This window comes from Mustela nivalis, assembly GCF_964662115.1.
Source record: "Mustela nivalis genome assembly, chromosome: 7".
NCBI lineage: Eukaryota > Metazoa > Chordata > Mammalia > Carnivora > Mustelidae > Mustela > Mustela nivalis.
In genome coordinates this window covers 12,579,387-12,651,475 of record NC_139026.1, presented here as the reverse complement: position 1 = coordinate 12,651,475, position 72,089 = coordinate 12,579,387, and the positions used below count along the sequence as shown (strand labels likewise).

The following is a 72,089-nucleotide window of genomic DNA, read 5'->3' as shown; positions in this document are numbered from 1 at the left end:
CCCCCCGCCCCCCGCCCAGCTTGGCAGGGATTAAAAAGCTGTTGCCTGTTACAGGCCAAAGCTATGTCAAACGGGATGGACTTCTGATGGGCACACACTACGGAGACTAATAAACTCTAATTATACCACAGGCTTCTTCAGAAATGGGTACTTCCAATTCCACACACCACAAATATTGGCCCAGAATCAAGGATGAATTCTGACCTGATGCTTTTATTGTGTTTCAGATAGTGGAGAAGTTCCATTGAAGACAAGAGAGCAAGAAGACAGCCTCCAGGGAGTGATACACCAGGTACAATGTGAGGGGAAAGAGTGGGGAACCCAGTTACCCCCGAGCATCTCATGAGCTAGGCACTCAAATCTGTAACATCAACATCCTGTCTTTTCCTTCAGATTGCTCAGTATTCTTCTGCCCTTTGAGTGTGAAGTCTTGTCTCTTTCCTTGACTTTGGGAAATGTCTTCCCATTCATTTCATTACTTCCTCTGCCCAGTTGACCCTTGAACAATGCGGGTTTGATCTGCGCAGTCCTCTTACACACAGATTCTTTTTGGTAAATATAATAGAGTACTCTAAATATATTTTTTCTTATAATTTTCTCTTCTCTAGCTTACCTTACTGTCAGAATAGAGTATATAACACACAGAACATACAAAACGTGTTAATTGACTATTTACGTTAATGGTAAGACTTGTGGTCAACAGTAGACTATTAGTAGTTAAGTTTTTTGGGGGGTCAGCAGTTATAATTGGATTTTCAGCTGTACTCATGGTGGGTGTCCGTGTCCCTAATACTGCTGCTGTTCCAGGGTCAGCTGTATTTTCTTCATTTTCTCTTCTAAATTCCTATTTGAGGATGTTTGTGCTTTTCAGGTTATTTTTTATATCTTTATACTCTTTCTTACTTTCTACCTTTTTATTCTTTGACACAGCATTCTGAGAAAATTCCTAGGCTCAATCTACCCATTTCTCACATTGTTCTCCATATATATATGTCCATCCTGTTCTTTAGACTACCGAGTTTGTTCTGAGCTTAAGGAATTATATTATCCATGATGGCGAACTGGTCTTATTTCTTAAGAGCCTATTCTTATTTCCTGGATATCCTTCCTTGTCCCTACAAAAATTCTTACTATTCTTTCTTTTAAAGACTTTCCCCTTTTTTGGTGGGGGTGGAGGAGCTGAGATTTCCCTGGGTTTTGAACTTAATGTTTTTTCTTATATTAGTTTCTTAGGGGAGCTATAGCAAATGGCCACGAATTGGGCAGTTTGAAACAACAGAATTCTGTCAAAATTCTGGAAGTTGGGGGTGCCTGGGTGGCTCAGTGCGTTAAGCCTCTGCTTTTGGCTCAGGTCATGATCCCAGGGTCCTGGGATCGAGCCCCACATTGGGCTCTCTTCTCAGCGGGGAGCCTGCTTCCTCCTCTCTCTCTCTCTGCCTGCTTTTCTGTCTACTTGTGATCTCTGACTGTCAAATACATAAATAAAATCTCTAAAAAAAATTCTGGAAGTTGGATGTCTGAAATCACGGTGTTGGCAGGGCCACACTCTCTCTGAAGTCTCTAGGGGAGAATGCTTCCTTTCTTCCTTTCTTCCTCTTTCTTCCCTTTTTCCTTCCTCCATTCACCTCCCTTCCTCCCCACCTTCTTTCCTCCCTTCCCCCCTCTTTTTTTATATTAGGCTAGAAAACACTTAAGATTTATCCTATTAACAATATTTTAAGGGTATAATACCATACCATTGTCTATATTCATATTATTACATGGCAGATCTATAGAACTTCTCATCTTGAATGACTGAAACTCTATACATCTTGAACCATTTCACCTTGGCCCTGGCTCCTGGAAACCATCATTTTACTTTCTGTTTCTATAAATTTGACTACTTTAGATACCTCCTATATATGGAATCATGTACTATTTGTCTTTCCTTGACTGGCTTATTTTACTTGTCTTATCATCTCTGTTGTAGCATGACAGGATTTCACTCTTTTTAAGATTGGGTAATATTCCCTTGTATGTATATACCTCAGTGTATGCGCAGACAGGGATTCTCTGGGCTCACCCTGATTAAGACACACCCACCAGTATATCCACAGGGGATAGTCTAAGCTGTTTGCTGGAGATAGTACACCCTCTCCATTGTCTCATCACAAAGACTCATCACAAAACTGCGAAAACAATGGTTGAAAAATTGAATTTGATATAGGAGTCAGGGAAGGGTCAACTTTTGCAGAAAAGTTGACTCAAAGCCAGAGCAAAGCCAGTCCACACAATTGAAGGAACCGCTAGTGGTTGAGTTATAAAAAGTAGTGTTTTCTTCTATCAAACATATACTGTGTGCATGAGCTAATCACATGGATTATATAATATCCTTATGAAGCAAATACTATTATCCCCTGCATTTTGCAGTTGAAGAATGAAGGGCAAAGTGCCTGGTGGGTAGGTAGATGAGGTAATGGGGAATCAAAAAACCTAATGGCTCCCTTGTCAGTCTTTTCCCAGGTTGTCCCATCTGCAGGCTAATCCTTTCATCTAGAAAGTTGGAGAGTGTAGTATTGAGAGCAAGAACAGGGAATCAGACAGACTTGAGTTTAAACCCAAGTTCTGCTCATTACTGATGGCAGGATCTTGAAGAATTTACTGGACATCTCTGGCTTTACTCACCAAAAAAGGCATGAGTATATACAGAATGGGGGTACTGCTATCCATCTGCAACATGGTATTTACCCAAAAGGAACCAAATGGGTTCTAAGTGAAGAACCCAGATTGCAAAAGACTCTGCAGATTAGTAAGGAATTTAAACACTTTATATATGAATGAGTCCATCATATTTAATGTCTGACAAACAAAGGATGGAGTTCATTTCCTTGTTTAGGGTTAGAGGCAATTCGGAGTTGCAACAAGATCTTGGGCTTTGGAAAGGCCAGACTATCTGCCTCTGTCATATACTTGATGTGACCTTGAATAAGCCATTCAACCTGCTTTGGGTCACAATGTCCTCATCTGAAACACAAGAATGCCAACACCTAACCTGAAGAGTGATGCGGGGTCAGATGAGTTGAGTGATGTAACCACCTCCTAAGCTGGGGAGTGAGCTTCATCTTCTTTTTCCAGTGTACAAATTATTCACCAAGGCTGTCAAGCTTGCCTCCCAAAGTTTTCCCAAACTTCTCTGTTACCGCTGCTACTGTTCTTCTGAAACAACTCATTGTCTTTCCTCTGGATGGATGGGGTCACCTCCTAAATGTTCTCAAGTCTCCCAAATGCAAGCTGAACAATGTCCATTGTGTAGATTCCTCTGTGGCTCCTAGTTATCTAAAAAATAGAATTCACACATTTTTGTGTGATACTTGGGCTCATCCCTGTTTGATCTTTACTTACTTCTCCTTCCCCCTCTTTCCCAGGCTCTTATTTCTTGTAAATCTGCTTCTCCTGTTGGGGAATCACCTGCTTTGGTGAAACACCATGGTCTCTCTGGTCTTTCTCTCTAAAATGTCTTTTCTCTACCCTTAACCCACCTGGAAGCCTCCTAACTTTTTCTTAGCATTCGGTTTTAGCTCACGATGTGGGAAACGGACATGTTAATTTCTCTAATCCTCTTTTTCTTCATCTGTAAAATGGGATAACATTTTTATTTAATAAGGTGGACAGGACACTCAAATAATCTAATTCAAACCGTGATGCCAGACATGCCAAAATGCTCAACAGATGTTTTCAACTATGACTTTAAGTCTATTCTTATTTTTATTAGAGCACAAAGAAAGTAGATCTTAACCTCTGGGATTGGGGGTCAAGGAAGTTTTCCTGCAGGGGGAATGCATGCCCTAATCCTCAAAGAATAATGGTATTTCACTGAACCAAAAAGGCAGAGTGGAAAATGAGGAAGGACTTCTCAGTTTCAGGGGTGGGGATTGTATACGTCTGAGAAATGGAGACAAGGTGAGTTTGCCCAGATTAGGGTACAGTAAGAAGAGGAGGGAATGTGGGTAAAACCCTTCCTCCTCGTCTAGCTCCCTATTCTCTCTCAATCATCTTTACATTCTGCACCCTCCTTAGGGGATGTCCTCCAGCTCATCCCATCCAACACTGCCTGCCATTTCCTGTCAAAGTCCAATCCATCCTACAAGAACCAGGTCTAGCATTTCTTTTTCTGGGAAGATTTTTAAGTTCCATGATCTCAGGACCATGTCTGTGTCACTCTCGGTCCTATGCCAATCATCTCTCCTAGTGCTTGGCATGGATCAGGTACTCATTTCTTTTCTTCTTTTGTTAAATAAAGGAATAGGGCAAACCCTGTTAGTAACAATGACTGCCTCCCCACTCTTCCCCCTTTCTTCTTGCTGACAGAATGCCCACGTAGTTAAGGTAGCAATTTTCCCAGCTTCAGGCATTGGATCATGATTAGCCTGTCACAGTGTTGTCCAAGGGAAACAGAATGAGAGCCACACCTGTGAGGGCACATATGTAATTTAAAATTTTCCTAGTAAGCACATGAAAAAAAGCAGAGAGAAATTTAGTTTGATAGTATAGCTTAATTTTTGTAAAAATTATTTTGGTAGCATATTTTCACTCAATATGCCAAAATATTAGCATTTAGCATGTAATCAATAAAAAATTATGAATGGGTGTACTTTCAACTTGTGTTAGTCTTTGAAATCTGATGTATGTTTTACACTTACACCGAATCTTTATTGGGGTCAATCATATTTCAAGACCTTAACAGCCACACAGGGCCCATGCCCACTATTGGACAGCTCAGGTCTAGACAATTATAACCAGCTCTTACTTTCCCAGAGTCCTTTTTGGCAAAAGGTGATCATGTGACCCTGTTCTGACCAATGAGGTGAATGGGGAAGTCAGCTAGGGCTTCTGGGAAAACTGTTGCTTTCTTGATTAAAGGGACAAGGGGGACTTACGCCCCCTTTCCCACCTTGTCCTGAAAACAAATGTGTTTCCTGGAACACATTAAGGAATGGTACAGAGCAGGGGTTTGAAAATTTTTCTGTAAAGGCCAAATAGCAAATATTTTAGGTTTTTTAGGACATACAGTCTCTGTTACAACTGCTCAACTCTGTTGTTGTGCAAAAGCAGCAGCAGGGTGTATGTAAGCAAGTGAGCATAACTGTGTTCCAATAAAACTTTATTTGCAGAAACAGCTGGCTAGCCAGATTTGGTCATTGGGCCATTGTTTGTCCACTCTCGGTCAGGAGAATCATAGATACCAGCCCTGATATTGTGGATCCACTTCTAGACTTCCTGTTATGTGAGAAAAGAAAAAAAAATCAAGCCACCATGATTTGGTTTTCTGTGACTTCTGGCTGATAGCATCCTAGTGGATAGTCAAAAGATACAATACGTGTATCACTTATAATGAAGCTTCTCTCCCAAGATGTTGTGCCTTTTGAAAATATTATCACTAAGATAATATGATGATCACAGTAACATTAATGCCATTGTTTGAAAACCACTTGCTTTATAAATTCTGAGCCTCACAACTGGCATTATTCCAGATTCACTGATAAGGAAGCTGAAGCTACGAAAAAGCATCATCTGAGGTCGTGGGATGGATAATCAGCAGAAAGAGGATTGGAATCCAGAGTCAAAAAATGATTTTGAAAATCACCTGAGTCAAAATCATTCAGAGATATTTGTAAATCACCTACCACGTGCTAACTACTGTTTTAGACACTTGGCAAGATCTGTGAACGAAAGCAAAGATCCCTACCCTTGCTGAGCCTACTGTCCGGAGAGATGGCAACAGGTGACAGACAGCCTACAGTGGGTTAGGAAGTTGTCTGCACCCCCAAGTTCATTGCATCAATATCCACAATTCCCAAGATGTGGAAACAACTTCAGTGTCCTTGGACAGATGAACGAACAAAGAAGATGGGATATATGTACAATGAAACATCACTTAGCCTTGACAAAGGAAGAAATCCTGCCACCTGAGACTGCACACATGGACCTGGAAGACATTCTGCTAGGCAAACTAAGAAAAACACAGAAAGAGAAGTGCTGCATGATCTCACTCTAATTCCAGAAGCAGAGAGTAGAATGGGGGTCGCCGGCTAGGCGTGTGTGTTGGGGGGAGCAGGTGGCAAGTGGGGGAAATGGAACAATAGTGGTCAAAGGGCACAAAGTTTCAGTTATGCAAGACAAGTAAGTTCTGGACATCTAATGTACAGTGCGCTGATGAGCGTTAGCAATACTGTATTGTATACTTGACATTTGCTGCAAGTGTAGATCTTAAATCTTCTCACCAGACACAAAGGGTAACTGCATCGAGGTGATGAATATGTTAATTAGCTTGATGGTGACGATCATTTTGCAGTGTATCTGCATATGAAAACATCAGTTCGCACATCTTAAATATACACAAGTTTTAATGTCAGTGGTATCTCAATAAAGCTGTTAAAAATATTTATAAAGAGGAAGAAGTCAAGGGGGAATCTTCCCACTGCGCGGCCGGCCTCTTTGCACTTCTTTGAGTTGTGTTAATCACAGGCTGCCTTGTGTAAGGATGACACGACACGCATGCGTGTGTGCATTTCCCCTCAGTTACAGCCTCTTGGCACAGAGGGGATCTTCTGATCTTAACACGGCTCTAGCAAACAGCAGGCACTCAACTCTTGTTGGATAAAAATCCAATTGAATTCACTTTGGCATCAGATATTGGGTTGGAAGCAGCTCAAGAAACATATGGATACGAGACAGGGTAAGTCTAGTTCAAAAGTTCCACCAATATTTTTGTGAAAGCCCACAGAGTTCCAGGCACCGTGCTGGACTCAAGGCTCCTGGCAGGCTCTGGTGGGTTTAAGGAGGTACACATCCAGGAAAGCAGTCAGCTTGCCAGTAGCAAGATACACAGGCCTGGGTCGCACAGATCAAGCAGAGACGGTGGGAACAAATCCCTAGACGGGGCTTGGTAGGGACTTGAGGCAGTAAAGGCAGCAGCTGTCCTCCCGTTCTTACACTCCCTAAGATGGCATGTTTATTCTCCTGTCAGCTCCTCTGTTCACTGGACCAGGGGCATGTGCATCCCCCCCACCCACGCACCATCTCCCCACCAGGTGTACAACCTCTGCTTGCAAACCTGCCACAAGGAGAAAGCACGCGCAGAATACATTTGCATTTTGTTTGTTGCTGGTGAGTGAGTGGCTTTCCAGGCTGACTCAGGAGGTGACCCGATGACTCAGTGTGTGAAAGACTCAAGCCCGCCACCGGCTCCCATCTCCCTGCGCCACTGCGAGGGTGCAGTCATTCCAGGGAGCTGTAAAAGGGGCTAGAGAACTGATTTCAGGACCAAGACTGCTCAGTACTTGAAGACCAATGCAGAAAAATAGACAGGTTCACGGGATGCCGATGGAAATCACTTTATTGAGTTTTATGGTGTATGAGGATGCCTATTCTTATGGCTTAAATTACCTACTTTGCTGGATAGAAGAATCTAAATGAGAAACCTGGCTCTGCTCTTTAGCTATTAAAAAAAAAAGTTAATATTCAAATGCATTTGAGTGGTGCCAATTAGATCCCGAAATTAGATCTGCTACCGGAACTCGGAGTTAAATGGGCCACAGTTAACTCGGCCTGGGTCTCGGAACTTGGACAGGCCCTATCTCAAGACTTCTCTCTCTTATCTGTAAAATGAGGGGTTGGACTAAAGCATCTCTAAGTCCCTGCCAGCTTTGCCATTTTAGGATATAAATAGATTCGTAATGACAAGGCCTCAAGGCCTTCTAAACCTGCCTGGGCTTCGGGAGCAGCTGAGGGGTGTGTTAAAAATAAAGATTTTTTTTTTTTTTAAAGATTTTTATTTGTTTATTTGACAGACAAAGATCACAAGTAGGCAGAGAGGCAGGCAGAGAGAGAGAGGAGGAAGCAGGCTCCCCCGTGAGCAGAGAGCCCAATGTGGGGCTCGATCCCAGGAACCTGAGATCATGACCCGAGCCGAAGGCAGAGGCTTTAACCCACTGAGCCACCCAGGCACCCCAAAAATAAAGATTTTTCTGATCCAACCCTGGAAATTCTGATTCTCTAGGTCTAGCTGAGGGCCCGGAAATTGGCATTTTTAATTGTCTTGGGTGTTTCTTAGGGAGCCCATTTTGCAAAACCCGGCTTGCCTGCCATCTGACAGCCACCGGAAGAACTGAAAGCCCTTTGCAACCAGCCCAGATCGGAGACATTCTTGTTATTATAAAAGGTCTCTTTGGATTAAAAACACTGACTCGTCCCTGGGGTCGCCAGCTCTCATCCTGGATTCTGGGCCTTGAAACCAGCTCATCTTATTAGACATTTTCCAGAATGCATCTTTCAAACTCATGCAGGGGGAGCGGGGGAGGGGAGTGGATGTTGGGGGAGGGCAGGGGAGAAGTCTTTGTATTTTACATTTCTTGATTTCCCTTTTGTGAGAATACAGTCCCAAAGAGGCCATGGGTTCTAGGAAGGGACTAAGATCCTCCAACTTTGGCTTGACTCCCTGTGTGGTGCTGGCCCAGGAGCTTGGCCTGCTGTCCCAGATTTCCCGGTCTGGAAAATGGGGAACGCAAGCTGTGGCCCGTCACACGTGTCATACGCTGCTAGCACAATTTTTTAAAGCTCACTAATGCTTTGAGGATGAATAAGGTGCTAGGGAAAAGGGCAGTTTCTAAAACCGTGGTGTTTGGCTCCAACACTGACAGAGGGCCAGCGGTGCGGAGCGTGCTGGAGAGAACGTGATGCCGGAGACAAGCTGATTTGATTCCAGAGGATGGAAATACCTAAAATGCAACATCCAGGCCAAGCCGCTCCTTGGCAAAGGGCAGTGGCTTCTCAACTATGAAGCATGGGATGACGAAGGTCCTGACCTGAGTTTGGGGATGGAGGGATATTTGGGGGGTGGTTTTGAGAAATGAAGGGGAAGAGTCATGGAAGAAGGGAAACTTGGTGGTGGGGGTGGGGGGGTGGAATTAGGGGTCCAGCTGACTTTCATGGAAGTGAATTTTTTTTTTTTTTTTTAAGATTTTATTTGATTTGACACACAGAGAGAACCCAAGCAGGGTGAGCAGCAGAGGGAGAGAAAGAAGCAGGCTCTCGGCTGAGCAGGGAGCTCAATGCAGGGCTTGGGATTGTGACTTGAGCGGAAGGCAGACTCTTTATCCACTGAGCCACCATAGGTTCCCCTATGGACATGAATTTAAGGAGAGTGTTGTCAGCTTGGGGTGTGTTCTCCAGGCCACCTCCTGCTTCCTGGGGCAAGCACAGAGCAGGCTGAGTGTTGGGGTTAGCCAAATTTGAATTTTGCCAAGCAAGTACAATGGAGAAAGAGCAGGTGGGACCCTTGATGGCCTGGTGACGGACAGCATACCCCGAAGAGAGAGAGAGGAGCCCCCTTGAAAAGCACATCATGGGAGGAGGAATGAAATGTGCTCTCCCAGAGGGGGTAGGAGAAAAAGAAGGTGGTCTGCCAACCTAGCAGTGAAGTCCCACTTCCCTTCCCCGGGAGAATAACGGTTAGAAGGAGCACTGAATGGTGAGGAAACAGCGGAGCATGGAGGGCACCTCCGCCTTCCCAACCAGCCTCCTGGAACGTGGTGTGGGAAGTGTTGCAGGGCCAATGTTCTCTGAGTGTACAGAACGCTGGGTCCCCTCCTTCAGGGGTCCCCTCCTTAATGTTTAACTTATAACCCACCCACGTATGTACTCACCACTAGTCTATTAAGTACATCATAAAATATACATAAATATCAGACATTAACAAAGGACACTGAAAATCGGCATAAATAGTTCTAGTATTTTCTTCCTGTACTCCCATAGATGAGTGTTTTTATTCTGTGTGTGACATGCCCTCTTTTGGAGAACAATCTTCTAGCCCATGCTTCTGGGAGAGCACTGCAGTTCTTAAAAAGCATACTCTGCTTCAGTAGGTCCGGGAGGAGGGGTGGCCCATGACTTTAGCAAGCTCTCTGGGATGTCTGTGCTGTTGGTCCAGCAGGCCACCTGGGGGAAGGCTCTTGAGTTCAGGCTGCAGTTCCAGCTCCTCTCACTAATGACAGGGAAGACGATGATGCTCTTTCTGGGGTCAGAGAGGAGCAGAGGGAAAGAAGTAAGGAAAGGGACCTAATGGGTTTTGTCACCAGGAATGTAATTGCGTTGAGCTCTCTTGGATTTCAAGTATCTTGGTTCAGTATCTTGGTTCAATAACACAAATTAAACACATTTTACAGATGAGAACCTTGAACTTCGATGAGATTAGATATTTACCTGAATTTGTACAGCAAAGAAGTGCAGAAAAACAAGTATGAACCCAGGTCTGTTTGCAGACTAAAAACAAACACATGTTTACTGTAGAAAAAAATGAGAAGAGCCACATAGACAAACACTAAATTCCTTCATATTCCCACCACCCGGAAACGACTGCAGTCAACATCTTGCTTTCCTTTTTGATTTGTTTGTTACAAGAAGGAGGATCCTTTCCTGTGTGATACATGGGTCTGAGTTTGAATCTTGACTGCATTCCTAATGAGTAAGACCTAGGGCAAGTCGCCAAACTCTGGGCCTCAGTTTCCCCACCTGTAAAATGGGGATGACAATAGAACCAAGATAGAGTTTTTGTGCAGATCAAATGAGTCTGTAAAATGCCTGATCCCTCGCTCCTTGGTAGATAGAGTGCTCTATAAACATTACCAATTTATTTTTTTTACCACTAAGCTCAGAAACGAGGGAGACACACCGACTACAAAAGCTGTGCAGATTTAGATGTAGCAAGATTACAGTAATTGCTAGATTGGCTGTAGGTTCATTGTGGGGGGGCAAGGAGCAGGGAGGCTTGGAGATCTTGTGAACGATGCAGCTTACAAGCCCTCCCCCTTGGGTTTCTGAATCAGTTCATTTGGAAAGGGGACAGGAACCCGAATTTAAAATAAGGCCCCTGAGAGAGGTTGTGTGGCCAGTGGCCTGGAGACCACATGTTGGGAAAACCTGCTTGTTTGTGTCTCTGTATTTCTGTTTAAGCGGATTCGTGTGGTCTTTCCATTGTTTTCGCCTTCTCCCTACAAGCCTGCACAGCAGATTGGAAGTCTGGATGTCAGTGCTTAAATATCATGCCATTATTATTTGGCTATTTATCTTGGGCAGGTGTTTTGAATTGAGCTGGCCTGAGCCTCTTTTCTTTCCAAGCAGCCAAGCTGGGATGCGGTTCGGCTCAGCTCCCAGAGCAGGTTCGCACGGCTTCTCTTCAGCCTCACCTAACCTGGGCTGAAAGGGGCAGCGTCTGCCCCAGCTGCTTTCGAATTCGCTCACAGGCTTGGCCGGCGAGGAGTGCCGGCGTGCCCAGCTCCACAAAGGCAGCCCACTGGGACGTCCTAGCATCTCACACAGGGTCTGGAACACAGTAGAATGAATGGACTCAGTTGCACAGATTTTTATTTTACAAAACAACCAAGGTGTGTTGAACAAAATTAACCCACCATGCCCATTTTGTGTTAGAATACAGGTCAGAAAACACTACCCTGCAGGTATTTTTTGGAAGCCCAAACAGATTAGCATAGGCTCTTTGACTTGGGAAGGAGAAAAATGTAGCTGAAGGAGTCCTAGTGGAGTTGTAATCCAAGCCTGGAATACCAGAGGCTCCATCAAATGTCGGTTTCTGTACCTTTTCCTTTTCTACGCAAAGATTCAATAGTCTAGGATTCTAAACGGTGACAGATAGATATCTTGAGACAGAGAGTTTTTTTTTTATAGATGAGGAAACCAAGCCCCAGAGAAGTTAAATCACATGTCCTGAGTCACACAGCAAGTAAATGACCTAGTGGGAATTTTTTGTTTGTTTGTTTGTTTTTCTTTATTTTATTTAAATTTAATTAGCCAACATACAGTACATCATTAGTCCTGATGTAGTGTTCAATGTTTCATTAGTTGCGTATAACAGGGAGTTTGAATCTGAGCCAGAGACTGCTTCCTGACTCCAGAGTCCTTTCTCTTTTCATTTAAGGGAAGCTTCCAGAGCCATTTGCCTCAAAATGATCTGTAAGGCTTGGGGCACCTGGCTGGCTCAGTTGGAGGAGCATGTGACTCTTTTTTTTTTTTTTTTTTTCACTTATTGTTTTTAAATTGATTAACATAGAGTGTATTTTTAGTTTCAGAGGTAGAGTTCAGTTGCATACAACACCCAGTGCTCATTATACCACATACCCCCCCCATGACTGTCACACAGTTACCCAATCCCCCCTACCTCCCCATAACTCCTCTAGCAACCCTCAGTTTATTTCCCAGAGTTATAAGTCTCTTATGGTTTGTCTCCCTCTCTGCTTTCATCTTATTTTATTTTTCCCTCCCTTTCTCTATGTTCATCTGTTTTGTTTCTTAAATACCACATATGAGTGAAGTCATACATTGGTCTTTCTCTGATTGACTCATTGTGTTCAGCATATACCTTCTGGTTCCATCCACGTCATTGCAAGTAGTAAAATTTCATTTTTTGATGACTACGTAATGTTCCATTATATATATATAAACCATATCTTGATCCATTCATCTGTTGATGGACATCTGGGCCCTTTCCATATTTTGGTTATTGTGGACATTGCTGCTATGAAAATTGCAAGTGACTCTTGATCTTGGGGTTGTAAGTTCGAGCCCACGTTGAATGTAGAGATTACTTAAAAGTAAAATCTAAAAAAAAAAAAAAAAAAAAAAAAAAATCACATCTAAGTTTTGCAAAATGCAAGTCAAGGGTCTCACTGAATTGAATCAGACCTTCCTGGAGGGGCAGCTAGGAATCTAAAGTTTCCATAAATCAAGACTTACTTTGGGGACGCCTGGGTGGCTCAGTTGGTTAAGCAGCTGCCTTCGGCTCAGGTCCCACATCGGGCTCCTTGCTCAGCAGGGAGCCTGCTTCTCCCTCTGCCTCTGCCTGCCATTCTGTCTGCCTGTGCTCACCCTCTCTCCCTCTCTCTCTGACAAATAAATAAATAAAATCTTAAAAAAAAAAAAAAAGACTTACTTTGTATACTGTAAAAAAACAAACCAAACCAAAACAAACCCAAGCATGTAAATCACACGTATGCTGAAGTTCAAACCCCACGGCAAGTCAATGTCTTCTGCCTAACTAAGGAGATCCCTAAATTCATCTCACAGAGGATCAGATTCCAAACCCTATCCAACTGTTACTTTTTTTTTTTTTTTTAATGTTTTTCAAATCTGGTGCAGCAAATGCCTCATTGAAACCCACCATGAGGGCACCTGGGTGGTTCAGTGGGTTCATCCCTCTGACTTCGGCTCAGGTCATGATCTCAGAGTCCTGGGATCGAGCCCCACATCGGGCTCTCTGCTCCTCAGGGAGCCTGCTTCTTCCTTTCTCTCTCTGCCTGCCTCTCTGCCTACTTGTGATCTCTGTCTGTCAAATAAATTAAAAAATTAAAAAAAATAAATCTTTGAAACCCACCATGAGTTTCTGGTAGCACTGAGTGAGTGAGGGACTCTGGTCCCAAACCTCCTTTTGGTCCTAATGTCACTCACTACCTGGATGGCAAGTCACCATCATCCCCCTTCATCAGAGAGCAAAGGGGGTGACTTTAAGAAGTTGGCCAGAAACAATAGGAACAGGCTCTCGGAAGGGTCCAGACAGCTCCGCCAAATTTCTTAAATTCAGATCCTGGAGTTGTTGCCTATCAGGACGAGTTCTGCAACAGAGCCAGGGGCAGGGATTAGAATATGCATTTTTAAGAGGCGACTGGAAGCTAGAGTCCCTGGTGAGTTAACCCTGGAGAAAAGTCTACACCAGAGATACTGTAGGCAAGTGTGCTCAGGATAACAAAGGCAAGGACATGGCGCTCCCCGAGATTTTCAGCATTATGCCTTCACCTGCGGGTTTAGCTAACAGCGTGCCCCTGGGGCTTCTGTTGCTATCAAATTTATACCTTATGAAATGTCAAAAGGGAAGCACTGTTTCTTCAATACACCAAGAAATTTCTTTCTTTCTGTTCTCTCTTTTCTTTCTTCTTTTTTTTTTTTTTCTTTTTTTACTGGTCTAATACCCTCTTGGAGGATTTTTGCAAACCTGGATAAATATTTCTCTGCCGATTCAAACAGAAAAGAGCTTATAATTTTGCAAGAAAGGGCACTGTTGCCTCTTTCTGCTGTAGTTCTGGGTAGAAGGGGAAACACTTCCCTTCTGGTTCTTTGGCCGGTCTAATAATTATATTGACATAAGACAGTTTAACAGGAGAAAAACAAATTTAATTACGTACATCCTAGAGCTCCATAAAAAATATGACACCCCAGGACAAGTCCGGCAATTGCAGCTGATATGCTATCCTGAGGTGAGGAATGGGGTAGGGGTCTGGGGCTTCAAAGGCCGGGGGCCGGGGCTGGGAGGGTGACTCACAGAGCTATAGGAAGAGCATGATGTTTGGTAATTAGATGTTTGCCCTGCCATTCAGACAGGGTACTCTGATAAAAAGTTATCTCTTGTAATAGCTCTCTTTCTGGGCTTGGTCCCCTATCTAAAAGCTTCTAAAGAAAAGTTTTTTTGAACCTGCAGGGTCTCTATTGCCTTCAGCTCAAAAAAAAAAAAAAAAAAAAAAAAAAAAAGAATCCGCATGCCAAAGTGACCTATTTTGGGGTCACATAATTGTGCTCCCCCTCCTCTGCAAAGTGAATGAATCAAGCATCCAGGTGTGTTCCCAGCACTGGGCAGTGTGCACTGAGAGCGGGATCCCAGGTGCCTTCACCTGGAGGAGGAAGAGAATGAATGGCTGTTTATGAAGTCGGGCAGAGCTCTCTTTTCTCTGCATGGTGCCCAGCAGCCTGAGTGCAGAGCAAAGGGGAGGTAGCGCTAATGACCTTGAACTCAAAATAGTCTCTGAGTGTAATCTACCCTTCCCAGGCCACACCCCCTCCAAGAAGCCCACTGGTACTCCTGCAGCTGGATACTTGCTCCCACGGGGAAACGAACACGTTCTGAGCCACTGCCTTTAACCAGGGGCAGTGTGAACATTATCTCATGTTTTCCTCCATGCAGCCTTGTAAAGTGGGTACTATTAAACTCATTTTATAATTGAGGAAACAGAAGCCCGGAAGTTAGGAGGTTCTACAGAAATCTCACCCCTTCCATTATTTAGCGGAGTGATGTAGGGCAGGTTGCTTAACCTTGCTGAACGTTATGGTCTCTTCTCTACGATGAAGAGCATACTGTACTTTGCAGCTTTCCGAGAATTAGTCACTGCAATTGTCTATAGATAGGGCTCAGCATTGTGCCTGGTATACAGCAGGCACTTAATAAAATTGTGGTCATTGCCATTGTTATGATTGAATCTACTACAGTAGAGAGGGGCAGAGCAGGGATTTGAACCTAGGTCTCGGTGGCTCCAAAGTCTGTGCACTTTCCTGGGGGTGCCTCTTGGCCGCATCTATGAAGGTTTACACTGTTAGGTTTTCTCTGTGTGTTTCTCTGCTCAGTCTCTGAGGACATGGGCAGGCATTAGACTTCATCTCATGTGCTGCACTGTCAGCTTCTGGCGTGCGGAGGACATGTACCAACACCTAGATGTGGTTTGACCAAAGCCCTCCCAGACTAATGGTAACTTTCTGGTCCTTTCTCTCCAGGCATGGGCATCAAAGTAGTGAATCTACAAACAAACAAACAAACAAACAAACAAATAAAACCGTATTGGAAGATTTTTTAGCAATCTCGAATATCTTTATTTATTTATTTTTAAAGATTTTATTTATTTATTTGACAGAGAGAGATCACAAGTAGGCAGAGAGGCAGGCAGAGAGAGAGAGGAGGAAGCAGGCTCCCTGCTGAGCAGAGAGCCCGATGTGGGACTCGATCCCAGGACCCTGAGATCATGACCTGAGCCGAAGGCAGCGGCTTAACCCACTGAGACACCCAGGCGCCCTCGAATATCGTTAAAAGGATCACAAACTGGAAAACAGAAGTCCCGGAAACAAACCAGATTAAATAAGATTAAATATATAACTAAGTGCATTTTGACAGAAGCCTCTGTCCACACTGACTTTCTTCGATCTATATGGGAAAAACCCCCTGAGTTTCAGAAGAAAGTCAAAGCCCAGTGAAATATATGGCCATTGTCATGGGTGTGGTGACCTCCTCTTGACTTGTATTCCCCTTCCTTTATTTGGGAAAAACCACCCTCTCCTGAGAAGTTGCTGACAAGGATCTGAGATCCCTCTCCTCTCTGGGGAGACTAGCCTTTGTCTCATAGCCCCTTTGGCTTACAGGCAGGCAGTGTGGTGCAGCGCTAAAAACCAGGGTTCAGAGACACTAGGCTGGCATCTTTATGACAGCAGGAACACTGTTACTCACTGCTCTACTTCCAGAACCAGGAACAGTGTTGAATGAGTGAATGCGTGAATGGATGAAGGTACCAAGGCTGCCTGGGTTTACATCTGGGACCCCTTCCTGCTGGCCATATTAGCTTTCCTATATTCATTTTCCAATATGAGTAACATATTACTGCAAACCCAGTGGCTTTAAAAGAATACATTTTCTTAAAATAATACAGTTTCTGTGGACTTAGGAATCTACTTAGGGTCTCTCTGGGCTGAAATCAGGGTGCTGGCTGGAGCTGCCGTTCTCTGCTGAGGTTTGAGCTCCGCTTCCAAGCTGATGGAACACTGGCAGGATTCATTTCCCTGTGGTGGGAGGACTGAGATCCCTGTTCCGCTCCTGGCTTTTGGCTGTGAAACACTCTCAGCTCCTAAATTCTATCTGCAGTTGGTTAACACATAATTGCTCCAGGCAGCTCATGACATAACTCTTTACTTTCTAAGCATATCTCTCTCATCTCCTGAGTTTGTGATTGCGGGACCCAGTAAGAGCACACCTGATAAGGTCAGGCCCACCCAAGATGATCTCCCTTTTGAAGAACTCAACTGATTTTTTTCTTTTTAAGATTTTATTTACTTATTTGAGAGAGAGAGACAGAGACAGAGAGCACAAGTGGGGAAGGATCAGAGGGAGAAGCAGACTCCCTACTGAGCAGGGAGCCCGATGCAGAGCTTGATCCCAAGACCCTGGGATAGTGAGCTGAGCCAAAGGCAAATGCTTAACCAACTGAGCCACCGAGGGGCCGAGGAACTCAATTCATTAAGAACCTTAATCACATCTACAAAAATCGACCTTACCATATAATATAACACAACCACAGGAGTGACATCCTGTCATAACTATGGGTCTTGGCCACACTCCAGGACAGGGGGTTCTACAAAAACATGGGTCCTGAAGGGTCATTTCAGAATTCTACCCACTGCAGTTCTTTAGCAGCTGAAGGAGCATAATAATAGCATCTACTTTGTAATATTGTTATGAGGGTTATATGACATGGTATAGATTAAATGCCTCTCATGGAAAGCATGCTTAATAAATGTATACTATTATTTCTATTGTCGTTGGAGTCACATGTGATTCTCCACAGTGTGCTTCCAGAATACTCCCCACACTCTGTACTTTGGGAAGAGTTGGATTCAGACAGCCAAGAGCAACTTTATTCAAGTAGGTCCTTTGACAATAGCACCGTTTCCCCAACTTCCTCCCTCCAGACAGCAGAGTACAAGCACATGTTCTTGAGTGGTCTGGGGTATACCTGGAGGAAGGAACAATCACTCTGAAAATTTCTTAGAAGTCTTATGCTGCACTTCATAATTAAAAAAAAAAATAGTGTGGATTTGGCTTTCAACTCCAAAACATGTGTTTGCTTAATGAGACTTGAAACATCTTTTTTTAAAAAATTTTATAATTTTTTTATTTTTTTATTGACATATAATGTATTATTAGCCCCAGGGGTACAGGTTTGTGAATCGTCAGGTTTACACACTTCACAGCACTCCCACAGAGACTGGAAACATCTCTGTGCAACATGAATTCTCCAAGAAGAGGCACCGAATTTATCCTGCTGCTTCTTGACTCCTCTAAAACATCAGTGGGTCTGAATATCCCTCTCAAACCCCAAAGCAGCAGTCTCCCCAACTTTTTATCTCCGTGATCATGTACCACAACCCAGAGATTTGTTTGAGCCTAGGCTTTAATGTAGGTATCATTATTGCTAAACCCCATGCATGTACTATAGTGTAATACACTAGATCCATAAGCAACATATCAAAAATAGAAATTTAGAAAAGATGAGATAAAAAATAAATATGAACATTTTCTGCCGGCCACATTCCCGCCCCCAGTTTCCTACCCCTGCTCCATGTCCTTAGGGAGGCACCTTGATGGGAGACAATGCAAGTACGAACAGTAGCTTTCCCAGCACAAGAAGCCAGACCTTTGGGAGAAGGAGCAAAGGAATAGCAAAACCTTCTTTCTTCTCTCTTATTCTCTCTTTTCCCTTTTGCTCTTACTCTGATTTTTCTTAACAATTTTTTTTTTTTTTTTGCTTTGGAGAGCAAAAAGGGCCCAGAGCCAAGACAGGGTTGGAATCCATGCAGCTATGGGTCAGCTTCTGTGCTAGGCACTTTCTGACCCACAATCCCTTTCAATCAGTGCAGCACACTTGCTGGGTAGCTGGTAAAGTCTGGGTTTTACACGTGATGGGGATGGAGGCCACAGGAGTAATTAAATTGAGCCCAGTTCTACATCTACTGAGTTGGATATTAACTTCCCGTGTAATTCCAGTGCCCGAGTTTTAACCACTTTGTAATTTCTGGAGAGATTTTGGTTTACATTTCATTGCTGTTAGAGAAGGGGTTGCATATTGGGTGGAAGGTTAGGATTGAGTGGTGTAAGTGATCGTAACCCTTTAAGAACATTGTGGAGCTAGTGCTCTCGGAGACCCTCCGCTCTGGCCCACTACAGTTTGTGGATTGAAATTGAGCCAGAAGACTCTTGCTGAAAGTATCTTCAGAAATCACCAAGGCCATGGGTCAGCAAACTACAGTGTGTAGCCCAAACCAAGCCACCACCTGTCTTTGCAAATAAAATTTGGTCAGGACACATTCATGTTCATTTATATCCATATAGCCTATGACTGCTTCCATGCTACAAAAGCTGAGCTGAGTCGTTTGGACAGAGACCAGATGGCCCGCAAAGGCTGAAATATTTTACTGTTTGACTCTTTACAGGAAAAGTTGACTGACCCCTGTTTAGTTCAGAGAACTTCAAGCTATTTTGATTGTGTATTCCTCTAGTAAAAAAACAAAAAACAAAAAGCCCACATCCCTTGAAATACATAGATTTATTTATAAAATATTTATAAAAGTACTAGGGCACCTGGGTGGCTCAGTTGTTAGGCGTCTGCCTTCGGCTCAGGTCATGATTCCAGGGTCCTGGGTTCGAGCCCCGTGTTGGGCTCCCTGCTCAGCGGGGAGCCTGCCTCTCCCTTTTCCCCTCCCCCTGCTTGTATTCCCTCTCTCAATGTCTCTCTCTCTCTCTCTCTCTCTCTCTCTGTGTCAAGTAAATAAATAAAATCTAAAAAAAAAAAAGTACTATCATTCGAATCTACCTTTCATCACAAAACACCCAGAATATAAATTTAAAATCAGTTGAAAATAAAAGTAAATTCTAGCATTTTTTTCCCAACTCCTTTATGGATCATCGTGACCCTTCTTTGGTCTAGAGGTTTAGTGACTGATGTAGATAATGATTTTTAGACTTGATGCCTACAAGGAAGCCATTGTGGGTTCCATAAATAATGAAAGAATTGTGTCCAACAGTATGGATTTGAATTCAGGGAAACCCCAAATCCCTCTCACTTATCCCTCCATTATATCACAAATATGTGACAGATTTCATTCAAAAACAGGATGAAATTCTCTTCATGCTTAAGAATAGTTTATAAAGGGACCTGACTCCCGTTTCTAGGCACAATGGGATAACTAGAACCCCACCTGCTCTCCCATCATAAACTACAGGAAGACAGAATATTGTCCAGACATTGGATGGCTGGCAGTGTGGGACATGTCCTCTTGACAGAAGAAAGCCAAGGTGAGCTCCCTTCCATTGTCCCTGCTCTCTGCTTGGGGACACTATCCTGACGCCACTGCCCAGTGACCTTGCTGAGATGAAGAAACAGCAATGGGGGTTCACGGAGGCTGCGGTGGTAGCTACTGGTGAAGCGTGGAGACACAGAGGCCAGTCCAGTGTCTTTGGGTGGCTTTTCTAATATTCTGATCCCCGCACATGGACTTTCAGTTGGTGAGAAGGGTAAAGCCTAGTGACGTATTCATGTTCAAACTTCACCACCACCACCACCACTTACTAGCTGTGTGACTTGGGCAGCTCATTAACCTTGCTGTGCCTCAGTTTCCTTACTTATGAAATAGGTAATACTAGTCCTTATCTTCACGGGGTTTGATGGGTCAGCAGTCTTGGTTGCAAGGAACAGGAAGCAAACTCAGACTGGCTTAGGTAAAAATGGGAGTTTCAGGGTAGGTCTAGCTTCAGATATTATTTAATATCCAATATTTAACATCGTGCATCTCTTACTTGCAAGTGTGAAGTAATAGCCCCAGGAAAAAAACTGGGCAAGGAGCCTCACATAGAGATTTTGTAAGGATTTAAAAATGGAATGGCTATATGTTTTCTTAGGACTTGTTTCTTGCTGCCTTGTTGTCAGGCATAGCTGGAAACATTATTTTATTTTATTTTAATTAATTAATTATTTATAAAAGAAGTTTGGTTGGAAAAGTGATTTTTTTAAAGGATTTTATTTATTTATTTCAGAGAGAGAGGGAGAGGAGAAGCACAAGCATGAGGGGCAGAGGGAGAAGCAGACTCCCCGCTGAGTGGGGAGCCCGATGTGCGGCTCATTCCCAGGACCCTGGGATCATGACCTGAACCAAAGGCAGACTCTTAACCGACAGCCATCCAGGTGTCCCCCAGGCGTATCTGGAAGCTTTAGAAAAATTTTCCTCTAATATTCATTTGGTCAGTCAACAAATAGTTACAAAGCAACAATATATTCCCATCTGTTTTTGGGGTATAGCGGACAAGGCACAAAGATTCCAGACTTCTTGCTTTTTGCTCTGGCTCATGGGGTTTATATTGTAGGGCAGGTAAGAGGAGAGGAACCACCAACAAAACACGTGAACAAATAACAGAATATGTAAAAGCAAGGTCTGAACTGTGAAGGGGAAGAAACAGGGATGGGGGTTGATGAAAGCTGAGTTTTATTCCCCATGGGAGTGTATCTATGTGGGTCACTCACGGAATAGGGTGGGTAAGAGGTTACTGTGTAGACCGGAAACCAGCTTAACATTCAGAAACTGATGGCAGCTCCCTTTCTCTTAGGGGGACACACTTACAGAGCAGGAGTGTGACAGGTCTTGGATTTTTAGGATTTTCAAACCTGCCCTTAACAACGACATCTCTGTGGTTGCAAGTGACCCTCAGCCCTTCAAGTTAACGATGTGGTAAGGCAAAGGGGTGCCCACAGGGAGGCCATGGGGGGTCCAGGAGAGAGGTCGTAACCCTGATGCACACATGAGACCATGCCCAGTAGGATACTGGAGGGAACCAGCCCACATGACGTGCAGAGAAGGAATGGGTCCTCACTTTGGTCCACGACCCAAGGCTAGACCTTACATGCTCTGAGGGCTGTTGCATGAAGATGTGAGTGAGCTTGATGGGCTGGGGCTGTCAGGAAGGCCAGAGTGGTGCCCGGACTTGTTCAGGCTGGTGCAGGAAGCCAGACAGAAAGCACCATCTGGGTCTTAAATAAACACTTCTATTTCCAACAGCACATTTCAGGCACCGAACTTGCCATAAGGAAAGAAAAACACTTCGGAGTGACTCACCTGATCGTTCAAGGCTCAGGGCACCCACCAGGCTACGCTTTGCAAGGGAAGCAAGGTGTCTACAAAGGCTTGAGCCCCAACATCCCATCCCCTTATCCAGGTGGCTGTGTGAGTAGACGGGCTCAGGAACCTTCTTGAGGAGTCAGATCTCTGTCTGTCTGTCTGTCTGTCTGTCACTCTTGTTGCAGGCCTCCATGAACATGTTCACCTCTAGCACCAGAGGGCAGTAGGATGTTTGGGTCTCACATCTGAGCCCCGTGCTCAGCATCTTCCCTGCACTCCACCATGAAGAAGGCGGCTCACGGGAAACTGGTCGACATAGAGCCCTGACCCCAATCTGTCATTGTCCCTGTGTGACCACGAGGGGTGGTTGCCAAGTCGGGGTCTGAGCGATCATCCTTGCTTTGTCCTTCACTGAGAACAGGAGATGGAGAATGGGGACCTGCTTCCCAGAAGGAGTCTGTGTCTGGAATCACTTCGGCATCCAGCAGAAGTGGGTTCAATGCTGTCTAGCTTACGAGTTACTTAACCCGAATCTCTTTTCCTGTTTCCTGGGAACAATATGACGGGTCCAGCAGGCAGCTGTGAGGAAGTTGAGTGATTTTCTACATATAAAATCAGACACGGTGTAGACCAATGCACATCCATGCATTGCAAAGACTATAAAGGTAAATCATAACAATGGCATCATTACAATTAAACTTTGTGGTAGTAACCAAGGAAGATGTTTCTGTCTTCTCCCTGGATACCCTTGTCACACCCAGACCATCACCAATACCTCTCAAGACTGCAGGGAATCCTCTCCCATCTCACAACCCTCCCCTTCTGGAGTCTGTGCCATCCCCCATCCCCCTTACTTCCTGAATTTAACTTTTTAAATTCCTTGCAAGCAAACATCTTAATTTCTCATATGTTTGTTAAGAAGATGGAATGAACCTTGTCTGTGGACCGTGCAATGCATGTGCTCATTATCACAACTGCCTTGTTATTAAATTTGCAATTGTTATGTTGCTACAGACTGAAAGATACCCACTTGCTGCTTTTTTTTTTTTTTTTTTTTTTGCAGCAAAATGCCCCAATTTCTATAGTCAAGTACATTTTATTTTCCTGTTCCGTGTTCATTGTTAGGTCAACAACTCCCATAAATTTCATCTAATCTGTTCTGGGCTCAGAAACCAGATAACCCGAATTCCTTAAAATTGTGAACTGGTTCTCAGTTTGGCCAAGGGTGTCCTGCCTTGGAGGAGAGACCACGAACTTGACTCCTTGCCTCTAAAGGCACTTGCTTTCACGTTCCAAAGGGCTTTGGTTTATTGCTCATATTTAGACTGTGTGCTGAGGATGGTTCCCAACGTTGAATCATTCCTACATTTTATTCCATTTGCTCATGCAACAAACCCTTATTGTGTGCCAGATAGGTTCCAGCTGGAAATAGAGAGTTTTGAAGTACCATTTTCCCTCAAAGAGCTCCTGCTTCTGTGGGTCAAGGGAGTACCTCAACACTTATGTCACAGTGCACTGTACTGTGAGCAGGGTGCCCAGATGCTCGAGGACAAGAGGAAGAGCCCAGGGCTGAGGGGTCAGCGAATATTTCCCAGAAGTGCCCCCCTGAGCTGGGTTCTGAAGGGAGAGTAGGAGCTGGTTAGGCCAAGATGGCTGGGAAGAGCATACGAGGTGAGAACAGGGGGCACCACCCCTCGCCTTCTTCACCTATATCCAGGATGCTGGAAACTTTGGAATCCTCCTTGGCACTGCTGCTGCCTTCCTATCTTATCAACCCCACTTCTGTCTAGGTACCCTAGTGCTTGAGTTACTCTCAGACCTTCTCCTTTCCACATCTATGGCAATCATTCTAGCCCAGTCAGTCCCCTACCTAGACTTCTGGAATCATCTCAACATTCTGCTGAAGTCCATGCAGCAATCTGAGCGCTCTCCTGCTTAAACCCTTCAAGGGCTTCCTGTAGTCCTCCACCGAAAATTCTAGCATCTGTTCCATCACCTTTGAGACCCCATCTAAACCACCCGTGCCTACATCCCCACTCTGCCTCCTGAGTCTCTTCCCTTGCTCACTCACAGCAGCCATATGGGCCATTGCCTCTGGCTTTTTTCAAGATTTTCTCTTTGTCTTTGGTTTACTAGCATGCCAGGAGTTTTCAAGCCCTCCAAACATTCCAGCTCATTCCTCTTTAGTAAAAGGCGAAAGATTTATGCAATCTGAAGAGAAACCAGAGTATCGTTCCTCTTTAGGATCTTAGCACATGCTACCTTCTCTGCTCCCCATTGCTGTCTGGGCAATGCACATGTACCTTTCAGGTCTCAGCTTCACTGCGATTTCCTTGGAAAAGTCTTCTCCGATCCTCCAGTATTTAAAAACATCGTCTCTTGCCCCATTTTCCCCCTTTCTAGAATTACCATATTTGTAAATTCAGCACCTACATCGTATTTGTTTATGCCCTCAACCACATTCCAAGAAGCTCCAAGAAGGCAAGGAGTATACCCCACTCACCCCTCTCTACTATCTGTGACAATGTGTGACACATAGTAGGTCTCAGCATGTACAGGATGAGTGAATGTATAAAAGGGATGGATACTCCTCTGGGAAATACATAGGTCTGACAATAGTCAGGGAAGTCTTGGGCATTAGTTTTCTATTGATGCATAACAAATGACCACAAATGCAGCAGTTTCAAACAACATAAATTCATTATTTCACAGTTTTTGTGGCTCAGATTTATCCTCTGTCTCACTGGGCTGCCATCAAGGCACAGGCCACACCGTGCTTCTCAGCTGGAGCTTGGGGTTCTCTTCTGAGCTCATTTTGGCTGTTGGCAGAATTTATTGACTTGTGGTTGTAGGACTGAGGCTCTTGCTACTAGCCACTGCCTTTCTCCAAGGCAGCTTTGCTTCTTTCTTGACACTAGCAGGATAATCTCTTTGTGTATCACTGTTCTTCCTCTAACTTTAGAATAGTTTACGATTTATGGAAAAGTCACAAGATAGGACAGAGAATTCCCATATATCCCACACATACTTTCTCCTATCATAAACATCTTACAAGATTATGGCATATTTATCACAATTAATGAACCAATAATGAACTGTTATTATTAACTAAAATTCACATTTTATTCAGATTTCCTCATGTTCTTCCTAACATTATTTTCTGTTCCAAGAATGCTCTCAGGATCTCCCATTCCATTTTTAGTTTGTAATCTATGTTTATAAACAATCTAAGTCTGGTTTCAAAAAACATGACACTGCTTCATGGCTTGTACAGGTGTCTTGCTCAAAACAGAGAATTCCTCATTCCTTCCTCCATCCATGGCAATATTGCTATTATTTACTTCGCTTATCTATCTGATACAATCAACTGGTACATTATTGTTTTAAACAATAAGGTATATTCTAGGTCAATTAAGAATTAAAAAAATATTTTATTTTACCTTCATGTATTTCTTCTACTATATCCTTCCTTTCTTTACATAAATGCAAGTTTCAGGCCCATACAATTTTCCTTTAGCCTGAAAACCTTTTTTTTTTTTTTTAAACATTCCTTGCAATACAGGTCTATTGGTAATAAACTCCTCCAATTTTGCTTGTCTGGGAGTCTTTCTGTTTCCTTCCCTTTGAAGAATTGTGCTGGATATAGATTTCTAGGTTGGTGGGGTTTTTCCTTTCAAAACTATAAATATTTTACTCCACTCACTTCTCTCTTGTACAGTTTATGATACAAAGTGCCCTTTGGTTCTGTGGGCCCTCAGTGGCTCAGTTGATTGGGTGTCCAACTCTTGATTTGGGTCAGGTCATGATCTTGGGGTCATGAGATCAAGCCCCACATCAGATCCACTCTCAGTAGGGAGTCTGCTTAATATTCTCTCCCTCTCCCTCTGCCCCTTCCCATCTCTCTCTCTCTCTCTAATAAATAAATATATATTTAAACAAAACAAAACAAGAAGAAAACACAAAGTTCCCTGTGTTCTTACCATTGTTCTTCTATAACTAAGATAAATTTTTCATTTTTCTTGTGGCTTTTTTTTTTTTTTAAGATTTTTCTCTTTGTGGGCACCTGGGTGGCTCAGTTATTAAGCATCTGTCTTCAGCTCAGATCATGATCCCAGGGTCCTGGAATTGAGTCCTGCACCAGGCTGCTTGCTCAGCAGGAAGCCTGCTTCTCCCTCTGCCACTCCTCCTGCTTGTATTCCCTCTCTTACAGTCTCCCCCTCTTTGTGTCAAATAAATAAACAAAATCTTTAAGAAAATATTTTTCTCTTTATCTTTGGTTTTCTACAGTTTGAATATGAATGTCTTGATATTTTTGGTTTTGTTTTTCTTTATCCTCATTGGTGTTCTCTGGATCCATGGTTTGGTGTTGTAATTGATTCTGCAAAATTCAAATATTTCTTTTGCTTCGTTTTCTCTTCTGACAGTGTTTCATTTGTGTATGTTATCATTTTTGATGTTGTCCCATAGTTTTTGGATGCTCTATCTTGTTTTTTTTTTCCCCCATTTGTTTTCTTCCCTTTGAATTTTCTTTTCAGGATATTTCTGTTGACCTATCTTCAGGCTCACTGGATCTTTTCTTGGCTGTGCCAAGTCCATTAACAAGCCCACTGAAGATATCCTTCATATCTGTTGCTATGTTTTGATTTTTAGCATTCACTTGATGGTTTCCTGGAGTTTCCACCTCTTGCTTAAGTGACCTACCTGTTCCTGAATACTTATCTGTTCTTTTTCCACTAGATCTCTTAATATATTAATTATAGTTATTTTAAATTTTTCTGTCAGATAATTCTGACATCTATGTCACATCTGAGTCTGGTTCTGATGATTACTTTGTCTCTTCAGAATGTTTTTCTTGCCTTTTGACTAACCTTGTAATTTTTTGTTGAAAGCCAGACATATTATATCAGGTAATAGGAGATCAAGTAAATACGACTTTAGTGGAAGGTCCTATGTTAATCTGTCTAGAAGATGTGCTGGGTTAATATTTGCTGTAGCTATATGTACCAGAGGCTTCTCATTCCTCATCCTTATTTATGTCTCTCTTTCTGACTTTGGTTTTCCCTCAATACCCTCCCCAGAGAGAGTCTGTAAATTGGTGCTGTTTTAGCCAAAATCCATTATTGTTTTATGGGATCCTCACTGGAGTGGTGGAAAGGTATGAGGAATGGGGAAGATTCTAAACCTTCCCAGCTATTCTCAATCTTTTGGGGGGATTGTGTCCTGGGGCTGTGACCTTTGCAAGTATTTCTCTTTCCCTATCTCCTCCCTCCTTCCCTGGCAGCTATAGTGTTTTCTATCTGCTTCCTTGAAGGCCTTATCCTTGTTGACTATCTTTTTCCTCCCCATAGGTGAGCTGGGAATGTTGAAGCAGGTTGGAGTGGGAGGCATTCCCTTCCTTCCAGCTGGATGGCTCCGGCAAAGCTCTTCTGAAGGGTAGGCTTTTGTAATGGAGAAGACTTCTGGTATATTTCCAAATGACTAATCATACCCTCTTGCTGGCAGAGTCAAGAAGGGATCTTTCTTGGATCTTTAGCATGTGAACCTGGGACTATTCCTGGAACTAAAGTTCAAAAAAGTCTAGGTCCTGCTAAGATTGTGGCTCCCAGGAGTTTCTCACTCTCAGGCAAGTCCACACTGAGCCTTCAGCAATCTGACAAAATCACCTGCTGAGAATTCCTACCGGTTTATGACCCCAGAGGTTTCTGCTCCAGGTAAGCAGATCTCCCCTGTGTCTCTCTGGACAGGACTATCTTCAGGTATCAGTTTCTCTTACATCTTCAGTTATCTCATGGGTCCAAAAATTGATTGATTTTTCATGTTGTCTAACTTTTCTCTTGGTTTAAGGATGGAAATGGAAATGACAGTTTCCAAGCTCTTTACACATCCAAGTTGAAACTAATAGTCCTGTATTGACTTTTTTTAAAAAGAGTGTACTTAATTATGTCAAGAGGACTCAAGATAAACTTCCTTTTGATTAAACTAATCCCAAGAGAGAAATTTCATGTATTCATAGGTACTCCCCACTCTCAAGAGGAGACTGCATACAGTACATACACCAAGGGGTGGGAATACACCAAGGGGTAGGAATCTTGGGGGCCAGGGGTGCCTGGGTGGCTCAGTGGGCTAAAGCCTCTGCCTTCGGCTCAGGTCATGATCCTGGGGTCCTGGGATCAAGCTCCACATTGGGCTCTCTGCTCAACAGGGAGCCGGCTTCCTCCTCTCTCTGCCTGCCTCTCTGCCTACTTGTGATCTCTCTCTGTCAAATAAATAAATAAAATCTTTTAAAAAAAGGAATTTTGTGGACCTTATTAAAATTCTACCTACTACAACTTGCCAGAGCAGGTGACATTTGAACTTAGTTTTTAAAAACAAGTGGAATGAACTGAACTAGAGGGTGGGAAGAGCATTCAAGGCAGAAGGGATAGCATGTACAAAGAAAGAGAAGGGAGGCATATGAAAAATGCTATCAAGATCCAGATGCTTTCCAAGCTCATCAAATTGTACACACTGAATATGTGCAGATTTTTTATATATCAGTTGTACCTCAATAAAGTTAAAAAAACAAAACAAAAAAACATTCCAAATGTTGACTTCCTTCACTTCGGGATTGTGTCTTGAGGTGTTTGATTGGAGAAATTTCCTTAGGAGCTCACTTTGAGAACATAGCTAGCTAGTCAGCAAGAGTTAAAAATGAATTCTCCCTGTAAACCAAGAAAATTTTAGATTATTAGTTTTGAACATCAGAACATCTAGGTCACCTGAGGCTTCCAGTGAGCACTCGTCTCCTTGTCATGACGGCTGGGTTGAAAGATACGGTTCTTTCCTTCCAGAAATATTGCCAACTTGGTTCTAATGAACCAAAGCTTTAATGAACAAGGTCTTTTCAAAAAGAAATGCTATGTCTCTTCAAGTAAGCCTTGTTAAACAAACCTTCTCCTTATTTTTTTCCTTTGAACAGAAGTTAAAATAACAACAACGAAACCACCCTACACCTCTCCTGGTTTAGTCCAGGGGGAAAGAATTTGGGATAATTATAGGTCATTTCCCATTTGTAATTATATAAATGTCGTTCTTTGCCTGGACTGTCATGTTACTGGACATTTTTATTGAAGATGTTTACATTCCTGCAACACATTTGGAATAAATGAAGCAGCTGCTCTGCAGGGAAATGGCATTGACGGTTGTCATGGGAACTGTGTGAAGTCACAGAAAGTAGATTATCTCATAATGCCTTACCCGGTGTCACAAACAGGCAGCCTGACTGGAGAACAAACCACCAATTAGCAGGCGACAATTCGGGGCCGGAGAATGGAATCAAAATAGAGGCCGCCTCTGAAAGGTCATGTTCAAGCTAATTTATTGGTTACTTTGCTCTACTCAAACCAATTATTCTGATTTGCGTTCCACCCATAGAAATCTATTTCAACCAGTCCAACTTCTATATGAGGAAAACCCAGAAAAATGGAATTTGACATTTTAGTGAAATGTTTAGGATTCGTTATTTTTTTTAAACCCTTTTGCTCAGTCAGTGAGATTTTCAAATTAAATTTTTTGTGTTTTTATTTCTGGAAGTCTTTGGGAGGCAGTAAGCTTAGTGATTAAGGGTGTAGGTTCTAGTATCAAACAACCTGGGTGTAAATTCTGGCTTAGTCTCTGTGGCCTCAGTTTCCTTATCTCTGAGATGGGAACAATAGTACCATCTACCTCTGCAGTAAGTTTCCATCTGTTGAGCACAGCATCACGCCTGCTCACATTAAGCATTCAGTGTGTGTTTAAGAGTGTTTATCTTGGGCCATCCGTGTGGCTCAGTCGGTTAAACATCTGCCTTCAGCTCAGATCATGATCCATGGGGTCCTGAGATTGAGTCCTGCACTGGGCTCCCTGCTTAGCAGGGAGCCTGCTTCTCCCTCTCCTGCTCCCCCTGCATGAGCTCTTTCTCTCTCTGTCAAATAAATAAAATCTTCTAAAAATTTTTTTAAAGAAGAGAGAGAAAAGGAGTGTTTATCTGATGAAGGAACTCATGTTCTCTTGCAAAGAAGTAAAGAATTAAAAAAAGCGCTCATCTTGCAAAGACAACCCAAAAAAAGGAGGGGAAAATCTATGCTTATTGCAAAGTCCAACTTGGATTAACATCAAAATCACCTAGGAAATTTTATCCAACCATGGAATATAGGGCCCTACCCTAGACCTATAGACTTAGAATCTCCCAACATGAGGCTCAGGCATGTGCATTTTTTTTTTTTAAATTTTTGGGCATGTGCATTTTAAATGCTCTCCCTAAGAGAGTCTGATTCATGTCAGCAAGGCGAATAATCACTTGTCATGCTCGTAAGAATCATTTTGTTATGCTTATAGAAATGCGTTTTCTAAATCCCATTTTCTGAGTTTGATCAGCACATGAGGAATGCTGCTACAGTAGTGAAAATTTAATGTACATTTTGGGGTTCTGGGGCAGACAATACAAAAACCACACTCAGATGCTGCTCTCTAGAGTCCCCCCAGGTCCCTTCCTCCCTCAAACCTCACTTCCCCACCTGGATGGAGGGACTCTTAGATGGTCCCCAGCTGAGGGGTGCTGGGGTGGTGTAGTTGGTTGAGTGTCCAACTCTTGGTTTCCCCTGGGGTTGTGATGTCAGGGCTGTGGGATTGAGCCCCACGTTGGACTTTGTACTCAGCATGGAGTCTGCTTGGGTTTCTCTTTTCCTCTCCCTCTGCCTCTCCCACTCATGCTCCCCCCTTTTCTAAAATAAATAAATTTTAAAAAAACAACCTGACCCCAGCCACTTATGAGAATGGAGTAGGGGTTTCCATGAAAGGAACAAAGAGGCAAAAGCCTCCTTTCTTCCATGGGCAAGTTGCTGTTCTCTCTGTCCCTCGGGTGACCCAGACTGCTTCCTGCTGGGATGCCCACCTTCCCTCACCTCCAGATGCCTCGTAAGGTCAAACAGAAACCAGATGGGGGCGCTCTGCGACAGAAGCCTCCCATGAGTGGCTTGGGTCACTCCTGCTCTAGATAAGGAAGGAAACCGTATCCATGTAGGTTCCTACAGTTCCCCTGGTTACGGGAACTCAGAGGGTCTTAGAAGTGGTGTGCTGGTTTCACAACTCCCTCTCAAAAAGAAAAAAAAAGAGAGAAAAAAGGAAAAAAGAAAAGAAAAGAAAAAAAAAAAGCCCTGATTTGTAGCACACACTTGGAAAAGATGGGCACAATTTGCTGTCGTGGGCCCTCCAAGCAGGCTCCAGTATGTATCTGGACCCAGTCAGAGAACTAGGTTGTGGACTCAGAGGAAAAAAAAAGACAAAGGGATGAGCCACTTGGCTAGGTCTGGCCTTGGCCTGAAGCTAGAGGGACAAAGGAGGGTCCCCTGACTGATCTGTGGCCCAGTTCACATCACCAGGGCAGAAGATCTCTCTGACCTCAGAAGGTACATCACTTTCTTTTCATGTGCCCCCCTCAGTGGGTTGCTAGCTGCTGCCTAAAGAGGATTCTGCGACTCTATCCTGATTTAGCAGGAGTGGTTACTACAATCAGTTAGTGAGATCTGAAATGGACACAGAAGAGAGGAGTGAAGGCACATGTGTTTGCCTTCTGTGATGGGAATTCCATTCTTTCGTTCAGAAGATACTGTGTGTCCGTATGTCCAGGCATTGTTTTAGGCCCTGAAGGTAGAACTGTGAGCAAATCAAGCTCTTGCATCCTTGTGGGAGAAAGAAATCCACCTGTGATATGTTGCAGGGGGTGTCTTAAGACTATGAAAAAAGCAAATAGCCACAGAGAATGATGGGAAAAGGGGGGTGGAATTTGAGATAATTGTGTTCAGGAACACAAAATGTCTTCATAAGAAGACATTTATGCAGTGACCTGAAGGAAATGGGAAATATAATTTTTATAGTAAGAGAGATCCAGGCAGAGGGAATAGCACATGCAAAGGCCCTGTGGTGAAAGTTGTGTGCAATTGTCCAAGGGATACCAAGGAGGCTCTTGCATTAGGAGCCCAGTGAGTAAGGAAGAGAGGGTAGAAAATTAGGGCCTGGTGCTGCCATGGGGCAAGGTCACATTGGGTTTTGCAGGATAGGGTTCAGAGTCCTAACTAGTAATAAAAGGAGAATTTCCTATCTGTATATAGTTCTCAAATCTAAATAGGTAGTTTGCCTTGAATTCAAGGTTCTTATCCAGAGGTCTTTCTATAAGAAGCATGAATGGATTTACTGGCAATCTGTAGTTCAGCACTGGTTTCTGGCAGTAGGAAATGGCCAGAATGTAAGTGTGTAAGAGGAATAAAAAACATCCTTGTACTGTCAAAGAAGATGCATTCTACTCATCCTTTATTTTCAGGAAGGAAGGGGGGGACAGGCAAATAGCTTAGCAGACTTTCATATTTGGGCATTTTCTGTCCCAGGATGAAAATTCTGTAGTCTTAAACACACACACACACACACACACACAGTTGGTTTTGTAGAAACTTGCACAGATTTTGGAGACCAATAGGGACGGATTTGAATTCCCCCTCTGTTTTTTCCTTAATTTTCCTTTAGCACCTATGTACCAAATACTTTCTTCCAGGTCCTGTGCTAAGTACAGGGAGGTGTACAGATGAGTAAGATACTGCCCTCTCCTCAAGGAGTTTATAGTCCATTTAAGAACTATATGAGTGGGACGCCTGGGTGGCTCACTGGCTTAAGCCGCTGCCTTCGGCTCAGGTCATAATCCTAGGCCCTGGGATCGAGTCCCGCATGGGGCTCCTTGCTTGGTGGGGAGCCCGATTCTCTCTCTGCCTCTGCCTGCCGCTCTGCCTGCTTGTGAGCTCTCTCTCTCTCTGACCAATAAGTAAATAAAATCTTAGAAAAATATAAGAGCTATATGAGAAACTTAGCCTTATTGACTTCATGATTAAAGCATAGGTGAAGACATCCATCTCACAGGGTCTGGGGGATTAAATGAGGTAAGGCAGGAAAATGGAACTTAACTGGTGTCTAGAGATGCTCAACATATGTTGGTTTCTTTGTCCAACTTCCATCTCTTGTTTCTCCTAACGTTTGGAAGTCGGGGCTACTCATAGGGTCTGCTATCCTCCTGTTTCTGTTCCCCTAATCTGGTCAAAGAGAAAACCATGGGCATCCTTGAAGGAAAAACAATTCACCAAACATGTGCCACGATTTAGGGCAGCAAACCTACCGTGTGTGTTACTGTAATGACGGATACAGGTTATACATTTTCCAAACCACAGAATGTACAACATGGAGAGCGAACCTCAACGTAAACTAGAGGCTCTGAGCAAACCATATCCATGTAGGTTCAGTGATTCTAACAAATACTGGGTCGACCACACATGTACGGGATCAGAGAGTATATAGGAAATCTCTGTATCTTCCTCTTAATTCTGTGAACCTAAAACTGCTCTAATTAAAAAGAAGTCTCTGGGCGCCTGGGTGGCTCAGTGGGTTAAAGCCTCTGCCTTCGGCTCAGGTCATGATCCCAGGGTCCTCGGATCAAGCCCTGCATCGGGCTCTCTGCTCAGCGGGGAGCCTGCTTCCGCTTCTCTCTGCCTGCCTCTCTGCCTACTTGTGATCTCTGTCAAATAAATAAAATCTTAAAAAAAAAAAAAGAAGTCTCTTTAAAAACTGGAGCACCTGGGTGGTTCAGTCAGTTAAGCATCTGACTCTCGATTTCAGCTCAGGTCATGATCTCAGGGTTGTGGGATCCAGCCTCATCGCATTGGGTTCTGCGCTGGGTATGGAGCCTGCTTGGGATTCTCTCTCTCCCTCTACCCCTCCCTGCTTGTGCTCTCTCTCTCTCTAAAAGATGATTTTTAAAAGTGCACCATGTGGTTGGAGGGGTAGACTGAGAAATTGGAGACTCTCATCTGGTCTGCTTTATCTGATTATAAGTCCACACACCTGGCAACTATGAGTTTTACTCTAAGAATCTATTCATGCATGAGTTGTGTAGGAAAAGTGATTTCCAAAGAGAAGACATTTTAGATGGTTTCAGGGCAGTCCTCACAGGCAAATTAAATGCACGTGTAATTTCAGCTAAATTACAAGTTATGGGGTCCCTGAACCTCAGGCTACCATGAATGCTGTGTTCTCAGGAGATCTTCAGTTAGCTGAGAGTCAAGAAACTAGAACCGGGTAGCATGGGTGGAAGTCCTGTCTACAGTACTCAGAGAGGGTAGTGCCAATAAACTGGTTATCAACATAAAAACATGTTCATTGGGGCACCTGACTGGCTCTTGATTTCAGGGTCATGAGTTCGAGCCCCACATTAAGCATGGAACCTTACTTAAAAAATAAATTAATCTATTAAATTTAAAAACAGAACAAAACATGTTCATAAGCTAGACACTGCCACTATGTAAGCTTCAAACATCTTGCTGTCTTGATTTTAAGCAGACCCTCCTCCTCACTGCTCAGCCACCTGTCAGCTTTTTAGATCCTGGAAAGGGGCATGTGTCTGTGTGGGGAGGTCTTTGGATCATCATACACTGAGCATTTCTATTGGTTTTCATACCCCTCACATATAGATAGAAAATGTGGTAGATGATGGAATTTTGGCTCACATCTCTTCCTGCTAATACCACACACATGGAGGAACAAATTCTGGGGTCACCCAGTTCCTGTATGGTGGAATCAGCAGATTTCCAGCTGGCTGTATGCATGTGTGCATTTAACACTCTGAGCATGTAACTCAGAGAAGACCAATGTCTCTATACTCTAAAGCCTTTATTTATTTGCACATGACATGTTTAATTCCAAGGTGCTTGAGGCATTTTGCAAACATTAAATTAACTGTTAATCCTCTCCATGTCCCTATAAAGCGGTGAGAAAAAGTCTTTTATTATAAAACATTATGAACTAAATCTGAAAAATAGACTTAACAGGCATAGGAATAATCAAATAGGATGAACAGAGAAAGATGCAACAGGGAAAACAAACCTAGATGAAAAGCCTCCTGCAGCTCTCAGCCAAGGAAGGAAACTTCTGGCAAATTTCCCCTACAGTGGGGGCCCTAGCTAGCTGTCTTGCATTCCATATGGTGACTGCTTATATGTGTTTCTAGCTAACCTTGAGTAAAGGACCTCTTATCGCCTCCAGCTAACTTTGAGTAAAGGACCTCTCTGCATGAAGATGAGATTTTCATATTATTGTGATGAAGACTTAAAGTGTTTTTTCTTGTCTTCAGCCTCCTCTTCAGCCTCCTCCTCCTCCTCCTCCTCCTCCTCATCGATGATCATCAAGCAAATGTTTCTCATGGTCGCTGCTGGTAAGGGGATTATTTTGCTGCAGCCAGAGCTGTGCCTGAAAATTCCCAGGAGCATAATGTTTGCAGAAATGTCCCCCATTCTCCATCCCTCTCTGTCTCTTTGCCCTGGACAGTGTGACTTTGGAGTTCCTTCCATCTCTACTTGCTCATCTCTCAAATTTGGGCTGGTTTTGCAACTCGCTTTGGCCAATAGAATATAGAAGTGCTACCATTCCACGTTAAGTGGCCTTGAATCCTTCTGTTTGCTCCCTTGGAAACTTGGCTTGCCACTGTGAGAACAAATCCAGACTAGCAGGCTGGATGATGAGAGACACGTGGTTCAAGAGTCCTTCTTCACCTGGATGATAGCCATCCTTCCTTGATCGATCTTTGGCCACTTGTCAAATGATCACAGATACATGACTGAGGCCAATTAGTAAGTCCATCCTGGGCTCAGGTCAACAGAACCACTCGTCACCTGTAAATCAGTGAGCACTAAGAAATGGTTGCCATTTTAAGTTACTCCATTTGGGGGATGGTTTGTTATGCTACAATAGCTAACTGCTACAACCCCCTTTTCAGGCTCACCTTTCCCTGATTTTGCCAGAATCTTTTCTTTCCTAATTATAAAAATGAATCCATTCTCTGGATTTATGTATGGTTAACTCTGACTAGGGTCAGTGAGGTTAATAAAGAGGAATCAGTCAAAGTCTCTGTTGTTGTGAAATGACAGTCTGGTTGGTTAGGTAAAACATACCAGTTAACAGGGGCGCCTGGGTGGCTCAGTGGGTTAAGCCTGTTTTCAGCTCAGGTCATGATCCCAGGGTCCTGGGATCGAACCCCACATCGGGCTCTCTGCTCAGCAGGGAGCCTGCTTCCTCCTCTCTCTCTCTCTCTCTGCCTGCTTGTGATCTTTCTCTCTGTTAAATAAATAAAATTAAAAAAAAAAGCTGTATTAATCCAAGAAAATAAAAAAAAAAAACATACCAGTTAACTATAAAGAATAGCGAAAATACAAAGACGGTAAGGGAGGAGTGCTTGGGTGACTTAGTTGGATAAGTGTTTGCCTTTGGGATGGGTCATGATCCCAGGGTTCTGAGATAGTCTGCTTCTCCTCTCCTTCTGCCCTGTTTGTGCTCTCTCTCAATATTATGCTCTTTCTCTCAAATAAATAATTGAAATCTTGAAAAAAAAAGTTAGGAACAAAAGGAAATGGAATTCTGAGAAGAGACCTTATTTCTTGCCTGCAGTTGGGACAGAATGGGAGGATTTGGTGGAGGTCACATAAAGGAATTCCTAGAATCCATAACTACCCCTTCAGATCTGCTTCCTCAACCTGATTTCTGGACAGGTTTTATAGAATTTGAATTCATCTCTCTGTATTAGTCTTGCCTTGGCTCCAATCCATTCTTCTACTGAATAATTTTTTTCCCAACATGTACATCTGGCTATGTTACTCACTTACTTTAAATCCTTTGGTTTTATTATTTTTTTAATTTGGTTTTAAATAATCCAAAGGATTATTTAAATAATCCAAAGGATTATTTTGGCCCTCAAGTTAAAATCAGAATTCCAAAGCATGGATCACAGCAGTCTCCCTGGTCAGTCTCTCTTCTGTTTCTCACCCAAGTTTTATATCTGGCCTCGCCTTCCATTCAATACTTAAAATTGGGCTGTGGTGGGGTGTCTGGGTGGTTCTGTCGGTTAAGTGTCCAACAACTCATTTTGGCTCAGGTCATGATCTGAGGATCATGAGATTGAGCCCCAGAGTTGGGCTCTCAGTAGGAAGTCTGCTTGTCCCTCTCCCTTTGCTCCTCTCCCTGCTTATATTCTCTCTCTCTGTCTCTCAAATAAGTAAGTACAATATTTTTTAAAATTGAGATGTGGTTTTTGGAGTCTCTGAAGGGCAAATATTATTCTCCCTCATCCAGGTTTTGCATAAGTAAAGAAAAATAACTCAAGGGAGTCAGGATACCAAAATACCACTTCTCATTCTGGTAAGAGTTAAGTTAGAGGACACGGATTGTGTGAGTGGCATGAGCCTGCTAGCTGATACCCTTGAAGCAGGCAAGTTATCCAACCAGCCACAGACAATCCTGGCTCAGGGAGTCTTCAACCAGCAAGTGTAAAATGCATGATATGGTGATACACAGGACTCCTGCTCTTTGCATGTAATTTGCTCACAAGAGGATGAAGGGTTCACTTCCCCCAGGATGGAGTGAGTAAAGGGGGGAAAGAGGGAAGACATCAAGAGAAGGGAAAACCTGTCCCTCTAACAATCTGGAATAACTGTGGTCCTATGGACACCACTTCTGCAGCTCACAGCTGTGCATCTTCACACATGCTGCTGCTTCCGGCTGGAACATTTGAAATGAATGGGTCCCTGGGCTTCACCAGAATGCCAGAGGTCAATGACTTGGACAAGTTGAAGAGCTCTTGGTATAACATTCAAGAGTGGTCACTCTCGAAGCAACTTCCTTGAATTATATCCCAGCTGTGCTGCTTATGAGCCCTGTAATCATACAGTAATTATTAAATCCCTCTGTGTCTCAGTTATCTCATCTGAAAATGCAAGTAATAATAAGGCAAACCTTCTAATGTTGCTGTGAAAATCAGAGTATCTAGCATGTGTACATGGCTTGACCTAAGTACACTTTAGATCTCGCTATAATAAAACATTATTATTCATGCATATTGTTTACAAAGTAAAATATTTGTACCAAATTTTGACATAAAACATCCATTCTCTCTCTGTCTCTCATTGAACTTTCCTTTCACCACAAGCAATAATTTAAATTTTAGATCTTAATTTTGATGTTTATTTCTGTTTCTAAATAACCAGCTAGATACCAACTTGTTTTTTTAATATCTTAATTTTATCTTTTTCAGTGTCCCAAGATTCATTGTTTATGCACCACACCCAGTGCTCCATTCAATACGTGCCCTCCATAATACCCACCACCAAGCTTACCCTCCATTGCCATCTCCTCCAAAACCCTCAGTTTGTTTCTCAGAGTCCACAGTCTTTCATGCTTTGTCTCCCCCTCTGATTCCCCCAATTCAATTTTCCTTTCCTTCTCCTCCATGTTATTCCTTATGCTCCACAAGTAAGTGAAACCACATGATAATTGACTTTCTCTGTTTGACTTATTTCACGCAGCATAATCTCCTCCAGTCCTGTCCACGTTGATACCAACTTGTTGATTTCTTTCTGTTTTAGACATTATTTAAGAATTCCCATTGGTCTCACCAAACATGCATATTCCTGCCATCCTCCTGTCCTTGTGATCATCTTAACCACCACAGTTTTGGTTATATCAACTTCTGTGTTGACATCATCGTGCTATGTGAATGCTATTCACAGCTGTGCCATGTAGTAATTTATTATTATTTTTCCTTCTCTGTACAAGTTTTGTGTTCCTCAGAGCTATTACTGATCTTGTTTCCCCCTTTGCTTAGTCTTCTATGTTCTTATCTATAATTCAATCCCGAGTCGTTTCCATTTGTCCAAATCTCCTCTTTTCTCAAGATGTACAGATGTTCTAGATATTTCTCAGCTATTTAATCTTTGCAAATAATACTCTGAGTCTTTAGTTCTGATCACCCTGGACTACTAGCCTTTTTAATGCCTGGGGCATAGATTTCACCCAGGAATCCTCCTTATTAGTCATTCTGGGCTTCTTTTCACCTTTCTCTCTTGGGCCCTGTCTCCTATTTCTAATATCCCACAACATCTTTGTTGATTTACTCCATCTATTTTGTGATTCATATTCTCCAGTAGCTTCTGAAGAAAGGAGTCATAAAAGACTTAAGAAAATTCTTTGCATGTGTGAAAATTAATTCTATACTGGCTTTTGATCAAAAGTTTAGCTAGGTATAAAAATATAGCTTGGAATAAACTTCCTTATGAATTTTAAGGGCATTTCTTTGCCTTATTCCCTGCCTTCTAGTATCCAGTACCGTTATTAAGAAGTCTGAAGCCTTTTTGATTGCTTAGCCTTTGTATGTGGATCTTTGTTATTGTTCTTGTTGCTAAATCTTTAAAAACCTCTTTATCACTGATGCTGCAAACATTCATAATTATGTCACTGGATTTGGGTTCATTTTTTTTCCATTATGCTGAAGATTTGGTAAATTTTCAAATATGGAAAATCAAGTTATTTTTCTATATTATTTTTAAAAATTAACATATAATACATATAATGTATCATTTGCTTCAGGGGTACAGGCCTGTACCCCTGAAAGAATATTCATTGAATATTCTTTCCTGTTTTGTCAAAGATTAGTTAAGAATCATCAGTCTTACACAATTCACAGCACTCACCATAGCACATACCCTCCCCGATGTCCATAACTCCCCCACTCTATCCCCCACACCAGTAACATTGTTTGTTTCCTGAGATTAAGAGTCTTTTATGGTTTGCCTCCCTCTCTTGTCCCATCTTGTTTCATTTTTTCCCTCCCTACCTCCTATGACCTCCTGCTTTGCTTCTCAGATTACTCACATCAGAGAGACCATATGATGATTGTCTCTCTCTGATTGGCCTATTTTGCTTAACATAATACTCTCTAATTCCACCCACGTCATTGCAAATGGCAAGATTTTGGGGTTTTTTGATGGCTGCATAATATTCCATTGCATATATCTATTGCATCTTCTTTAGCCATTCATCTGTTGATGGACATCTAGGCTCTTTCCATAATTTGGCTGTTGTGGATATTGCTGCTATAAACATTGGGGTGCACGTGCCCCTTCAGATCACTACATTTGTATCTTTAGGGTAAAAACCCAGTAGTGCAATTGCTGGGTCATAGGGTAGCTTTATTTTCAACTTTTCGAGGAACCTCCATACTGTTTTCCAGAGTGACTGCACCAGCTGGCATTCCTATCAAAAGCATAGGAGGGTTCCCCTTTCTCTGCATCCTCACCAACATCTGTCATTTCCTGACTTAGTTAATTTTAGCCATTCTGACTGGTGTGAGGTGATATCTCGTTGTGGTTTTGATTTGTATTTCCCTGATGCTGAGTGATGTGGAATGCTTTTTCATGTGTCTGTTGGTCATCGGGATGTCTTCTTTGTAGCAATGTCTGTTCATGTTTTCTGCCCATTTCTTGGTTAGATTATTTGTTCTTTGGGTGTTGAGTTTGATAAGTTGTTTTTTTTTTTTTTAAGATTTTATTTATTTATTTTTTCAAAGATTTTATTTATTTATTTGAGAGAGAGAGAGAGAGAATGAGAGAGAGAAAACATGAGTGAGAAAGGTCAGTGGGAGAAGCAGACTCTACGCCCAGCAAGGAGCCCGATGTGGGACTCCATCCTGGGACTCCAGGATCATGACCTGAGCCGAAGGTAGTTGCCTAACCAACTGAGCCACCCAGGTGCCCAATAAGTTCTTTATAGATTTTGAATACGAGTCCTTTATCTGGTATGTCATTTACAAATATCTTCTCCCATTCTGTTGACTGTATTTTGGTTTTGTTGACTATGTCCTTTGCTGTGCAAAACTTTTGATCTCAGTGAAGCCCCAATAGTTCACTTTAGCCCTTGCTTCCCTTGTCTTTGGTGATGTTTCTAGGAAGAAGTTGTTTCCCTTGCCTTGCCCTTGTCTTTGGTGATGTTTCTAGGAAGAAATTGCTGTGACTGAGGTCGAAGAGATTGCTGCCTATGATCTTGTCAAGGATTTTGATGGATTCCTGTCTCACATTAAGGCCTTTCATCCATTTTGAGTCTATTTTTGTGTGTGGTGTAAGGAAATGGTCCAGTTACATTCTTCTGTATGTGGCTTTCCAATTTTCCCAACACCATTTGTTGAAGAGACTGTCTTTTTTTCATTGAATATTCTTTCCTGTTTTGTCAAAGATTAGTTAACCATAGAGTTGAGGGTCCATTTTTGGGATCTCTATTCTGTTCCATTGATCTGTGTGTCTGTTTTTGTGCCAATACCATACTCTCTTGATGATTACAGCTTTGTAATAGAGCTTGAAGTCTGGAATTGTGATGCGGCTAACTTTGGTTTTCTTTATCAACACTCATCTGGCTATGCAGCACCTCTTCTGGTTCCATGTAAATTTTAGGATTATTTGTTTAATTATTTTGAAAAAAAAAGGATGGTATTTTGATAGGGATTGCATTAAATGTGTAGATTGCTTTGGGTAGCATAAACATTTTCACAATATTTGTTCTTCCAATCCATGAGCATGGATTTTCATTTTTCTATTTCTTTGTTTCTTCATCAATTTCTTTCATGAGTATTTTATAGTTTTCTGAGTACAGATTCTTTGCTTCTTAGGTTCTTTGGTTAAGTTTATTCTTATATATCTCATGGTTTTGGGTGCAATTGTAAGTGGGATCTACTTCTTAATTTCTCTTTCTTCTGTCTTTCTGTTGGTGTATAGAAATGCAACTGATTTCTGTGCATTGATTTTATATCCTGACACTTTACTGAATTCCTGTACAAGTTCTAACAGATTGGAGTGGAGTCTTTTGTGTTTTCCACATGAAGTATCATATCATCTGCAAAGAGTGAGAGTTTGACTTCTTTGCTGATTCCGATGCATTTAATTTCTCTTTGTTGTCTGATTGCTGAGGCTAGGACTTCTAGTACTCTGTTGAACAGCAGTGATGATAGTGGACAACCCTGCGATGTTTCTGACCTTAGGGGAAAAGCTCTCAGTTTTTCTCCATTGAGAATGATATTCCCTGTGGGTTTTTCATAGATGGCTTTTATGATATTGAGGTATGTACCCTCTATACCTATAATGTGAAGAATTTTGATCAAGAAAGGATGCTGTAATTTGTCAAATGCTTTTTCAGCATCTATTGAGAGTAACATATGGTTCTTGTTCTTTCTTTTATTAATGTATTGTATCACATTGATTGATTTGCAGATGTTGAACCACCTTGCAGACCAGGAATAAATTCCACTTGATCATGGTGAATAATCCTTTCACTGTTGGATCCTATTTGCTAGTATTTTGGCAAGAATTTTTGCACCTGTGTTCATCAAGGATATTGGTCTGTAATTCTCCTTTTTGGTGGAGTCTTTATCTGGTTTTGGGATGATGGTAATGCTGGCCTCATAAAATAAGTTTGGAAGTTTTCCTTCCATTTCTATTTTTTGGAACAGCTTTAGGAGAATAGGTATTAATTCTTCTTTAAATGTTTGGTAGAATTCCCCTGGGAAGCCATTTGGCCCTGGGTTCTTGTTTTTGTTGGGTCATTTTTGATGACTGCTTCAATCTCCTTATTGGTTATGGGTCTGTTCAGGTTTTCTATTTCTTCTTGGTTCAGTTTTGGTAGTTCAGACGTTTCTAGGAATGCATCCATTTTTTTCCAGATTGTCAAATTTGCTGGCGTAGAGTTGCTCATAATATATTCTTATAATTGCTTGTATTTCTTTGGTGTTGGTTGTGATCTCTCCTCTTTCATTCATAATTTTATTTATTTGGGTCCTTTCTCTTTTCTTTTTGATAAGTATGGCCAGGGATCTATCAATCTTATTAATTCTTTCAAAGAACCAGCTCCTAGTTTCATTGATCTGTTCTCCTGTTCTTTTGTGTTCTATTTCATTGATTTCTGCTCTTATCTTTATTATTTCTCTTCTCCTGCTGGGTTTAGCTTTCTTTTTTGTTCTTTCTCCAGCTCCTTTAGGTGTAGGGTTAGGTTATGTATTTGAGACCTTTCCTGTTTCTTGAGAAAAGTTTATATTGCTATATATTTTCCTCTCAGGACTGCCTTTGCTGTGTTCCACAGATTTTGAACAGTTGTGTTCTCATTATCATTTGTTTCCATGAATTTTTTCAATCTTCTTTAATTTCCTGGTTGACCCATTTATTCTTTAGTAAGATGCTCTTTAGCTCCCATGTATTTGAGTTCTTTCCAACTTTCCTCTTGTGACTGAGTTCTAGCTTCAGAGCACTGTGGTCTGAAAATACACAGGAAATGACCCCAACTTTTTGGTACCAGTTAAGACCTGATTTGTGACCCAGGATGTGATCTATTCTGGAGATGTTCCATGTGTGCTGGAGAAGAATGTGTATTCTGTTGCTTTGGGATGGAATGTTCTGTGATGTCCATCTGGTCCAGTGTATAATTTAAAGACTTTATTTCCTTGTTGATCTTTTGCTTAGATGATCTGTCTGTTTCAATAAGGGCAGTTTTAAAGTCCATTACTATTATTGTATCATTGTCGATGTGTTTCTTTGATTTTATTATTAATTGGTTTATATAATTGGCTGCTCCCATGTTAGGGGCATAGCTATTTAAAATTGTTAGATCTTCTTGTTGGACAGACCTTTTAAGTATGATATAGTCTCCTTCCTCATCTCTTATTATAGTCTTTGCCTTAAAATCTAATTTATCTGATATAAGGATTGCTATCCCAGCTTTCTTTTGATGTCCATTAGTATGGTAAATTGTTTTCCACCCCCTCACTTTAAATCTGGAATTGTTTTTGGGTCTAAAATGAGTTTCTTGTAGACAGCATATTGATAGGTCTTTTTTTTTTTAATCCATTCTGATAACCTGTGTCTTTTGATTGAGGCATTTAGCCTATTTACATTCAGGGTAACTATTGAAAGAATTGAATTTAGTGTCATTGTATTGCCTGTAAGGTGACTGTTACTGTATATTGTCTCTATTCCTTTCTGATCTGTTACTTTTAGGTTCTCTCTTTGCTTAGAGAACCCATTTCAATATTTCCTGTAGGGCTCATTTGGTGTTTGCAAATTCTTTTAATTTTTTAAAAATTCTTTTAATTTTTGTTTGTCCTGGAAGCTTTTTATCTCTCCTTCTATTTTCAATGACAGCCTAGCTGGATATAGTATTCTTGGCTGTGTATTTTTCTCATTTAGTGCTCTGAATATATCATGCCAGTCCTTTCTGTCCTGCCAGGTCTCTGTGAATAGGTCTGCTGGCAATCTAATATTTCTAACATTGTATGTTACAGACCTCTTATCCTGAGCTGCTTTCAAGATTTTCTTTTTGTCACTGAGACTTGTAAGTTTTACTATTAGATGATGGGATCTTGATCTATTTTTATTAATTTTGAGGGAGGTTCTCTGTGCCTCCTGGATTTTGATGCTTGTTCCCTTCATCAATTAGGGAATTCTCTACTATAATTTGCTCCAAAATAACTTCTGCCTCTCTCTCTGTGTTCTTCTGGAATCCCAATTATTTTAATATTGTTTCATCTTATGGTATCACTTATCTCTTGAATTCTTGCTTCATGGTCCAGTAGTTTTTTTTATCTTTTTCTCACCTTTTTTGTCTTCATCACTTGATCTTCTATATCACTAATTCTCTCTTCTGCCTCATTTATCCTAGCAGTAAGAGCCTCCATTTTTCAAAAAAAAATTACTTCTTTTTTTAATGTGTTATTTTAGCCAACATAAAATATATCATTAGTTTTTGATGCAGTGTTCCAAGAGCCATCATTTATGTACAATACCCTGTGCTCCATGCGGTATGAGCTTCCATTTTTTTTTTTTTTGCACCTCATTAATAGCTTTTTTGATTTCAGTTTGGTTATATTTTAGTTCTTTTATTTCTCCAGAAAGGGATTCTCTAGGATTCTCTGGTATCTCCCCCGACCCCTTTTCTGAACCCAGCTATTACCTTGATAATCGTCATTCTGAACTCTAGTTCTGACATTTTACTAATGTCCATATTGCTTAGGTCCCTAGCACTTGGTACTGCCTCTTGTTCTTCTTCTTCTTTTTTTTTTTTTTAGGTGAATTCTTCCTTGTCATTTTATCCAGATAAGAATAGATGGATTAGAGAGCAAAATACTAAAAGGGTACCAACAACCCCAGGAAAATATACACTAACCAAACTCGGAGAGACCCAAAATGGGGAGAGAGGGGAGAAGAAAGGAGGAAATATATATATATATATATATATATATATATATATATTGGACTGGTGAATGGAACAGAGCCACACACTTGATTTTGGGTGTATTTTGGTCTATTAGAAGAAACTGCCTCCTGAAATTTTAAAGAAAGAAAAACAGGGGTGCCTGAGTGGCTCAGTGGGTTAAGCCGCTGCCTTCGGCTCAGGTCATGATCTCGGGGTCCTGGGATCGAGTCCCGCATCGGGTTCTCTGCTCAGCAGGGAGCCTGCTTCCCTCTCTCTCTCTCTCTGCCTGCCTCTCTGCCTCTCTGTCTACTTGTGATCTCTCTCTGTGAAATAAATAAATAAAATCTTTAAAAAAAAAAGAAAGAAAAACATATATATATACAAAAATAGGGGTAAACATAATGAAGGGATGGAATATGACTGTAAAGATGAAAATTTAAAAAGATTCTAAAAAAGGAATTGGTAATATAAGAAGTTGGTTGAAAAAATAAAAAGAGGAGAGAATGTGATCAGGTAGGAGACTAGAACAAAGCCATGTGCTAGATTTAGGATATATTTTGATCTGTTAGAAAAAACTGTATCTCAAAATTTTGAAGAAAGAAAAACCTATATGTATATAAAAAAAGGTTAAATATAATTAAGGGATAGAATATGACTATAAGAACAAAAATTTAAAAAAAAAGATTTTTAAGAAGTTGATAAGATAAACTACTTAAAAATGTTAAAATGAGGAAGAGGAATAATTTAAAAATTGGATAAGAAAATAATAAAACTTAAAACTTTTAACTTTGAAAGACTAAAGAAACATGGGGGAAAAGCCATGAATTCTGTGTTGTTTCCCCCTAGCTCTGGAGTTCTGCAGTTCTCTTTGATCTTTGAATTTGGTCTTGGCTGGATTTTCTTGCTGACCTTCTGGGGGAGGGTTCTGTTGCAGTGATTTTCAAGTGTCTTTGCCCAAGGTGGAACTGCAAGGCCTTTGTCAAGGGTAAGGCTAAGTAATCTTCTCAGGTTCATGCTCTGGAGCTTTTGTTCCCTGAATGCTTTCTGTAGAGCTCTGGAGGATGGGAATGAAGATGGCAGCCTCCCAATCTCCAGCCTGAAGGAGCTGAGATCTCAGGCCCCCTCTCCTCAGTGTCTCTCCCTGGTCTCCAGCTGCACATGGAGCTCATCCAGCATGTGACCAAGCATTTCTACACCTGGTGCTCAGCCCCATTTGGAGTCCCCAAACCCAGCAGATTCATGCCATGCTGCTCCTTCCAGAGGAGGAAGGTGAGTCTCCCCAGATTTGCCACTTGTGGGTTCCCTGCTCAAAAAGCAGTGGTCTGACTGTGCCTTGGATCATGGCTTAAGGTAACCCTGAGACGAGAGTGCACTGCTTGTCTCTGTCTCTGTAGCCATCTTCCCTGCAGCGATACATAGCAGCTCTGTCACACTCAGACACCCCTGGTCTTTCTGTGACCCCATGGGTCCTGAGACCACACTGTCCATGTGAGGGCTCCACACCCCACCCCCCTGCCCCCCTTCCACCCCACTTAGCCTCTGGAGCAATGTCCCTCAGTGGAGCAGACATCTAAAGATTCTATATCGTGCTCTGCTGCTCTCTCACTTGCAGGGAGCCAGCCCTCCCCACATGGTCTATCTTCCCATGTATCGCCTTGGATTCACTTCTCCACACATCTTATCTTCCAGAAAGTGGTCACTTTTCTGTTCCTAGAATTGCTGTTCTTCTTCTCTTTGATTGCCTATTGAGTTTGTTAGTGTTCAGAATTGTTTGATAATAATTAGCTGAACTCCTGTGACCCAATGATATTTAGGTCTTCCTTTCCTCTGCCTTCTTGTTCCTCCTCCTATTTTTTTTCATATATTCTTAAGCTATTTTTTGATGTCTCCTCTTCCTTAATTGTTCTCTTTTTTCAAAACCTGTATTACCTCAATGTAGAATATTCAGGGCTGATACTTAAACATTTTTATCTTTTCTATCTTATTTTCTTCTTAAAAGAATCTTCTAGAAGATATGAATGCCAGCATTCTGGAATTAGAGGGAAAGATCATGATTGGGGTTTTCAGCATCTAAAATACACATGTTCACTTAGTCTTCTAATATTTAATATGACAACCTTGCCTTCAGAAGGATATGATGTCTCCAAGACCACAGACCCTCTATTCCATCCTCTGTAGAGAAAGAAACTTCTTGTCTTTTTCAAGGTGGGGCAATCATTTAACTATGGAGTAGGGAAGGGGATCTGGATATCTGAAGACTGAAGCAGATTTTTTAGTCTTTCTTACTTTGATCTTCTTGTCTCCTACTTATAAAATATCTAAGGCCTTCTGAGGACTCTTACTCAAGTCAGGTTGGTTCTTAGATTTCCCTACTTCTAGAAGATGAGTTGGTTTCTTAGATCTTGTAAGTCATTTGTTGCTTATTCTTAGGTCCCTCAACTTTCAAAAAGTTTCATTCTCTTTTTCTCCCCAATGTTTTGAGTGTATGCCTTAGAACAAAATATCTTCACTGTAAGTTTAGCACAGTGTCAAGAGGGAAAGAAAACGTGTGTGTGTATGTGTGTGTGTATCCTATTGACTTTACTCAAAGTCCTCATAGTCTATATAGTTTCACGTGGGAATCAGGATGAGCTTTTTAAAAATGTAAGTCAGAGGATTTTAGAACCTGGACAAAAATCTTCAATGGCTTCTTTCAATATTTAGAATTTATGCAGATTCCTTACCATGGCATTACACTACCTGGTAGCTTCCTTCATTTCTCACCTATTTCCACACTTTCATCCCTTTCATTCACTATTCTTTGGCCATGCTGGAATTTGTTCTTGCACTCTGCCCTGCCTGGCATACTTTTTCCTGGACTTTCCCATCAGTAGCTCTTTGGAGTCTTTTAGGTCTGGGCTGAAATGTCTCTTCCACCACAAAGCCTTACTCAAGACTTAGAACATGTTTAGAATCAAGGTTATAAATAAATATGTTTTAATTAATTTAAATAATTTATGAGTGAAGGAATCTCTGGCTTCTTGATGAAACTTCCCTGACTCATGAACAACATCTAGCAGTCTGGGTACCTGGAGGAGAGGGCAGAGGAAGGAGATGAAGGTGATGGGTAGTCCCCGAGCTTTGAGAAATTGTCAGGTCTACATGGAGAATCCATACTTGTGCACCTGCTTGCAAGGCAGGCACCACCCATCTCTCCTGTGGATTAGCTCCACCTGTGAACAAGTTTGCACAGTAGCTGGAGAGAGACAGATGCTTAAAACTTAGCATAGACCTAAAAAAAATATTTAAAAGTTTTGCATCTCCATGTTTTTCCTCTATCTTATCTCTTCTTTGGCTTAACAGCAGTCTCCAAATGTGTTTGCTTATTACCTCTGAAAATAATTTTGGAAAATAATATGCTCAAAGTTTTTGAATTGACATCTGAAATTCTCATCTGAAGTTTCAATAATTGCTAGGGATGTAATTTTCTGTGAATTATAAATATTGGCATTTAAAAATAAAATGCCACATTGTGATTTATGTCTCCACTGAGATCTAGCAATTAGAAACTCACCATCAAATATAAAAAAATATAAAAGAATAATTTGCTTTTAAATAATGGGATATTTTGCATTCTGATGTAAATTTCATTTGGCATGGGTCAAAATATTACTTTTCTACACTAAGCTTTGCCCTTATCAGAAATGTTTATAAGACAGGCAAAGCAAGGCACTGGGTTCTGCATTCCTCACAGAGATTGGACAGAAGTCAACAGTATTTAAAGAAAGGAAGAAGGATGCTTCCAAGGTGTTAATTTTTAGAACTGTGGACAGAGGGGTTCCTCAAATGTTTTAGTCACGCTGCTCTTAAACCCTGGATTTGAGCCCAGTGTGGGGATGACAGTCTAGGTTGAGGTGCTGAAACTTTCAGATGAGCTGGTACCTGCCTCCTGCCACCTTCAGTGTCTATTCCAGGCTGAAATAGCTAAATGTTCATCAGGGTCTCCACCCTCCTGACTCTGTGCTGAGGCTGGGCCTTCAGCCGTGGAATCTGTCAGAGGAGGGAGGAAGAGAAGAGAACCCTGACTTTCTAATTAAGATTTCCTAGGGCTAGGATTTAAATTAGCTTTGTTTCGTCAGCAAACACTTGGACAGGGAGGCAACAGTGGCCAGTAGCTACTGGTTGGGAAGTAAGGAACATTTGCAGATGATCTAGCAAAGGACAAGTCATACCCAGTTAATTGGGAATAAGGAACAGCCAGAGTTGTAGGCTTGCTCATGGAATCTGCACAGTGCCTGAGATGCTGGGTCAGTGGAGAAATGGAGATGAACTTTTTGTGTTTCTTTCTCTATTCATCTGAACACTAAACTGATTTATCAACCAGCTTCATTAGGGCAGCATAATAAGTGCTTATGGTAGAATGTGTTTAGGGGTTTAAAGCACATGTAGATACCAGGCATACCTGGATTTAAATCACTGATTTACTCTTTGCTTCCTGTATAACTTTGGATAAGTTACTTAATTTCTTTAAAGCCCCAGCTCCATCTAGTCTTTGTGGATGGCAGCCCCAGAGGGTGGGCAATGCATAGACTTCCTAGCTGTTCTTGGTGGCCTGGACACTCCACCTCTCATCTGGAGATAGGGACAATATCTTCCTCAGGGGCAATGGCAGGAGAGTTAAGTATGCTAATGTGCATACGTTGCTTAGCTTGGTAGCTGACATGGAATTGGCATGAGTAACTGTTGGTTACTAAAGTAGCTGAGGGCCAGGGATTTTATAGGATAATTGAGTTTAATCTTCACAACCTTGCCTGATTTCCCATTGCTAGTGACTAAAACATCTTGACTTTAGACAGTCTAACTACAGAGCCGATGCTCTTAACTACTACACTCTGAATAACGTGCCTCTTTCTTCTTCTTTCTCCTTTCCTTTCTCCTTTACTAGTATGTCCATCCATCCATCCATCCATCCATCCATCCATCCATCCATCCACCATCTATCATCTTCAACATTTCATCATCTCTATTATTTAACTTTTTGTCTATCTGCCTGCCTCTATCATCTATCTTTCTATTCCCTGTCTATGTACTTTTTACCCCCACTTGCGTACATTAGTTGGCCCCAAATATGGAGAACACAATAGAGGCTCAGAGAGCTTAGCAAACCCTAGATAACATAGCTGATTTTCTAGTCTAGAACTGTCAACTCCAAAACTGTGCTGGGACTTAAAAAAAAAAAAAAATCAAGATTATGATGAGAAGTAGTCAGCAATTCATCTTCAGTACAGTTATTTTAAATTTTCCTGTCAAGAAAGAAGAATATAAAAGTGTCAGCTATCTTCCTCAACATTTGTGCTGCTAGCGAATAAGAAAGCATATTTTAATAAGGGGAATTGGAGCTAATGTCTTAGGGACAGAGATGACGTGTTTTCAGGAATCAGGCTGGTGCCTGTATCACTCACACACCGTGGACATCTTAGTGGCCTTCCTGTCTGGCTGCACTGCCCTTCTTCCAGGCACAATCGCCAGGACTCCTGTTTGAAAGGCAACAAGTTGGCCTAGAGACAAGTGGCACCCAGGAAAAGTGTGACACGCCCTGCGCATTTATATATAGAGACACTCCACGGAGCTGACACAATTATCTGCAGTAATAGGGGAGAGTTGGCAGCACACACCATCCCGAACAGCAGGCAATCCTCAAATCATAACTCTTCAGCTTTGGAATGTGTGGACTTCATTGGGATAATTTTGCATCTGATTAACTTTCCTAATTAGTTTTCCCATAAACCAGCATGACCTCTTCAGCATTTCTCCTGGAATACATAAATCCCTCTGCAGTCATTTTCGATGATTTGGGAGATGACTCCTGGTTGGCACCCTTTCCCGTCCTGTGTCAGTTGCTCTGAGATATGGCCTCTCTCTGCCAAGTCCCACGCCTCGTGCCACCTGCTCCTGTCCGTCATGACTTCCACCATGCCAGCAGGAAAGCGGAGACTTGCTCTTGTGGTTTCTCTCAACTTCCCTCACATCTGTCTCCAGAAAGTATATGGAAGCAGACACAGGTCGTCGCTGTCCTGGAAACTCCCAGGTTCAGTTATCCTGTTGTGTTTTCCCAGGAAAACTTAGAAATATCTGGAGAATGCCAATATTTTTGAATCCAAAGTACATCTCCCTAGATTGCCTCTTGTTGACCCCAACTGACAGAAACTGCTGTGTGTTTGGAGATTTGGTTAAAAAAGGGGGGCACTTGTCCAAGTTTCCTGCTTCCCTTTCTGCTCAGAGGAGAAGCGATTCCCACTCCTTTCCAAAATAAATCCTCTGATTACCTCCCGGATCTAGCTTCCCTTCCTCTCTATTTACAAGCTCTTCTTTTCTACTGGCTTCTTTCCATAGCCTTCAAATATGCTTTGGTGGTCTCCACACAAAAATAAAAACAATGACACAACAAAGCAAACATTTTCAGAACTCAACATTTCCCTCAAGCTGTTCCCGATTTCTTTCTCTTGAATTGCTATGATTAGACCTTATCTTTCCTTCATTATCCAACCTGAAGGAGGCTTCCTTCCTTCCAGCTTTCTCTTTCCACCAAAAGCACACTTTGTAAGGAGACCAATAACCTCCATCAGAATGATTTTTCACACTGTATTTTTTTTTTGATGTCTATTTTCTCCCACTGGTTTGTTCTTTGAGATCGAGAAGACAGTAATGCTGTGTTCTAGCATTCGACAGAGGGCCTAGCATATTGTATCTTCTCAACTCACATTTATAGAATGAACGCACTCTGCCAAATCCAATGGATCCTTTTCCCTGTCACTCTACTGGTTTTCACAGATGCGTTTGCTGCTGCTGACTATCTATCCTTCTCGAAATTCTCTCACACTCTGGATTCTAGGAGGTAGCTTCTCTTTTCGTATTTTCACTTCAACCTGCTCCTGGAAAAAATGGATAAGGTCTTATTCATTCTTGTAATTCATCCCTATTGTCTTCTACCAGGTCATGCTAAATTGAATGGATTAGGATGGGTGAATCACACTGCCTGTGTAAGAATTTTTTGTACTCTGCTTTCATTCCAAGGAAGATATTACCTAAATGGGTTTTTAATTCTCAGAAATCTCAGGTCTCTCCAGTATGTGATAGTTTGAACTCTGCCTTATTCATATCCATGGATCATAAGACACTTGCTGCTAATAAGTATGGAATACTCTTTGCATTTAACCTCAATTTTTTTTTGAAATAAGTAGTCTAAAGAAGGTTTTAATCTAATTTCAACCAAGAAATCTGATTGAAGGTCAAGTATGCCTTATCTCTTTTACAAGAAGAAGTAATAAATGTGCCTAAAGCCACCTACAAAATGAGTGAAATTAAAAGCTAGACTTACTGCCCCAAAGACGATGGGATAGATTGATTATAAAAATTGCCTTAATTCTTTACTGCTTCTTGTATCCTTGCTTTTTGCAATGTGATTTTTCAGAGCTCCCCCAGCCCACCCCTGATTTTGGCTGGCTTTATGACTTGCCTTGGCCAATTAAACGTGGTCCTAAGACTGTGCCAATTTCCAGTTTCAGCCTAGGGCTCAAGAGGTCCGGCGGGCTTCCATTTATTTTTCAAACTCTTCTATCTCCATGGGAACAAAGCTGGGTTGGCCCTTTGGAGAAGGAGAGATCATGTAAGGCAGATGAATCACTTCAGCCAAGATCATCCTAGATTGGCCAGCCAAATGACGAGCTGACCAGCGTGTCAGTGAGTCAGACCAAGACCACCCCAGCTTAGCCCAGCTTAGCAGTACCACCCAGTAGACCCACAGATTTATGAGCTAAATAAATGCTCATCATTGTAAGACACTATGTTGTCTGAAGAGTTAACATATCTAGACAAAGGTAAAGACTGGGTCAAAAATGTTTGATTGGTGTGTCTGAGCGTCTCAAGGATGAAATGACAACTGTCTGACTGAATTAGGTAATTGTCTTGATGGGTAAAAAATAGCTTTATTGAGATGTAATTCATACACCATACAATGCATCTACTTAAATTGTACGGTGGTCCCTGTTCTAAGATTTTCAGTGGCTACCTGAAACTGGATGGTACTGAATCCCTTATATACTCTGTTTTATCCTATATTTAGAATTCTATGATAAAGTTTAATTTATAAATTAGGCACAGTAAGAGATAAACAGCAATGCTACTAATAAAATAGAATAGGGGCGCCTGGGTGGCCCAGTTGGTTAAGCATTCTCCTTCAGCTCAGGTCATAATCTCAGGTTTCTGGGACTGAGCTCTGAGTCAGGCTCCCTGCTCAGCAGAGTCTTCTCCCTCTTCCTCTGTCCCTCCCCTCCCATGCATGCTGTCTCTCTCTCCCTCTGTTTCTCAAATAAATAAATAAAATATTTAAAAGTAATAATAATTATAAAATAGAATAATTATAACAATATACTGTAATAAGTTATGTGAGTGCACTCTGGTGTAGTCTCTCTCTCTCTCTCTCTCTCAGGATATTTTATTGCGCTGTACTTACTCCTCTCCTTCTTGGGATGGTATGAGATGACAAAATGTCTATGTGGTGAGGTGACTTGAGGTGAATATTGTGGACACTGTGACACAGTATTAGGCTACTGGTGACCTGACGATATGGCGGAGGGAGGATCATGTGCTTCAGAACCAAAGTCAGTGTCAGGCAACTGAAGCCACAGAAAGCAGCACTGTGCATAATGGGGGACTACTGTATAATACAAGAGTTTTTAGGGTACAGCTCCTCAAGTAAACCCGATACCCATTAACAGCTATTCCCAACTTCCCATCAGTTGTTCCCCAGCCTAATGCAACCGCTAATCTACTTTCTATCTGTAGAGATTTTTCTGTTAAGGAAATAGCTCATCAATGGAATGATACAATATCTGGTGATTTCTGACTGGCTTCTTTCACTTAGCATAATGCTTTCAAGGTTCATTCATGTCTTAGCATCTGTCAGTACTTCGTTTCTTCTTTATTACCGAATAATACTTCATTCATTATGTGGATATACCACATTTTATTTACCCATGTGTCAGTTAATGGATATTTCAATTGTTTTCACCTTTTGGCTGTTATGATTAATGTTACCATGACCATTTGTGTACATGTCTTTGTATGAACATGTACTTTTATGTCTCCTACATATATATCTAGAAGTGGAATTGTTTGGTCATCTTAAAACTGCAGAATTTTTTGAAGAACTGCCAGACTGTTTTCCACAGTGGCTGCACCATCTTTCACTCCTATCAACAGAGTATGAGGATTCTAATGTCCTTGTATCTTCACCAACATTTGTTATTGTATATTTTATAGATGATAACCATCCTAAATGGTAGAAAGTGGTCTCTTACTGTGGTTTTCATTTGCAATTCCCCAATCATGAAGGATGTTGAGGTATTTTCATGTGTTTATGGTGTCTGTGTGTATCTTCTTCTTCTTTTTTTTTAATTTAAGATTTTATTTATTTATTTGAGAGAGAGAGCATGAAAGGCGAGAAGGTCAGAGGAGAAGCAGACTCCCCATGGAGCTGGACCCTTATGTGGGACTCGATCCTGGGACTCCAGGATCGTGACCTGAGCTGAAGGCAGTCACTTAACCAACTGAGCCACCCAGGCGCCCCTGTATATATCTTCTTTAGGCAAACATCTAATCAGATTCTTAGCCCAACATTCAGCCAAAATTTGGAATCACTGCCTTGGCCCATGCATTCCTAGGTGAGGTTATGTTGAGAAATAAGGGAACTTACTTGGCAATTATAGGTCAATGTCAGGAAAAAGTAAAAGGTTTCAGTTCTTGCACCCTGCACATCTTTTCTACATGTAGAGAGGCTTAATACTTCTTGTCCTTGGATAGCAGCAATGGGCAGAGAATGCACAAAGCTCAGCTGTAACACTTTATTAACTGCTCTAGAAAAACACAGACTCTACTTTCTGTATGTTGTGGCTCCCAAGCCTTAGAGGAATAAACTAACAAGAACTCAAAGGAAAAAAGTACTTACTGTCCCCTGCTACCTTCAACATCAGTTGTCCAAATAGACCTTTGACTGGGAGATATGGAGGGGGTCTGGGGAATCAGGGTATTGAGTAGATTGTGAAGGGAACAAGAATGCTGGGCATGAAGAGCAGTATAATGTCCTTGAGGAGATAAAATCAGGGTATAGGCACAAATTAAGTATTATCAGCTTCCATATTCTACATCCAAATTCTGGGAGGAAAGCTCTGTCAGAGCCCATGTGACCAAAGGACTGGGAAGGACTCCATCCTTGGGGTTGGGCACCAAGACTAGCAAGTGATAAATAGGTTTTTGTTTTGTTTTGTTTTAATTTTCACTTTGCAAAAATTCTTTACAAATTTTGGCAGAGCTAATTATGCAACCAATCCCTTTAAAAGGCTGTAAATTGGTATGCAGGTTATGGTTGTAACTCTGATCAAATAGATAGAAAAAAAGCTTGGAAGACAGTAAACCAATGGATTAATATTCTGTACATTCCATTTTTTCTAAAACAAGCACAAGTCAGATTTTTTTTCCAATGAGTAAATTTCTTTTTTTTTTTTTTGAGATAGGTAATACATTTAGGTTTAAGTGCACAGAATTGAAACCCAGGATGCCTATGTTTATTTTTTTTTAATTTAAATTCAATGAATTAAAATATAGTGTATTATTATTTCATAATTTAATATGAACTATGAACTCTAGTGTTCAATGTTTCTTCAGTTGCATATAACACCCATTCATTCACCCAGTGCTCATTACATCAAGTGCCTAATGCCTGTCACCCAGTTACTCTACACCCTACCTACCTCCCGGGACTCCAGCAACGCTGTTTGTTTTCTATGGTTAAGAATCTCTTATGGTTTGTCTCCTTCTCTGATTTTGTCTTATTTTATTCTCCCCTCCCTTCCCTATGATCTTCTGTCTTCTTTCTTCTTCTTTTTTTTTTTCAAAGATTTTACCTATTTATTTGACAGACAGAGATCACAAGCAGGCAGAGGGAGAGAGGAAGGGAAGCAGGCTCCCTGCTGAGCAGAGGGCCCAATGCGGGGCTTGATCCCAGGACCCTGGGATCATGACCTGAACCGAAGGCAGAGGCCTTAACCCACTGAGCCACCCAGGCGCCCCCTGTCTTCTTTCTTAACTTCCATGTATGAACAAAATCATATAATCATCTTTCTCTGATTTGACTTATTTTGCTTAGCATAATACCCTCTAGTTCCATCTATGTCATTGCAAATGGTAAGACTTCACTTTTTTGATGACTGAGTAATATTCCATTGTAAACATTCCAGCTCTGTTACTTATTAGCTGTGTGGCCTTGGGAAGATTACTACCCTCTACTGTGTCTCAGTTTCATCTTGTCCAAGACAAGCATAATAGTAGGGCATCCTTCATAGAGTTGATGTGAAGATTAAATGAGTTAATGTTTTGAAAGCATTTGTTATGTGTACCTTGCATTTAGTAAACACTATACAAGTATTATTATTATTATTATTAAGGTTTTAGCTTTGTTGATTTTGGGTGGCTCATTCATTCACTTGTTCAAATATTCACCGAGCATTTTCCATTGGCCAAAAACCATAGCAGGCATTACTAGTACAGAGAGAAGAAGGAGGGGCTCCTTGTTTTCAAACTGATGGACTCCCCATTGGAAGACCACCCTCATTTTCCCCCTTCACTTTGGGAGGGGTTCACACAGCTCTAGGCTTGTGACAGGTCTAGAAGCCCCAGAGGGCTGGCATTGTGCCCATTTTCTGAGTACTTCTTTCTTCTATTTCTGTTCCTTGTTGTTTGCTTAAGATAGGAGGTGAATCATGAGAGACTATGGACTCTGAAAAACAATCTGAGGGGTTTGAAGTGGCAGGGGGGTGGGAGGTCGGGGTACCAGGTGGTGGGTATTAGAGAGGGCACGGATTGCATGGAGCACTGGGTGTGGTGAAAAAATAATGATACTGTTATGTTGAAAATAAATAAATTAAAAAAAAAAAAAGATAGGACCTTCCATTTAGTGCTGGCTTATCACAGGTCAGAAACCATGCTGAAAGTTTTACAGATACCATTTGAGACTTACATTTGCCCTTCAGTGTTAATATTCTGATTTCTATTCTATAGGCGAGGAAAACATGTTTCTGAAAGATCAAGTAATTTGGCCAAGGTCATATTGCTACTAACTATGACCCTAATGTGGGCGCTTTTATTCTCCCCTCCCTTTCCCTGCATGAAATTTTTTCTCTCAGGTTCCAGTTAATGTCCACTGGAATAAGCATTTTCATCAACCTCTTCAGCAATAGCTCCAAATGGACTAGCTGTTGGGTTTCACAGGAAACCAGGTTTGGAGAGAAGGGTGCGAACTTTGAGGAAATGTCTGAGTCAGAAGGAAATTTCATCAAATGACACATCAGACTGCAGTCACAGAGATGTAATCAGAATTTCCCACTAACAGAATCAATTCTTGATAAATCAGAGTCTTCATCTTCCAAACCTTCCCCATCCCCAAACCAAAGTAATAAGCGATTCAGATGAAACTCAGTATCCTTCAAGGTCTGAGGCAGAACATTCCTTTTTTTGTAGGAAGTATGGGCTGGGGGTGCTTTTTGAAGAGAGACAGCCCTCTAGAGCCATCTCTAACTTAATTTGCCCCACAGTGGGAGAGAAATGTTATTTCTTCCATGGAAGATTAACCCCAGCTAAGTTAGTTTTCCTAGCCAGCCCACCCATCCCCGGGCTTTGGAAGACTGCTATGTGCTTCTCTAGCTTCCACAGTACAAAGAGTTAATGCCACAACCTAAGTGGGTTTTTATTTTTATTTATTGTTTTATTATTTAAAAAATTAACATATAGTGTATTATTTGTTTCAAGGGTACAGGTCTGTGATTTATCAGTCTTACACAATTCACAATGCTCACCATAGCACATACCCTCTCCAATGTCAATCACCCAGTCACCCCATCCCTCTCAAACCCCTCCACTCCAGCAACCCTCAGTTTGTTTCCTGAAATTAAGAGTCTCTTATGGTTTTCTTCCTCTCTGGTTTCAGATTGTTTCATTTTTCCCTCCCTTCCCCTATGATCCTCTGTCTTGTTTCTTAACTTCCTTGTATCAATGAGATCAAATGATAATTATCCCTCTCTGATTGACCTATTTTGCTTAATGTAATACTCTCTAATTCCATCCATGTCATTGCAAGTGGCAAGATTTGGGGGCTTTTTGATGGCTGCATAATATTCCATTGCATATATCTATTGTATCTTCTTTAGCCATTCATCTGTCAATGGATGGCTAGTCTCTTTCCATAATTTGGCTATTGTGGACATTGCTGCTATAAACATTGGGGTGCACGTGCCCCTTCAGATCACTACATTTGTATCTTTAAGGTAAATACCCAGTAGTGCAATTGCTGGGTCATAAGATAGCTCTATTTTCAACTTTTTGAGGAACCTCCATACTGTTTTCCAGAATGGCTGCACCAGCTGGCATTCCTACCAACAGCATAGGAGGGTTCCCCTTTCTCTGCATCCTCACCAACATTTGTCGTTTCCTGACTTAGTTAATTTTAGCCATTCTGACTGGTGTGAGGTGATATCTCGTTGTGGTTCTGATTTGTATTTCCCTGATGCTGAGTGATGTGGAACGCTTTTTCATGTGTCTGTTAGCCATCTAGATGTCTTCTTTGTAGCAATGTCTGTTCATGTCTTCTGCCCATTTCTTGATTAGACTATTTGTTCTTTGGGTGTTGAGTTTGATAAGTTCTTTATAGATTTTGGATACTAACCCTTTATCTGATATGTCATTTGCAAATATCTTCTCCCATTCTGTCAATTGTCTTTCAGTTTTGTTGACTGTTTCCTTTGCTGTGCAAAACTTTTGATCTTGATGAAGTCCCAATAGTTCACTTTGCCCTTGCTTCCTTTGCTTTTGGCAATGTTTCTAAGAAGTTGCTGTGACTGAGGTCGAAGAGATTGCTGCGTGTGTTCTCCTCAAGGATTTTGATGGATTCATGTCTCACATTGTGGTCTTTCATCCATTCTGAGTCTGTTTTTGTGTGTGGTGTAAGGAAATGGTCCAGTTTCATTTTTCTGTATGTGGCTGTCCAATTTTTTAAGTGGGTTTTTAAATAGAAAACCAATCTTTCTTTTGTTATCTGTTGAATTTAAGTTTGGAGAAGGGGATAAGGAAGAGCTTCTAATTGCCGCTGTGTCTCAGTGCATTCAGTATAAATGTTTAACATCTCCAGAGGTGTTCAACGCCCACCACTATAGATGCTCTATTGTGACTGTTGTTTGCCATGAAAATTGTTTGGAAATGGTAAGGTAACAAACAAAAAAGGACTTTGATTCACATGGTTGATTTCACCTTCTTTCTCTTTGGACCTCTTTATGCATTAATTATTGAGTTCATTTAGTATTGTCTTTCTTCATTTATTCAAATTCTAAAGAGCAGAACCCTTAATTATCTGCATTTCTTGACCTGGACTGAACCCCTAGGAAAATTGAGCCATAGTATGAATTATCTTTTCTTGTCTACCTCTCCTGCACTTGATCCATTCATACCCAGGTTCATTCTTTTGTCGGTTTACCATTTCTGTGGATTTGAAAAGTGGCCTGGAATTAGCTGGTAAAAACTCTAGTTTTAGCTTAATAGCAGGATTTGATTAAAATGATGTTTGTAGTGGATTTTTTTGGTAGTAAGACAGGTCAGGAAGAAGATGCAATTATTTGATTTATACTTAAAGAAAAAAGACTGGGTTCTGCCACTGATGGTGACTGAAAGTTGAAAGTTTCAGACTGAAATCTGAAAACGTAAATATGATGTTTATAAAATCAGTAGTGATCTATGGTTTGGGGTTATGGTAGGTTAATGTTCCAAGGTTTCTGGAGTCCAGCTGTGAGCAGAATGAGGTGGGAAGGGGGAATACCTGCTGAGTCTTGAGTGTTTACCAAACCAATCCCAGGTTTCCAGGTGGAAGGCTAGTATTAGGAAAATGAAGACATTCCTTTTCTCTTGTTCTAATGATGTAACCAAGACCAAACTCATTCTAGCTCTGGGAGCAGTCACTATTTGCTGTTTTATTACCTTTAATAGAGATACATTTGTTTATTATCTCAAATATCTTCTGAAAAAGGATAGACTTGTGGTGCCTACAAGACTGTGTCACTGGCCCAGGGTTCCAGGGCTACTAGCTGGCAGGGAGAGCTGGGTTTGAATCCAGACAATCTAGTAACTGAAAATGTTGAGATTAGAAGGAAAGGTATTTTAACTAGATAACTAATTACCTGCATAAACAGTCATTACTGTAAATATACCAAATAAAATACACTTTCTGGTGTTCTAGATAATACCACAGAGACATTGAACTCCGAGAGCATTTAACTCAATAACTTCATTTCATAGATTAAAAATAAGGCAGAGAGGTGGAGAGAAGTGACCAACCGAAGTCCCCGAACATGTCATCTTCTCAAGATTTCCTTATTATGCTCACCAGTCCACCTCTTCACATGTGCTGTTCCCAGTCCCTGAAGTCCTAGTCCCCACAAACTTCTACTTACTTTTTACATCTCAGGTCAAGCATTAGCTCCTGTGACCCCTCTATGTCTTCCCTCTGACAGAGTGTATACCAGATTAGACCCCCTCTTCTGTTTTTTTTTTTTTTTTTCTCAGAACTATCTAGAGGTAACAAATCCCCCATTTAATTGGCTGATATGGTTTGGTCTCCTCCTCTGACAGATAAGGAAACTGAGATTAGGAGCTGGGTAGGGATTAGTCCCTGAGCACATATTTGGTGAGAAGCAGACTCAGTGTCCTAAAGCTAGTGCATCTCACCAATCCACAGGACTTCTCCATATTTTTGCTGATTTTCATAGCAGTTAGTTAAAGTCTTCTCTCATGGAGTAGCTGTGTGACTTTGGGAAAGATGCTTAATCTCTCTGAGCCTCACGTTCCTCATTGGAAATTGCATGCAATAACATGGTTTATACTAAGGCTTACTGTAAGAATTAATTGAGAAAATCCATATAAAGTGTTTAGTACAGTTGTTGGCCCAGGTATGAGTCTGTCTAATTGCACAACTCCAGGGGCCCCGTTCTCATCATAGCCTCAGATTGTCCTGTTCAATATACTTACTTTTTAATCACTGTTTTTATTTTCAAAGAGATGCTCTGACTCCCATTTTATCTTCTTGCCTCGTTCCCCACACCCCATGTGGGTCTCGTTTTCCGCATGAAGATTAGGAGCCTTGCAGGCTGGTAGAGCTATTTACGACTCTACACCCCTGCGTTCTGGCCAGCAGCCCGGTGAGAACACCAATCAAACCTGTTTCACCCTCAGGTTACTCAACAAAACTGACCCGGGCTTTCTGATCCATGCATATTCCCTATATATCTACCCACTGGAGAAGTAAGTGGAAATTCAGCAACCCTGAACTAATGGAAGGAATGCGATGCCGGCTGACTTTCAAATGTAAAGGGCAATGTCATTTTGGAGAAAGGTCTTTTGTAAGGTCGTCCTTTCATTCAGAACAGCACTCAGATCCAATCATCTAGAAAGACAATAGAGAGGGGTTTCGGTGTGAAGGTGGCTATCTTTAGATTTGGAGAGCTACTGGGGACTTGTGCTTTGGGATTAGGCCATCTGATGGACCTGTATCCAAAATGAGACTGGGATGAGGGTGGGGGCTGTGATGATTAGCTGTTAAAACTGGTACGCCTGTAGTCGCAGACTCCATGCGGGCTCCATTGCAACTTCCTACTTCCTGCTTGTGTCATGCGCAACAGACTCCTTTCTCTTAGTCTCAGGATCCTCCTCCAGACTATGGTGATCTTAGCAATACCTATGTCAGAGCATTATTCATTCATTTATAGGAAACTTCGCTGAGCACCCACTATGTGCCTATCCTAGGCATTTGGGTGACATGATTGAACAAAACGATGTGAAGAATCAAATGAGATCATACAAAGCATACACTTTGCTCAGTGCCTGGCACACAGTGAACCCCTCAACAAATGATAGCTGCTTATATCACATTTTCTTATTCACTGAATAGAACCCCCATGAACACTGCTTGTTTTGAAGCCTGTCCCCTGCCCACGGGTGGTATGGAACATCTTTGTAACTTTGATTTTGCGTGATCCGTTGAACTAGCATGGCGGTGAGAGGGAGGGGGAGTCTGGGCACTAAAATGCTGAGCTGAGGGTCACATGCTATCAAAAGCTTCCAAGGGGATGACAGACAGATATCTCCTGAGACACACTTATCTAAATTAGAGATGAAGTTCTCAATGGCAAGCTTATTTCTACCACCTCTTCATATCGTGTTTTCTATATGCTTTTTATAGCCTGTGTATGGGGGAGGGCTGAAATGGGACCAGAAACAGTGTGCAGAAAGGGGTTTTTTCTCATTCCTTTTATCACTCTTGTTCAAAATGCCCATTCTCTAGAGGATAGGCTGGGGAACTAAATTCTAGTTTATCTATATCCAGCATACTTTGCTGAAGACAAGTTTTTCCAGGTCCCCAAGGGCTGTGCTCTTGTGAAGGAAATGCTGGTGCCAGAGATAGGAGGATTAAGCACATCAAACTATCATCTTGGAATTAAAACACAAGCCGATGGATGTTTCATGTACAGGACAACGTGCTAGGGAAGCCCACAACCAGGAAGAAGCAGGCACACAGGGTGAGGAGACTAACCACTTTAGACAGGGAGTCAGGGAAGACTCCTGAGCAGGATTTTTTAAAGCTGAGACCCAAGGACCAAAAAGAAGGAAAAGGAAGAACGAAGGGAGAAGTTACCAGCAGAAAAGATGGCATGTGCAAAGATCCTGAGATGAGGAAGGACTTTGATCCACCGCATTTTCTAGAAACCAAGAGGAAGCCACAGTGAATGGAGCAGGGGACACGAGAGGGTAACAGGAACTGGTATATAGGAGGCAGGCAGGCTGTGGAAAGGAGTCCAAATCTTAGTCCAAGTCAGATGGAAATCTCTGGAAGATTAAAAGAATTGTTTGAATTTAAAAACAATTTTAGATTTAGGGTTGCAAGGATAATACAGAGAGCTCCCTTATACCATTTACACAATCTCTACTGTTGTTGACATGTTCCATCTTCCAAAAACGGTTACATTAATCAGAACCTAGGATTAACACAGGTACCATGCTATTAGCTCCAGATCAATGGAAGCTTCTAAGCAGGAAGGTGACTTAATTTAAGATGACTTACATTTTTAAAATTAGTTTTAGAGGTAGAGTTCAGTGATTCATCAGTGGCATGTAACACCCAGTGCTCATTACATCACATGCCCTCCCTAATGCCCATCACCCAGTTACCCCGTCCCCCAACCATCCCCCCTCCAGCAACCCTCAGTCTGTTTCATATGATTAAGTCTCTTGGGGTTTGGCTCCCTCTCAATTTTCCTGTTATTTTATTTTTTCCTTCTCTTTCCCTATGTTCATCTGTTTTGTTTCTTAAATTCCACACGAGTGAAATCATATGATATTCTTCTTTCTCTGATTGAGTTATTTCATTTAGTATATTTCACTCTAACTCTATCCACATGGTTGCAAATGGCAAGATGTCATTCTTTTTGATGGCTGAGTAATATTCCTGTGTGTGTGTGTGTGTGTGTGTGTGTGTGTGTACCACATCTTCTTTATCCATTCATCTGTTACTGGAGATCTGGGATCTTTCCACAGTTTGGCTATTGTGGACATTGCTGCTATGAACATTGGGGTGCAGGTATTCCTTCAGATCACTGCATTTGTAACCCTAGGGTAAATACCCAGTAGTGCTTTTGCTGGGTCACAGGGTAGCTCTATTTTTAACTTCTTGAGGAACCTCCATGCTGTTTCCTGAGTGGCTGCACCAGCTTGCATCCCCACCAACAGTGTAGGAGGGTTCCGCTTTCTCCACATCCTCGCCAGCATCTGTCATTTCCTGACTTGTTCATTTTAGCCATTCTGACTGGTGTGAGGTGGTGTCTCATTGTGGTTTTGATTTGTATTTCCCTGATGCTTAGTGATGTGGAGGGTTTTTCCTGTGTCTCCTGGTCATTTGGATATAAGCTGACTTATTTTTTAAGGAGGCGACCGGGGCTATGTGTGGGGATGCATCAGAGTGGGATATGGTGGGGAACAGAGGGCCAGTTAGGAAGTCATGGCAGTGAGCTAAATGCAACACGGGGTGGTGTGACGCTGGCAGTGAGGACGGAGAAGAGGATAGGCTTTGGGACTCAGGGTTGGATGGGGTACAAGTCAGGGGTGAAGGAAAGGAAAACAGAAATGCCTCCTAAACCCATGGCCTAAACCCATGGGTGAGATGAGGAAAATTAGCAAAAGTCGGAGAGCTTCGGGGAAAATCAAGGCTTCAGTTTTGCATACATTAAGTGAGAGATGCGTGGAATTTTGTAACATTCTATACAAACATAATTTATCACTATTACCACTGGAAGAGAGCCTCCATTTGAGGCATATTTGGATTGAATACATCTTTCCAACTCTTATGTTTACCCTTTTAACTAGAAGGAAGCAATAATTATTAAATATTATTGAAAAGTAAGGTCCTAGACTAGATCCCCAAATTCAATTAATAGGATGGCTTTTGCCAATGTAAAATATACTTAAGTATGGCAAATATTTAAAGAGATGAACTCTCTAGGTTGTACCCTGAAAAAAAGAAATCAAACAATGATATATCACAGTCCCAGAGGCAAACGCCCAGCCAGACTCTGGACCTGGGGCTCTACTTCCAGTGGGCTGGATACTATGGGACTCAGTTTCCTTGTATGTAAAGCGGAGATGGCAAGACACCATTTGGGGCTAGTGCGCTGATTCTGTGATTTGACGTTCATAACGTGCCTGGTACGGTACTTGGCCTATAAATGTTAGTTCCTTTTCTCTCCTTCTAAATAGATCACCTCGTTTCACAGAACAATCTCCTGCATTTGAGGAACATTTTTTGATTATCAAAGTGCCTACTGCAGTCTCAAAGCCGGGACTCATTTTCTCAGAAATCAGAAGAAAATGAAAGGTTTTTTTTTTTTTTTTTCCTCTTCAAAGTACAAAAACTAGAGGATAGTTAATTAAATGATCTGAGTTGACTTAATTTAGTACAGAATGAAGGACTCTCAGCACGGGCTGATACCGTTGACATCTCATTAACCCGCATGGTCTCAGGGTGTAATGACCCCAGCACTTCACCACCCAGTCATCTGAGTGTCCTTGCTGCTCTTTTGTCGTCAACTCGCTCCCTGTTTCTTGAATCATCAGTGGCTTCTCACCCACTTTGGGCAGAACTCTGTGCAGGGACCATTCGTGCTCCCCACTCAGCATTTACTCCATGGCCAAGTCTTCATTCCCCCTCAGCTGCCTTCTTCCTGCCCCACACCCTTCTCTGCCCTTCCTCCTGGACCCTCAAAGCTGTGCAGGTCAGTCTTGCTGCACATCTCATCTTCTCCTTGCCTTAGTTGATGTTTGCTAAGCTCCTTTTCTCTCTGGAGCATGCCTTGCCACTCTTACCCTTGCTCCAAGCACTTATTAGTCCTCTTAATTTGGCTGAGGCCATTTTAATCAGAGTTTCCTCAACCATCTGGTTCCCATTACTCATTCATTGACTCACCGTCCATTCAGTCATTCTTTCAATCACTCAATTATTCGCTCATCTGCCTCCCTCCCTTCATCCTATCTTTCCCTCTCATGTCCTGTAGGAGGCAAGCAGAGTCTTTAAAGTAATGATTATTGAGACCGACAGGCAGATGGTTTGTGAATGGCATTTCTGGGTTGAGTATGATTATCCACTGAATATTTGTGTTCTGCCCGCATTCATATGTTGAAACCCTACCTCCCCATGTGATGATATTAGGAAGGGGACCTTGGAGAGGTAATTAGGAGGAGATGAGGTCAAGAGGGTAGAGCCCCCATGAATGAGATTAGTGCCCTTACTTGAGTCACTAGAGAGTCTGCTTCTCCCTACTCTCTGCCATGTGAGGATATAAGAAGTTAGTGTCTGCTGACCCGGAAGAGGTTCCCAGAACCTGACCATGCCAGCACACTGACCTTGGGCTTCCACTCATAGAACAGTGAAAAATAAATGTCTGTTATTGATAAGTCATCCAGCTTATGCTGGTTTGTTCCAGCAGCCCAAACTGATCGAGACAGACCCCAGCAACAGTTCCCCAAGGGCTGAGGTCCATCCGTTCTGCAGTTGCCCTCTTCCCACACCCTACCCAACAAAGACAATCAGCCTCGAGAATGGAAGGGATTGGGTTCTAGTAATGGTGCCTCAGAAATTACCTCGTTCCATCTCAGATGAAGAAACGGAGGCCCGAAGGGTGAGCTGGCTCCTTGTCAGGGGTGATGCGATGCAATGTGAGGTCCCTGATTTATGGAGTCAGGCAGATAGGTGCTAAATCTTTGTTCCGCCAGCTGCAAGCTGTGTGTCCTTGGGCAAGGGACGTCTCCTCTCTGAGCCTTTTGTTTTCATTTAAAAATGGGATTATGGCATCTACCTTGCAGGGTTGTTGTGATGATTCAGTAGAGTACATGTAAAGAGCCTTGCTCATCCCCTTAAAACAGTAGTTGCTCAATAAATGGTGGCTATCATTAGCTGAGACCCAAACCCAAGAACCTAAATTCTTAGTACTGCCCTTTTTTGTGATCCATACTCACTAAGCCCCCTTTCCTGTGAAGCTTTCTTGTGCCTCTCCTTCAGAGTGAATCTCACCTTTCGCTTTGGCTCATAGGATTTTTCTTTTGCCATGTTTGGGACAGTCATTTCCTTCTGCCTTGGATCCCGAGTATTTGCTACCTCTCTAGCTCCTCCCCTGGGTCACATAGCTTGAGGACCCACTGGGGTCTCCTGCTTTTGGGGTCTCTTAGTGTAGTAGTTTTCAAACTCTTAAGACAATTAAAAATCACCAGGGAGGGGCACCTGGGTGGCTGAGTCATTAAGCATCTGCCTTCGCCTCTGGTCATGATCCCAGGGTCCTGGGATCAAGACCTACATTTGGCTCCCTGCTCGGTGGGAAGCTGGCTTCTCCCTCTCCAACTCCCTCTGCTTGTGTTCCCTCTTGCTGTGTCCCTTTCTGCCAAATAAATAAATAAAATCTTTAAAAAAAGAATTACCAGGGAGCTTGTCAAAAATGCAAAAGACTCAGTCCTCTCTCCAAAGGTTCAGATTCAACAGGGCTGGTCTATGAATATAGATTTTTTACCCCTCTATCTGCCTGATTCTAATGTAGGTGGATTATAGTGCTCTGGCAATTACAGCATATCTACCTGTTCTAGTGGCTTGCATGTAGTAAGTGCTGCAGAAACCTTCATTAAGTGAGTTAAAACAATATGCACCCTATCGATGGTTTATGCTACATAACAAGACACCTCTAAACAGCAATTTGCAATTTCTCATTAATTCCGTGGGCTGGTGGTCTTGATGTTCTGCTGGGCTCATCTGGGTGCCTCCTGTGGTTGCATTCAGCTGGAGGGTCAGCTGGGGCTCAGCCAGTTGGGCCAGCTGAACTTCTCTCCACAGGGCATCTTGCATCTTCAAGGAGGCTAAACCAAGCTTCCGCACATGGTGGCAGTAGCATTCAGGAGGCTTGGCGGGCTCTGCTCAAGCATCTGTCAAGTCTCTGCGTGTGTTACAATTGTTGACATCTCATTGGCTAAAGCAAGTCACATGGCCAGCATCCATAGGGGAGGGACCACACTTAAGTGTGGCTAATGGAAAGCATGATTGATTGACAGGTAGGGCCACAAGATAAAACACAGGACAGCCCTTGGTGAATTTCAGATAAGTAAAGAATAATTTTTTTTGGTATTAGTATGTTCTATGCAATGCTGGGGGTGTATTTACGCTGAAAAAAGTTTTTTTTTTTTTTAATTTATCTGGGATGCCTGGGTGGCTCAGTTGGTTAAACAGCTGCCTTCAGCTCAGGTCATGATCCCAGCATCCTGGAATTGAGTCCCACATCTGGCTCCTTGCTCCGCAGGGAGCCTGCTTCTCCCTCTGACTCTGCCTGCCACTCTGTCTGCCTGTGCTTGATCTCCCTCTCTCTCTCTCTGTCAAATAAATAAATAAAATCTTAAAAAAAATTTATCTGAAATTCAAATTTAACTGGTCATCCAGTATTTTTGTTTGCTGTATCTGGCATTGCTATATTGGAAACCATTAATGTAATAATCTACAACCTCGCTGTTGTGTTTTCTTAATTTTTACTATGGAGTTGCCGCTTTGGGCTTCTCTGCCTCAGACTGTTTCAAAAGTGGATGCTTCCTCCTTTGCTGCTCCCAAGAGCTAAGAGCTACATAGAGTATTCTGAGTTCTCCTACCCCATGTTTTCTAGATTTTTCGAGGAGCAATCTCTTCTTCACTCTTTTCTTCTCATGTGGTATCTCAATTCTTGAGTACCTTCTCTTCAGATCAGAGTTGCTTCTGGAGTCAAGCATTTTCTCCATTTTTCCTAAAGCAGTCCCGCCCCACGCCCTTCCACCCCCCACCAGACTTTGTTCTAGACACAGTCTCTTCATCTTTACATCACGGGTTCCCTCAGCAGTCTGGGGAAGCCTATGAGCCCCTTCTCAGTGTCATGTTTTTAAATGCATCAAATAAAACACAAAGGAGCATCCGGGGGTTATACTGAAATTCAGTTTATCAAACTATTGATAAAACAAAAGCAACAAGAGCTGTGATATAGTACTGTATGTACTTCTTTATTAACACAAGGAATCATAGGATCTAGAGGCAGGTCTCCTTTGAAGTAGTTGGTGAGGATAAATCAGTGACATTGAAGTTCAATTGTCAAAACATTGATAAGACAAAAGCAACAAGAATTGTGATATAATCATGTGTGTACTTCTTTGCTAGCACATGAAAGAATAGGATCTAGAGGCAGGTCTCCTTTGAAGTAGTGGATGAGGATAAACAATATTTCAAGATCCCTGCAACAACTGTAATATGATACAGAAAAATTGTGATTCTCTTGGTCACAGAATCAAAGGTACTGAAATTAAAGATGATTTTTTTTCTTTTTTTTTTGGCCATTTGACCTCATCGACCCCTTAGTTCTATCCCTGGCTCCCCAAGAGGCCCCAGTGAAGACTGTGCATCTTGAACAACACGCATAGAACCCCTTCTTGTTCTCTTCTACCTCTGATGGCACAAGCAGCTCATTTCACTTTGAAACTACAACTGATGAGCCACAGTTAAAAGCATTGGGAAGCAATTATAACTTAAGTTAAATATTAAGACCTTTCATGGAGGATATTAGGAGAAGGAAAGGAAAAGTGAATTGAGGGAAATTGGAGGGGGAGATGAACCATGAGAGACTGTGGATTCTGAGAAATAAACAGGATTTTGGAAGGGAGGGGGTTGGGGAGATGGGTGAGCCTGGTGGTGAGTATTATGGAGGGCACATATTGCATGGATCACTGGGTGTGGTGCATAAGCAATGAATCTTGGAACACTGAAAAAATAAAAATAAATTTAAAAAATAAAACAGTGAAAAATATTAAAATATAAAGATCTATATAAAATATATAAAAATATAAAGAGCTATATAAAAATATTAAGATCTTTCTTTCTTTCTCTTTAAACCAATGGGAACTTTCAGGTGTTAGCCAAAAGATGGAGTTGAGTCCTTGCTGGGAGACTGGGGTTTTCAAGATGAAGCCCTCAAACCTGGTGATTCACAGACCTGGGGATAAAAATATATGTTTATAAGAGCCATTAAAAAAAATTAATTCAAACAATGACCTGTGATTTTGGCTTATAATTACTGTTTAAACTAAATTGTTCTTTTGCCTGATGTGGTTATTGCTTATCACATAGTTATTTGCCCAACATCATTTCCTCAGTAAGTGCTTCCCTTTCTCTGTGCAGATGATGTCACTGATCGAATGTCCTTCCAGAAGGCCTGATTGATTTGGGCTCTTCTAGCCTTATCTATTCAGGTGACGGGTTTCCCTTGGCTTCCAGACACCACCCTCTCCTGCTCTCACTCCTGTCTTGCTAGTTTTGTCATTCTCCTCTGCTGACTTGATATCCTTTGGCTTCAAAATCATGCAGTATCCCTGGGCTCAGTCCAAGGTCCTGTTCTGGTGTGTACTTTTTTTTCTTTTGCCTGATCTCATCCAGCCTAAGCCTGTATAAACTGCGTATTTGATGATAATGGTGAGATTATTATCTCTGGACCGACCTTGCTGTATTCCAGATTCTCACATCCATTGTTTCTTCCTCTCATTCAGGTCAGCACCTTAGGGACATTCCAAGTCTAACGCCATTAGTTTTCACACGTTGATTCTCCAGATCTGTCTTCTTTTTAGACCTCCCCATTTTAGGAAATGTCATCAGAATCCACCCAGCAGCTCCAGCCAAACAACCAGAATTCCTTTTGTTTCTTTATTTCCCTGACCCCCATGGAATGGCAAGTCCTGTTGGCGAGCCCTCCTAACCAGATCTGAGCCCCACTCAGCCATCTTCACAGCCGCCATCTGTGCGGAGGCCCCATTATCGCTCATATCACCCCCCTACCGGGTGGATCTCTGTGAAAGTGTTCCTAACCGATTCCCCTCCCTCTCCTCTTACTCTCATTACCTACTCATTATATAATAGCAGAGTGATCTTCTAAATTAAATCATGCCATCCCTATGCTCAAACTGCTCCCTATCCCTTCCCATTGCTCTTAGAATTCCCACCCCTCAGGTGGCCTGTACAATTTTATATCGCTGATTCCTGCAGACCTTGGGGGCCATAGCACCTGCCACTCACCTGGTTGAACAACCACTTTGGGAACAGTAGTAAGGACACTAACACATCAGATGACAGCCAGGCTGCTAAGGGCAATTGGGTGGTCTTTGACTATATAGAGAGGTTTTTTTTTTTTTTTTCATTTTTATGTCTATGACACTATGCTGGTTAAATTTTTTCTCATACACTTTGATTAGATAAAAAGATGGAACTGCCGAGTTTCCAGATTTTTCTCTTCCACTTTGATTACCTCTCTCGGTTGACCCTTCAGTTCCATTGAATAACCCCACAGGCAAAGCTCTGTGGTCCCTAGACATTCTCACCAACCCTCTGGCTGTTCCCTGAAAACCACCAAGTCTGCCATAGATGGATTCAGAAGTTTTCCTGAGATCCTGGCCATGAAGCTGCCCTTGCAGGACAATTGGATCCAGTCTTGTAACTGGCCTCAGTTTGAGACCAGGTTCATAGCAGGATGGGGGACGGTTTGCATAGGAGAGAAAGGTGAAATGCGAAGAAGCATGGAGTGAGCCCAGCACTGGGAGCACAGCAGGAGTGGGGGACAGGACAGCCTGGCTGGAACCTAGGGCACCTTCCTTGCTGTTGTCACCACATGTCAAGGGAGTAAGTCCTTCCACCCGCTGGGAAGTGTACATTTGATAAAGAGACTCTGGAGGGGGACGATGAATCATACCTGTACATGGGAGCAAGAAACTCTTATAGATCCTGTTGCTGAAAAAGGCTTGAGATTCATCTGTGTAGACAAATCAGGCTCATCATGCCGCACTGGGGAAAACACCAAGACTGTAGGAGGGAAGTGGTCAAATTCACAGAGCTATGGAGTAACAGGCTTAGGCTCTGGTCTCCGGGTACTTAAAGACAAGTTCTACCATTCTTGTCCTAAAGCAAGAATCACTGAGACAGTGGGGATGGGTTGGGTTGTTAACTGCACACCAGAAATGGTTAGGATGTTTGGCCTTGGCATGAATCCTAGGCACACGGTGACTCCTGGACCATGCTTAGTTCTTATTCAAATCTCAGATCAGCCCAGACTCCCCAGCCACCCCTACCCGAGTGGCAGTTGCATCTGATTGGTTGCTTCCTTATCATTTCTCCTTGGCTTCTTCACCATTACCTTGAGCTACACATCGTGGTCTGACACCCAGAATCCATCCCAACCCCTTCTAGAGTACCTTCTTTCACTATTAAGGCTGGAAAGCTAGCGGTTATATTTCCCAGACTCCATTGCCGCTGGAGTTCTAGAGGAAATTCTGATTCTATCAGTTATATGTCGGCAGATGAGATGGGGAAGGTGGAGGCCCTCTTCCTGCTGCAGGTGCTGGGGTGTTGGATTCTTCTGAAGCAGGTCCCCATCTCTGCTCACTGCATTCCAGGATGTGGAAAGCCAGTTGCTTCTGCAGTAGCAGCAAGAGGGGATTCTTGATTGTTGTATCACAAGGACAGTGGCCCACTCTTGAAATCAGTTGTCCTGCAATGGCCTTCCTGATTGTGGCAGAGACAGCTCCCCGGTGAGCAAGTT

At 42.0% G+C, this 72,089-nt stretch overlaps 1 long non-coding RNA gene across 1 annotated transcript; it reads left to right on the top strand.

Moving 5' to 3' along the window:
• Positions 1–29,012: 29,012 nt before the first annotated feature.
• Positions 29,013–69,536, top strand: LOC309868769. The gene is made up of 3 exons (XR_014313836.1): positions 29,013–29,077; positions 45,892–46,110; positions 69,417–69,536. It is a non-coding gene; the product is annotated as an uncharacterized lncRNA (long non-coding RNA).
• Positions 69,537–72,089: the final 2,553 nt, after the last annotated feature.